Below are 72089 nucleotides of genomic sequence, written 5' to 3' on the forward strand. Positions count from 1 at the left end.
GTATAAACTTGTTGTTTATAGGATTTTGTGAGAATCCTCCTGTATTTCAAAGCAAGAGACACTCTGCTAGAGTTCAGCAGGTGTTCTATGCGATTCAGTGGGTTCGTAGATGTAATTCTTGGTGTGTTTGTAGGAGAGGGCAAGCTGTGAGTCACTCTACTCTACCATCTTGGCTCAACCTCAAAAACCAATTATTTAATTTATTTATTAGTTCTACTTGTTTTCTGGTTTATAATTCATACATTTCTGACTATCAATTTCTTCTTCTTGCTTTTCTTAAATTCATTTTTCTAGCTTCTTGAGATGAAATGGTTAATTCACTTATTTTCACTCTTATTTGATACTTAGCATTACAAATCCTGCTGTGTCCTGTAGGCTCAAATATGATATTTTCATTATTGTCATTTTAGTTCTTGTTGTAATTCTTTCTTAAAGAGTTATGAAGATAGGGCTTTCGCTTATCCGGATAGATTTTTACCTGTGTTTTCCCCACTTTCATTTCTGGAGTTAGTGCATCACGATCGGAAATAAAATCTGTATTGGTTATAATTTTTGAAATTTTGTGGGTTTCTTTGTTGATAATATATGATTCATTTTTTGGAACTCTTACAGAGGTCCTCTTTGGTAGGTATTTTCTATGTGCTCAGTGTGAAGTTTCTAAATGCAGGGTTTCACGTGGATCGGGACTTGGATAAGGACAAGGGATAAGGAGCTATTAAGGACGCCCACTAGGTTTTTGACTTGTGCAAAACGGTGAGATGTACAAAGTGGCGAGGATGACCTTTAAAGTTCCCATTGACAACTGGGATGTTGCAGAACTTTAATATCATTTACTCCATAAAAGTCTCAGTTATAGGCTGGTGCACATGTTATCCACTTGGAATGCCGAGTTAGACAAAAGAATTGTTTAAAACGTGCAGTTTCTTCTAGGGACACAAAAAGAGTTTGTCACTTTTTACTTCAGTTTAGTTACCAGCCTTTAATTGTTTTCTGTGGCCATAACTAATACCAACCCTTTCGAGTGATCACCAGAACTTGTAATCCACCAACATTCTCTGCCTTGGGCTGTTACAACACCAGGAGCTGGGAGAGAATCCAAGAACAAGAATTACTTTTATTACCAGGATTTCTGCTGCTTTTAACAGGCCCACGATCATCACCTTGGGTCCATCTAGTAGAATGATCTTTGGAACTAGAGAGATCTGGAAATGAATTCCAACTTCACTCTCTATTATCTGTGAGTCCATAGATAAATTGCATAATCTTTTCTGAAACTTTTTTTTTCTTTTATAAAAACGTAGACAACAAAATCCACTTGCACTGTGTGAATGAAAAATACTCCAAGCAGTATCAGTAAACAAAGAATGCTGAAGCCATCAAGTCATCAGCGGCTGCCGCCACCCCCCAGTAAAGACAAGCCTGCAGCCCAGCCTGTGCAGCCACTCACAATGGTGCGTCCTGAGGAGACTCAGAATAAGAAAGACAGGATACTGGCCCTAGATAGCTAGGTGCTTGTCAAAGGAATGAATTCAATGAGCCCAAATGTTTGCTTCCTCCCACATACAGAAAAGCACTAAATTCTTTAACTTGAGATGCCTGGTTTTCTTTAGATAACAAGTAATCTTTTATTGTGCCAACTACCTGGTCTTTGTTGTAAAGCTCCTGTATATCCTAGCCCCTCCCCTACCTCTTTGGAACAGTTCCTCAGAGCCATCTGAGAGGCTATCATCCCGGCTTGAGTCCTCCCACAAAATAAAACATAACTCAACTTTTAGGCTGCACATTTATTTCAGTTGACAAAGCTGGGACATCTGCCTGCCCAGTTTCATCTCTTCTTTCAGTTTAGGCCTTTGGAAGCACACTTGGGAGTGGAAGAAGAACTGAATGCTTGACAATGTAACTCAGAGAATCAAATTCCCTTCCTTAGCTAGTAGTTTGGGGCTCCTGAGTCCAAGAACAGGGTTTCCTGTCTTAATCATTGCGCAGGAACATCAGTGTCCTTGTTGGGTGGTAACACGTGGTCCGGCAGTTCTGTGCTGTGATGTAGATGGGGACTCTGCAGCCCTTACAGCTGGGGCCAAATCCCTGCTTCCGTATCTAGCTATGTGACATTGGCCAGAGAAGTAATCTCTCCAAGCCTGGGTTCTCTCCTGCTTTCACATTGGAATACTAACAGCACTTGACTCAAGGTCGTGATGAAGGACAAATTCAACACAGCCCAGGAAGCGGGGAGCACAGCACTGAGAGCTAATGCATTGCCATCGCCTCGGAGCGTGTTCCCTTTTCTTCAGGAACACTCATTTTGAAAGTTGAAAATAGTCTAGACTGAAGTCATGATACAGCATGGTCTGGAGATTGCTTTTTCTGCTGTTTTCAAATTTTGATGACTAATATTCAAGATAAAGAATATTGAAATACAGAAATAAGATGCTTCATTAAACCATCACATCAGTCTTAACTGAGGCTTTAAGGTGGCAATTCTGGTTGCCCCAGAATTAAAACATACAGGTTTGCATAGAAAACAAACTTATGGTTACTGGGGCGAGGTGAGTGGAAAGAGGGTGGAAAGGGATAAATGGGAAGTTTGAGATTTGTAGATACTAACTACTATACATAAAATAGGTAGGCAATAAGTTTATACTGTATAGTCAGATATTGAATATCTTGTAGTAACCTATAATGAAAAAGAATATGAAAAATAATATATGTATGTATATGTATGACTGAAACTTACCCTGTACACCAGAAATTGATACAACATGTAAACTGGCTATACTTAAATTAAAAAAAAATTTAAAAATACAGATTTGCTCAGCAAGATCTACCTGTTTATAGGAAAGGCTGAAAAGTGAGTGGAAAAGTACCAGGAGAATGCAGGAAAAATCAACAACCCAGCCATGGCTGGTTCATGACAATGACTGACCCTTGAAGGCAGTGTGCCTAAGCGCTGTTGCGCAGGGCTCGGTTACTTTTCAGCAAGCCAAGGGGAACTTCTGGCTTGAGTTAGAATGTGGAAGTGGCAGCGTGAGGGGGAGGGGCTTTCCTTTCTAGGGATCTTTGGGTTCCAGCTGTTAAAAACACCAAATGCCTCTGGCTATTTGAATGACACCTCACAGGGAGCAGTTCCTCTTTCTGAAGATTGAAAAAAAAGCACTTATTTCTTTAAATAGAAGTAGCAGATTTATGTGAAGCCATTTACACCAGGGCTGCCCTGTGTCAGTACCATAAAGCGATCCTGCAGATGCTAGAGATAAAAGTCCCCCTTCTCAGTGGGACTTCTCAGCATGACCACAGTCTCAGAGTTCACTTTGTCTTCTGTATTTAGAAGATACGAACAAACATAAAGGACAAGGTAATGCAAGACATCACACTAACATACACAACACCTGACATTTCATCACACCAAAGAAGAGGGCTGTTTTTTAAAATTGAATTCCTAAGCTCTAGGGACACAACTGGGAATGTAGAGCCGTATTTTGGGAAGGGCTCTTATGACTGGATTTATAATGGGGAAGAACAAATCTGAGTCCATACTATTTCTGTTCATATAGCTCTAACCCTGTACTCTGTTTCCTGTGCTTAGTCACACTGGTTCTGCACCTTTTGTAAAAGAATGTTGCCTATAGCCTGAGACAGACAAGGTAGCCTATTCTCAAGGCTCTGACCTTTAAGGGTATAACAATTTTCCATTCATATAGAGATAAAAAGTTGCAGAACAGAGAATAACATTTGTCTTGCTGGAGGTTTACAGGAACATCCTGATCTGGCCTATGTGGACAGCTGCAAGAACAAAGATTTTGACACCAAGAAATTTGCACCCCCTCCCCTTTTTAATATGAAAGGAGCCTGAATTCTGACTTGGGGAAGATGGTACTCCAGGACGTTAGTCTGCCATCTTCTCGGCCTACTGTCTTTCTGAATAAAGTCATTATTCCTTGCCCCAACACCTCATCTCCTGATTTATTGGCCTGTTGTGTGGCAAGCAGAATGAGTCTGGACTCTCTAACAGATTCATTCTTTTAATTAAATGTTGACAGAAAACAGAGCAGAAGTTAGCCTATTGTGAGGACAACCTTTCTTCATACCTTCATATCCCAGATTTTGTTTGTTTGTTTGTTTTTGTTTTTTGATTAGTTGCAAATATAAAACCTTTCCTAATAGGACTTAATTTCCATTCAGTCTATCAACAAACCCCTGGGCTGCAAAGTTCTATGATTTATGCTAAACCTGCTGATGTTCTGCAAGAAGGCTGTATTACACTGATGTGGTGGGACCTTAATTTCCAAGGCAGTATTTTTCTATCTACCCTGGCAGGCCATGTGGGAGAGACAAATGTGGGAGCCTTGGGCCATGACTGTGGGGACTTGATCGGCACTGAGAAATTTAGATTCCTCTAGAAATGTGATGAAACTTATGGTCCTTTGGTCAAAATGAGTATTTAGTTCAGCCGTTGCAGCAGCATACCAGTCTGTGCTTCCTGCTTCCCTCTCACAACTTCAGTCCTTTTCTCCAATTATAATCCTCAGCAAAGCATAATGGACCTACTCCGGAGAGTTTCGGCAATGGTGCTGGATGGTGGAAAGTAGACGTGGCCCCTCCAGGAACTTGAGGAACAGTCGTGTTGAGGAAGAAGCCCCCAAAGCAATAGACATGGCCTTAGGGAGCTGCTCACAACAACAAACTCTCAGTATTTTGTAGGAAAGAGGACTCAAGTGTAAGTGGAGGAGAGGGGGACCCCTAAGTTAGGAAGCCCACCAATGTGTGGGTTCTTGCCACAGGCTGTGAAAGAATTCACACAGCAGAGGCAGAAGGATGAAGTGAACAGCCACTTTATTGTTCACAAGGGGAAATGGAAGTAAAGTGTTCATGCAGGGAGAAGGGAAGGAAAGCACTCCAATGAGGAAGAGGCTCTCGAGTGGAAAGCCATCAGCCAAGATGGGCGGTAGGGATGGCTCTAGCCCAAGCTGGGCCACATGGGCTTTTCTGGGAGGTTTCTGCTAGCCTGTCCTCCTTCTGGGTTTGATGGAGCCAATCAGTCCTTGTACAAGTTTTTCAGTCCTGGTATGGGCTTTTCTGGTTGTTGCCATGGTAATCGTCAACTGTCATGGCACTGATGGGTGTGCTGTTTAGCATGCTAATACATTACAATGAGTGCATAATAAGACTCAAGGTTTACTGGAACTCAAATCCTCCATCAGCTTGTACTGTGTGGGTGTTAATCAGTTCTTATTTCTTTTCTGCAGCTGCCTCCTGAGACTTAGATAAACGTCATTGGTTTCTATTTCAGGGAAGGGCAGGGGTACAATCCTGGGGGGCAACAGCCCTGGTGAAAAAAAGGAAAGTTGCTTTTAATCAGAATGCCTCCAATCTGGTGGACCTAGCATCCCGCCACCAAAAACCCCATGTCCAAAGATTCTGTTTAGTCATGGAAGTTTTAAAGGGAAACAGGCATAATGTCAGTTAATCATTGAGATAGGTGGTCAGAGTTATTGTCATCCCCTGCAGTGCCTGCAGGCTTGTCCTGATCGACTGCTTGAGCCTGCTCTTCTGTGACTCAGGGAGGCCTGGGGGACTCAGGTTTTCTATAAACAAGAGGCAGTGGGTAGGACACAGGGTCCTGTTCTCTTTCAGTGGAGCAGTGGGATTGCTGGTTAAGATCACCCTCCACTGGTCTGACTTGCGGGCAGACATATGGGACAGTTACATCTGAAGACCTGGAACTCAGCAGAGCAATAAACTTAATATTTCTGTCGCCGAATGTAGTTTATAGTTTGAGCTCATCAGCTTTGGATTAGTGGATGTTGAATCTCAATCAGTTTGGGTTTTGCTTCCTCTGTCCATCAGTTGGTGCTTATAGAGTGTGAAAGAAGGGAGCGGGTGTGAGAGGAACACTGTTCCTGAGTTGTGGGTACCTACCTGGGGTGAAGGCATGGGTGGTGATGGGCGGATGACCAGAGTGAATCTGCTCCATCAGAAAATACCAAGAATGCAAAGCACATCGATAATTTGTCAGAGCTTTTTCTCCTTACACATTAAAATCTTTTAAATCATGGGAGCATGAAGCACTTTCATATGAACAGCTAGAGTTCTGACTTCTCGTAAAAAATCAAAGGGCAGGCCTCATCCCATATCCCTGCAGCCCTCCTTTATTTCTGAATCTACTCACGTTAACAACAAAGCATTGGGTTTTGACTTTGCAATCCCTGATGTAAGGGACTTGAATTGAGTCTGGAGGAAAAGGTAGGATATTTAGACAATAATGGAAGAGCATAAAAAGCACTTAAGGCAGGCAGTAGAGAAGGAGGATTGGTCAGATATTTGATGTATAGTCAGCAGTCAAGCTTAAATTCAGGGTGAATACAGGCAAAGCTGAGCAGAGTGGGACATTGCAGAGATGGGGAGGGGCCAGACAGAGAGCTGGAGACTTCATCCTGTGAACCTTGGAAAATCATTGACGAATTTCCATTGACACGTTAACCAATGTTTGGTATGTTTGTTGTGGACATGGTGTGGAGGTCAGAGGAGATAAAAGGCAGGAAAAAAAAGGAGTTAAAATGAATTAGATAATTCTGCTCCCTTGAATACTTGCAGATTTTGTGAGCAGCTAACGGGGTAGAAATTTTACCTCAATGGCTAAAATAATATTTTTGATTGTTAGAGCCTTTTACTGTAAGTGTTCTGCTGGTTTTTGGTCGATTTCAAATAGGCAGCTAGTTAATATTTGCCATCAACTTTTGCATACATTGTTTGGTTCTGATTTTTTTTTTTTAAAACCTGGTATTTCATCTTGTCGTGTGCACAAGGCTTGAGTTTAGAGGGTGTTTAATACAAAGAGCAGAGTAGGCTGCATGCTCTGGTGACACTCTGCTGTTGCCACCAAAGTCAGCTTCAAACAGCGTGACCCACAGCATGGGGTGGAGGTCCACAGAGTGCAGCTGGGCTCGAACCCATCTCTGCCTGGGACTATTAGATTCTGTTGATGCAAAATTGACAACTGTGTAGTTGCCACTTGGGCAATGTGGAAACAGCACGTTCCTTAGATTTTTTGTTTTCCTTTGCTACTTGCTGTTTGTGCACATCTAGAACTGAGTTAACTTTAAATAGACTTTTTTCAAAAATTTGAACTGCATAAAGTGTTATTTAAAATGGCACTCTTTGTTAAGTCAACGTTTTATTCACTTACCAATTACTTAGTGCACCTAATATCCGTTAGAAAAAAAAGTCTTAAGTATGTATTATTAACAATCAAATGATCAATATCAATTACAAAGCTGTGAAATTTTAATGATAATAATTATGATTTACTGAGCAATGTATTAATGTGCCAGATGCTGTGCTATAAATTTGATTTAGATCTGTAAAGAACTCTAAAGCAACGTGACAAGAAATGTATTCTTATTCTTATTTTACAAATGAGAAAACAAAGATCCAGAGAGATTGAGAAACTTATTCAAGATAACACAGATAGCAGAAAGCAGAAGATGTTTAACTTATTATTTTGTGTCCTAAGTAGGGTCACTGAGAGGAAAACAATCTGTGAATTTCGGTGTGTAATAAAATGAGGACTACAAGTGTTGCTGAAACATTGGCCCTCATCCCTAACAAGCCGAATAACCCAGAGACGAGGTCTAGGAGCTTAGAAGAAAAGAGGTAATTTTATTGCTTTGCCGGGCAAAGGGGACTCACAGCAGGCGAGTGCCTTCAGAACTCTGAACCCCCCTTGGGGATGGGGTGGGGTCTGTATACAGCCAGAGCTCAAACAGTAAAGCATCGATAACAATCAGCAGAATCATTTTCTCATCAGAAGACTTAGAGTGGCATCATGATGCCTCCAGGTGACCAATTCTACAGAGGCCAGTGGTTGTCACTCTTTCCATCTCTTTATCTTATAAGCACCCACAGTGTGGTCTTCTTGGTAATTTGGGCAGTTTTGTAAGGTTAAAGTCCTGTGAGCTTCTCCCTGGAGATTGACTCAGAGACCAAGCATGATTATAGCTTTTGATCACTGGAATAAAGTAGAAACAGTAAGATCAATAGCTTTAGTTTTAACAATGGGCCTGGAACTGTGAATAGCAACCAGGTCAATCAAGTCAGTTGACCATTTTAAGGGCAAACATAAGAATAAGCAACCTGTTAGCCTAAGTGTGGCCATTTTATTAATCGTCTTTCACAAGGACAATGAACAGTACTTTGGTAAATAACAAATGAAGTCACAGTATTATAGCAGGCAGTATGACATCTTATTCTTGGCAAGTATCTTACAAGATTAAGATGTAGCAATATTTGATTTGTTTTGTGAGTAGATGACGCTACTAGCGCAGTAGTATTAGCATGGACAGGGTCACTTTTCTGAAGGGGTGATAGATTTTTCCTGATTCAGCCATCCTCTCTTCTGATTCACTTTGCAACAGATGGATTCACATCTGTCAGGTGGCAGCCTGAGCTGAGAGTAGCCGGGTGCAGGGTGATGACTTTACCATATTAGCCTGAACTGTAGAAAGATCCCCCTTCCAGTTAGCAAGACTTAAAATCTTCATGGAACTTCCCTTTACTAATTTATTTTAAATGATTGCATACTTTGCTAAGACAGGTGCTATCTTTTTTATGTCATTAGCCATAAGTCATTAGAAGAAGGATTTTCTCCTTGAAAATTCAGAAGGCTTGTCTGACAGTTCATGGGCTCTGATAAGGGTCTGGAGGTCACAAACATTTTTGGTCGTTCAAGGACTTTCTGATAAGTTTCAACCCAACATTTATAAAATCGGTAGAGTGTCTTAATTTGGGGCAGCTCGAAAAATTTCAGCAGACTACCTCATCTCGTTTCCTTTTTAAAAGTTTTCATGAAGGAATCTCTTGATGAAAGATACTAAAACATTTCCTTTCACAGTGTAAGCTTTTGATATGACGGAGACCCAATAACTGATATTCAGAAATGTAAGGAATTTAATGCAACTATTTTATTTTATTGACTGATATAGTATAGCTTTTATGTAATGAGTTATTTGTAAATTTGTTAGGCTGTTGGCTTTATGCACTTAAGTCAAAAGTGTCAAATATTTATCCTGTGATATGTGACTATTTTAGAAGCAATATAAGGTCTTACATTATTAAATTATAATATGTTACTCCTAAAATGTCAGGTGTGTTGTCACTATTAGCAAAAATATTATACTATAATAACAGTATTTGTTACCTTGTTGAGTCTTGGTTTATTATGTGCTCAAACATTTGTTCCTACAAAAATGTTACGAGTAAAGTTTTAAAGTAATGTGACTGGAGTATGATTCATTATTTTTTAAAAATCCTAGCTTGACACTTTGGATGCTGTGATTTGAAGACCATCTCCTAAAGTAGTTTATTTTCAAATCCAGTTTAGTAGCAGTGATACCACAGTAAAATTTGAATCAGAAAAGCACATCACTGGTTACACTTATCAAATAGTAATGGTTCCAGCCTTAGTTATGCAGAGGCTTTTGCAAAAACTTGGCTCATACATTTTTATCTTTCCTTATATTAATCAGTTGTTCTTGCAAACAAATTGGAAGGGCAACGAGTTGTGTGTAAGAAATTGGTGCAAATTTCCTTGACTTTTTTTTTTTTTTGCCACATGCATTAAAAATCCAAAAACAGTTGTATCCTTTGACATAGCAACTGCATGCCTATGTATTTATGCTAAAGAAATGGAGGAATATATGCACTGTTAGTCATATGGAGATGTTTATTTCTTTTTTATAATATTGAAAAAGTGGGAGTAACTTAAATACTCAATAATTGGGGTTGAGTTAATTATGTTTTCTATGCAATACAATTATGCAGAACAATTAAAATCATGTATAACACTTTAGTAATAATAATTGTACCATTAAACAGAAGGCTTTTTTAGGTAGTTGGATAAGTAGGGGCACCTGGCAGATAGGTGGAGGAGAGGGAGGATGGTCAGGAAGATGGTGTATGCCCGCCTTCAGCATAAAGGGGCTTTACTTTGTCTAAACAAGTGCCAGCAAGAAACTGATTAGGACCTGACAGCCTTAACTGCGTGGTAGCAACAAGGAACTAACCGACATGATCCAATACTCATTATATTATAATTAGCATTGCAGTTTCGGCCCCTCCATGGGTTTGTCTGTGTGCATCATGGGTAAGGACATGCACAAAAGTGGACGAGCATGACTAATCACTCCAGGGACAGGAGCCATCAATCAAATCAAGAGACCATGTCTAATCGAGGATGTAAGGGAAGGGACAGAATTTTACTTTTGCCCCTTGGATCAGCCTGCCTCTCATTCTTGGAGGTGTACTTTTCTTTCCTAAATAAATCCTTTAAGATCTTTCACTACACAACACTCTCCATCTCCTGCCTGAGTTCTTATCTTTCAGATATGACAAGAACTGGGATCTTTTTTCTTCTCCTTTTGGGGTAACATCTTCAGAAATAAATAATTCCTGTTTTAAATTGCACATCATTCTGGGTAGTGTGATGAAATCTCTTGACGTCCCCCTCCATCCTTCCTGGGATGAGCATCATCCCCTTTTCCACCTGTTAGTCACTTAGCAGCCATCTCAGTTATCAGATCCACTGTCATGGTACAACAGTGCTTGTGTTCAAGTAAACTTTATTGTACTGAATAATGTCCCCAAAGTGCAAGAGTGGTGATGCTGGCAATTTGGGTACGTCAAAGAGCATACATAATGTGGAAAAGGTGAAATTTCTCCACTAAGGCGAGAAAAAAAAAAAAAAGGTATGCTGTGGTTGCTAAGATCTACAGTAAAAATAAATCTGCTATCCATAAAACTGTGAAGAAGGAAAAAGAACTGTGTGCTAGTTTTGCTGTTGCACCTGAAACTGCAAAAGTCACAACCGCCTTGCATAATAAGTGCTTGGTTAACATGGACAAGGCATTACATTTGTGCAATAAGATATTTTGTAATAGAAGTTTTCATATAACCTTTATCACATATTGTTAAAATTGTTCTATTTTATTATTAGTTATTGTTATTACTCATTTCCTGTTTAATTTATAAATTAAACTTTATCATAGGGCTGCATGCATGGAAAGCAACATGGCACAGAGTTCAGTGCTAGCTGCAGTTTCATGCATCCACTGGGGGTCTTGGACCATGTACTCCCAGATAAGAGGGGGACTATAGTATTTAATATGTACCACTTAATACACTTAAACATAGTTCAAAATTTCATCCTCATAACAGCCTAATGCCTGGAGGTATTACACAACACCTGAAATCCACATATCTGGTGAGTTATTGAAACTGGATTCAGACTTGGGTATGACTGTTTATAAAACTGAAGCCTGCCAGACTTTATGAATAGTTACTTACATAGAGAAATACACATGAAATATACATGATTTATTGCAAAGGGAAAGGACGGAAAATACTATATACAATATCACATTTAAAACATTCCTTAAATGCATGGAGAAAAAAGCTGGAAGGACATTACCAAAGTGAAAATAGTTACTTCTGGGTAGTGGTACTACAGATAATTCTTTTGTTTTTTAATTAGGTGTTACTTCGTTTTCCATGTTTTATGCAGTGAGCATGTACGACTTTTATAATTAGAAAAATAAGTCTTTTTTCTCTCCCCCCAAATTTCCCTGCTGCAAGATAATTGCAGCATTATTTATAATAAAGTCCAACAACAGAATAATTGTTTAATGGAATATTGTTCACCAATTCAATGGAGTAATATGAGATAAAATGACTTCTATTAAGTATAGGCAACAAGTTGGGATATGTTTATTAAACAATATTCTGTGAAATCAGAGAGAATATAAAATCTCATTTACTCTAAGATCACAGTGATTTACACTATGATTATAAGGTAAATTTGGTATGCACATTGTGAAAGACTAGAATGTACAGGATAATAAAAGTCATTGTGATGTTGACGAGGCTTGGAAGTGATACTAATAGTTTCTCTAATGTTCCAACGGTGAATAATAGTGTAAAAATATAAGAATCTCTGGTTTGGTTAACAATTGTATATATAGAAAAGGGAAGACTTCTAAATGAAATGGTTGGTCTATTTTTGCTACTTTCCCTAAGACGTTTACTTCTCAGAGGGCAGTACAATTAGACAAGAATGGTTTGACTTCAAAACGTTAATTCTCTTACTATTATTTAGCATCATCAGAAATAATACGGCTATGAATGCAGAGCAGCCTCTGATTTTCTTCTCCACGCTTGCCAGAGCTATTCCTAAAGACGACTGCCATCCCAAATTAGGATACAACCTGAAGAAAAGTTCCCCAGACAGGTTGTCTCTGCTGCTTTGACAAATGTCACGCACTCTATCGTGGGGGTCACAGCAAATGACGGGATGTGACACGTGAATTGAAAATGCTTTCCTAGCACTCTCTCGTCCCTGGTTTGCTGAGCAAGATGGGCAGTGCAGAAAAACCAGCAGCTTTAAGCCGTGCGTTTCCGGAGAGGGCGTCCACAAAGGCAAATTTTCTCTCCTGTCTGGAAGTGGCAGTGCCATCTCAGCATGTCTCCTGCCTCTGGGGTATCAGAATGAAGGCTGGCAGCTTGCCTGGTTTTCCTTCAGAACCCAGGTACAGAGGGAGCCAGATGTCAGGTTGCCTGTTCCTGCACCAAGTGACATACCTGCCTCCTTCCCCTCCTTTCTAAACTGCTTCCTTTACAAAGGTTGTCACCAATAGATAAAAATGCATTATTCCAGTTACTCAGGTGGGTGCCAGAGACAGTGAGCTTTGCTACAATAAGTCAGAGTCAACCAGTATAGCAAAATTTAGTTTTTTTTTTAACCTTTTAGCATACCATTGGTTTTTCGTGAAATATAATTGTATTGTAGAAGTACAGACTTCCAAATCTGCTGTGACAGCTCAGGGCTTAACGTTGATGATTCCAGGGAACTCCTGGAGAAAGAAAGAAGCAGGTACACTGCACAAGGTGGCATCGCTCATTGAGACATGAAAATTCACAAGTTCAAAGTATTATTAGAGCTAGAAGTTCCCGAGTGATCGTGATTTTCAGTGCCCTCAATTTAGGATGTCTGAATTGGAGAGGTGATTTTCACAATAATTTTGGAGATCATTCTTAGCGCTGGAAACATCTTGGGGAGTTCTGATCTAAAGAGAAGTCAAAGGGCGTGGTGCCTAGACAAAGAGGTGAAGTCTGTGAACCTGTACCTGACACTCCTCGGTCTCCCTAACGGCAATGTTTCATGTCATCAGTGCAGAGTCAGATAGAAACATCAGCTCTGAGTTTCTGAATTGACATATAACAGTTAGCATATACATATTTGAGAAAGATAATAAATTAGGAACTATGAATGGATTCCATCAGTGAAAAATCATTTAATCCTTCAAAAATAGCATAGTAGTAATAGTGTTTAATGGACTGCATAGTTCTTAATCACTGCAAAAAGGAGGTAGCTGCAATTACAGAGAATCCAAGCCAATCCATCCAATCCATGATGGGTTTTTTGTTATATGTCATCTCATACCTATTTCCTTCCTTCCATACCAATGGTAACCTGCCTTTCTAAGATGTTTTCTTTGGTGGAATCACTCTTGTTCATTCTCAGTCAATCTTTTGGGGGGAGGATTTACCCCTTCCTGGTTTCAAGGTTGAGTTTTGATAATCTTCAATCAAGCTGCACTTCCAAGTTTCTCAGTCATGAGACTGGGTTCAGAGATGGACACGTAAACCAATTAAAGTCATTAAGACACGAGGAGGTACTTGCTAAGTTTTCTGGAAAAGAGAAGCATCTCCTTTCTTCTACAACAATAACTAAACTATGCACGTGAGTCTCTCAGGTTTATAACTAAGGCATCTATTTGGCTATCACTACAGGTGGAGTGTGGTCCAGTGAGTGGTGTGTGTGTGTGTGTGCGCACGAGTGCGTGCGCGTGCGTGCGCGTGTGTGTGTTGGTCAGAGGGATCATTGGCCACTGTGTAGTGCCTGTATATGAAACTGAGACCTTAGAAAGCAGTGTAGAGAAATAAAGATAAATTGGATCCTGGGGAACCTGTCTGAACTAGGCGATCAATCTGCCTGAACTAAGAACTACTTCTGATTATACAGTAACTTTCTTAAGCTCATTTGATTTTCGATCGCTTACAACATAAATAGTACCAAATGATACAGAATTCCAAGATGTTTGTAGCAGGAAGTTAAACCATATGTTCAAAGAGATTATAATTTATTTTCTTAACAAGGCCCCATCTGTTTGGTAGAGAATGGCACACAGTTAAGTTATGTATTTATCTTAACTCCCTATGTTCTGGAGAGCAGTGTCACAAAGAGTAAATTCAGGGTCAAATTCCCAGATGTCTCTGTGCTGTGGGACCAGCTGTTAAACTTTGGCTCCCACTTTCTCACATTGTATCCTGATGGGAACAGATAGGCATGGGGCTAGTTTAATTCAGATCAACAAACGTCTATCGAATGCTTAATGAAGTAGACTTTTCATGTTCATTTGGATTGCTCAGAATTTAAGTCCCCTGCTTACGTTCAGAAATGTCTGAAAAAAGAGTGAGGTATTTGTTTTTAGTCTCCCGCTCAGCTACGTGATGGACATATGATCCAGGCTCCGTCCGTCCATACAACTGCCCCAGAGCCTGAGGTCAAAAGCTAGTGATGTGAAGAAGTAGGGCCTGTCTGTGCAGAATCCATTGTGGTTGTGTGTGTCAGAGGCAGTGACACTAACCAAGTCTATTACCTGGACGCAACAGACCTCACTTCGAATGAGTGAAGCCAGATCCAAAAGAGGACATACTGCATGAAATCATTCATGTAAAGTCTCAAAACGGGCAAAGCTAATGTGGTGATTGGATTCAAGATAAAAGGGGGCATGGTGACTAGAGTGGAACTTCTGGGGTTGCTGGTAATGTTCTATTTCTTGATCGGGTTGTGGTTACATGGTTGTGGTTATTTTAAGTAATCAAATTGTACACTTTGGTGCTCTTTTCTGCATAATCTTGTATTTCAATAAAAATGTTTGTTTATTTAAACAATGTAGGGCAGATATAATCCCAGAATATATGACAGCATTTTCAATTGAAAAAGCATTAATGCCTGCAATGGATTGAAAAATATCAAATACATAAAATTCTTGAATTCATAATAATACTAATTCCAAAGTCATTGATTGTTACTAGGGAACCAGTATACTTTTTTTAAATTGAAGTATAGTGGTTTACAATGTTGTGTTAATTTCTGGTGTACAGCATAGGGATTCAGTTATACACACATATATTCCTTTTCATATTCTTTTTCATTATAGGTTATTACAATATATTGAATATAGTTCTCTGCTACACAGAAGAAATTAGTTGTTTATCTATTATGTACATAGTAGTTAGTATCTGCAAATCCCAAACTCCCAATTTATCCCTCCACCAGCCCATTTCCCTCCTGGACACGGTAAGTTTGTTTTCTATGCCTGTGAGTCTGTTTCTGTTTTGTAAATAAATTTGTTTGTGTCATTTTTTTAAGATTCCACATATGAGTGATCTCATATGGTATTTTTCTTACTCTTTCTGACTTACTTCACTTAATATGATAATCTCTAGGTCCATCCATGTTGCTGCAAATGGGATTATTTCATTCTTTTTTATGGCTGAGTAGTAGTCCATTGTATATATAAATCACAATTTCTTTATCCAGTCATCTGTTGATGGACATTTAGGTTGTTTCCATGTCTTGGCTATGGTATACAGTGCTCCTGTGAACACTGACGTGCATGTATCTTTTTAGATTAGAGCTCCCTCCAGATATATGCTCAGGAGTAGGATCGCTGGATCATAGGGTAAGTCCATTTTTAGTTTTTAAGGAATCTCCATACTGTTTTCCATGGTGGTTTCACTGCATTACCAACATACTTTGAATGCTTTGGGTCAAATGGGCCAGGCTTTCTACCACTTGCCACTGTGATACTCTTACTATGTACCAGGGTCAGGTCAGGTCCAGAAGATTCACAGTGAATAAAATATAGCTGCCTTGTTAAGTTAGCTCCACTGAGCAGCCTGCATGTGATCTAGCTTTGGGGCACTAGATTCCTTGAAGGCTACACTTTTTCACCTCTTTTAGCTCTTCATCTAAGATTGCTGGACAGTCACTCTTTTCTAATCTAATTAAAGACAGTGATGTTTGTACTTCATTGGACATATGAAAAGCCTTGTTATCTTTGAATACCCAACTGTAGACATCCAATTTTAGGTCTTCCTCAAGCCACTAATCACTGGCAGAAGTGGAAGGCTTCCAGGGCACTGGGTCAGTTAGCAGTGGGGCTGTCCATGGTGGGCAGAGTGGATGCCCTGCACCCTTTAGCCTGTCCTTGAACTCCTAGAAAGGGAGAGAAAGAAAGCAATAGAAGAATAAGGTTTGAGCAAGTGTGATAAATTCTTGAGATGATTCATTTCTAGGAGATTTCCCAGGAGACTGATACCTACTGACCTACCAATCTTGATTTCACTTGTTTTTCCAAGTAGAAACTTCTTTAATTTTTACTGGTTCTTTCAAATGTTGCTCTAACAATTTAAAACTCTACCATTTATATAATGGCCCAGTCAAGAGATAGGGCTTTGGATTAAAAAATTATTGACTTCCTTTTGTGATGTTGGATAAGTTTATGCCATCTCTGTTTGTTTCTCATGTATAAATTGTATAGTAATACTTCAGCTGTGTTTTAAATGAAGGCAAATGTTATCTTGCTTGAAAAAAGTATTTTTAAACACCCTGGGGAAAGGACTGGGGATAAACAGACATTTCAAATGTCTTCACACTCTTAGAATTTATCACATGAAAGACTTGTCAGCCCAAACACAATAGTTAATGTTATTCTCACATTGAATCCCTACTGCATCTACTTTTTGTGCAGTCACATTAATCTTAAGCCCATGTGGAGTTAAAGTATTTTAATTACACATGTAAGTTGGCACTTTATAACCTTAAATTTGAAGATGATAAAGCATTTTATAATGGTCAATAAATTAAACACTCCTGCGGCTTTCATAGACGTGATTAGAAAGGGTAACTATCCAATTATTACCGAGGTAGAGATTAAAGTAGTCAATAACCAGCCAGAAAGTTGGGCCTCTGAAAGACTTTCTTTTTGAAAAAGAGTATTTAGAAAGTTGCTGAGGCAAGAAGAATCATTTATAATGTTGGAGTGGAAGTGCATATTTAATCATTCATTCAACAAATATTTATTATGTGCTTACTCTATGCATTCTTCTAAGCGCTGGAGACACAATAGTGACACAGTAATTGGTCTTATAGACCTCACATTCCAGGGGAGGAGAAGAGAATAAATAGGCAGTGTTCTTGGTTAGGAGTGAGTAGTATTTCAAATAAAATATCCCACTGAATTTAGCTCAAATATCTGGATACACAAACAATCTACTTTAAGGTATCAGGGTGCTAACAAGAGAGTGAAGAATTATGGAGCCAGGATGGAGAACAGGGGCTCTGAGCAGTGAAACTACTGTTTAAGTTTGCTCCCCTCAACCACGCCCTCCTTGATGGGGGTACATTCATTAACTCCGGTGGCTGAAGGTGGAGCTCTCAGCATTGTCACAGGCTAGAGGACTGTGATGAGGTAAAGAAGATTGAACAGCACCATTAGCAACCTGGACCTAATAAACATATTCATAACAGTGCCTCTCTCATACTGCAGATATGCATTCTTTACTTGTAGAAGAGTCATAAAAACTGATCTTATGTTGCGCCATAAGGCAAATCTCAACGCAACTGAAAGCATTGAAGGCACACAGATTGATGTTTTACCATACTTCATTTATATCAGAAGTTCATAGCAAAAGATAACTAGAATATCACTATATGCTTTGAAATAAGAGATACAAGTATAAATAAACCATGGATCAAAGAAAAAACACAGTAGGAAGTAGAAATACTTTAACTTGAATGACAATGAAACTATATAAAATTATATAAAAATTTGTGGAATACCAGTAAAGCTGTACTTAGTTATACTTTATAGTCATAAATTCATATATTAGAAATTTTAAAAAGCTGGAAAAAAATCAGTGAGCATAGCATCCATGCCAAGAATTTGGAAAGAATATCAAATTAAACTCAAAGAGAATAGAAAGAAGAAAATCAGATGTAGGGACAGAAAATATATACAATAGAGAACACCAACTATAATTCATCAACTCTTGGTGATGAGACTTGATCAGAGAAAATAAAGAATGCACAAATAACCAATATTAGAAATGCTAAAGGACATAATTGCTACTGATCCTACACACAGTAAAATTATAAGAGGATATTGTGAACAACTTAATGCCAATGTATTTTGATGCAATGGATAACCTAGAAAAATACAGCTTATGAAAACTAAATATAAGAAGAAATAGAAAAGCTGCATAGTGCTATATTTATTAAAAATAATTAAGTTTGTAATTTGAAAGCTGCCCACAAAGAAAAACCCTAGGCTGCCAACAAGATGTCCTCTTGGACCACACTTTTGTCAGGCTCCTATTGTCGACTCAGCCTCAGCCTTTGCACAACCTTTCTTCTTCGTTCTTGTCTTTGCGTCAACCAGTTTTAGCAAAACTTTTACTCAGTCAGTTCAGCATGAAACCTTACCCGTGATAGCTGATCAAGTTCCTCATCTCTCACCCTTGGTGTCTGATCACACTGGCCTGCCTTCAGCAAGACTCCTCTTGAGTCAGTTTAGCAAGAAATCCCCTGACCTTTGATGTTTCCTTTTAGTAATTTTCTGTCCACTGACACCTACCTGTCTCCTTGTCCATGAATCCCCACCTACAGACCTCTCTTCCCCTGCACAAAATCTGCTTTCACCATCTTAACTTCCAGGTGGCTCCCGTTTTCTTTGCCACCATTGGTTTACTTTTAAGAGAGCCTTCCTTCTCCTACTTCTGTTCTCATGAACCTCAAATCTTCATGAAAACCAATATTAATCTGTTATTTCAAGAAAATGGGGTGTTCTTGGGGAATGATGGAAATGTTAACTATCTTGATTGTGGTGGTGGTCTCATTGGTGTATACATCTATCAAAATTCATCAAAGTGTATATCTGAATTATGTTTAGTTTACTGCACAAGAATCATACCATAATAAAAGTGTTATTAAAAAAAGAAAATGGGGTGACATACTTTTTAGTAGTGAAAAATCTTACAATTGATTTTTCTGATGCCTTAATAGAAGCTCCAAACCATGGAAAATATCTTTCTTTTTCTGTTATGTCTGCTAATTTAACCATAACTGTGTAAGTTTAATCCTTGTCAGGCTTAGAAAATAAGAGTGACAATCTTTTTAAAATTAGGTGAGGAAACAATGGCTGAGAGAGGTTAAGCCATTGTTTTGACACAGAATTACTAAAGCTAGCTTGCAAAACATAGGTCAGTCTGAAACAATTCAGCTTTCCCCTTTGTGTCCTATTGCTTCTTATTTTGCAAGTCAAGACTGAATGATACAGACAGGGACGTCAAAAGGAAACTCATCAAGACCCTCAAGCATTGTGCTTCATTGAGAGACATGGACATATTTAGAAGAACTTGGGTTCCTCCACTTGGCAGCTATGACCTTGATCAATTCACTTAACTTCTTTGTGCCTTATATTTCAAAATCTGATGAGATGCTTATTACAATACCCACCACATAAAATTATGGTGAGAATTACATTAAATTATATATGTGAGGGTCTTTTTAAAATTATTGAAGTGTGGTTGATTTACAATGTTTTGTTAGCTTCAGGTGCACAGTAGTGATTCAGTTATATACATATTCCTTTCAGATTCTTTTCCATTATAGGTTATTACAAGATATTGTATACAGTTCTCTGTGCTGTAGAGTAGGTACTCGTGTGAGGGTTTTTATAATTACCATCTGACACTTAATAGGTACTTTAGATTTCTCTGATGGAATGAAATGACTGAACATACTATGTAGATCTAAGCTTAGAATATTTCTTCACACTATGTTTTTATCCACTTATAAAAGATCTGATTTGTATCTTCTAAAACAGGTATTTCCTGCTCTTTTAAAATGATCTCTTAAAATCGCTTCACTCTCAAGGAGAGAAAAGTTCATCTCCTTTTTAATTCTGACATTAGTATGGGCAGCTAGATGCTCATGTGATGAGTTTATCCAAAATAAATATTTTAAATAGCATTTTACTGCTTTCATAAACTGTTTTTCCTCCTCTCTGCTTTCTCATTTTGATCAGCAATGCAAGAAAACAGCTAGATGAAATTGTCAAGTCTCATCCATCATAAAAAATGAAGTCAGAAATCGGAATAAGAATCTCCAGGCACTTCCAGGAAATCGGTTGTTCTTTAATATCACCTCTGTGTTATTTTCTTTTCTAAGATCTTCCAAATTTGATGCAGACATACTCCTCAAAAATGACAGGAAAATAATGAACTTTACTAACTTCAGGATGACGTGGAAAGCATCCAACCTCTCAAGCCATTACCCTGTTTTTGCTCAGTAGTATTCAAAGCAGTAATGAATACGAGCCATTGACAATGACCTAACTCCATAGCAGGTGACTAATCGAGTAGAGAATTCTTCAACTGAATTTTAAGTGTGAAATCATGAAAATCTAGCTTTTCAACTTTTAGGATTCTAAAAGTAGAAGAACAATACAGATTTTTTTGTATCCTTATAAAAAACTTTTTTTAAAATAAGATTAAACTTTATTGGTCTTGGATAATAGATCAGGGTAGACTAGCAATAATTTAGGTTTATTGCTTCCCTGTATATACACTAGAAAGTAGTTGTAAAGCAGTGAAGAAAGTATCAACTTGTAGTTGAAGAAATTTGTGTTGAGGCTCCAGCTCTGCTGTGTTCCTATAATTTTAGCACGCTAAGCCTCAGTTTCCTTATACGTTCTCTATTATTTGAAAACTAGTATTATGACCTTGATGTAAATACTGGTACAATGACAATGACAGTGCCTGCTACTGGTTCCATAGGGCGTCTACCCATCCTGCAGTCTTCCCACTAGGCCTCATGCTTTGGAAACCAGATATAATGCAATCTTAGAAACAGTGGAATGTCTAGGCCCTTAAATGCTCTTTTTGAAAATGAAATCTATATTGTAAAGTTCTGTAGTTTCAGGTTGCATAAAAAATTGAGTTGCAGGTCTCCTTAAGTTGAATGAAATTCCTCTTACTTCATTTCTTTTCCTTTGTCTCTCCTCCTTTAACAAAAGCATAGGAAAGTAATTCTGTCTATTGGAATTCCAGATGTTTGGTTTCTAATAGTTCTGTTTTTTTGAAATTGTATTATGAATTCTTAGGTAAAGAAATTAATAACATTTATGTTTTGATAAGTTACATAGGTATGTTAACACATTTATCTACTGTTCTAGGTAAGCACACATACACACAAAATAGAAATAGAGTATATTACATTTTAACTAGTTGAAGAAAAAAAGAGAAGAGATAAAAGCATCAATTTAAAAGCAGAAAAACACAACAAAAATGTGGAAGAGGAAGTATAAAATATAAGAAGTAAAGTGGGTGATAGAATATATTAGCAATTACCAAAAAATGAGTGGATTAGATGTCACAATTAGAGCTAATAATTATCAGGCCAATAAACCAAAATTCTGCTGCATAGAATTTACAAGCAACCCATCCAGCACATTAGGAGACAGATAGTTTGAAAATCAAATAATATCAAATTATGTCCTGGAACAATACTAATTAATACTAATGCTAATATAACTGAAATTGCTGTATTATCTTCAGGCAAAATAGAATTTCAAGTAAGAAATATTACTCAGAATAAAAAGTCCATTTCATATTGATAAAAACTTAAATAACCAACAAGGTATAAGAATGTTAACTTTTGTGTACCTAATGCCAGCCTAAAAATGATATAAAGCCAGCACTGATCAAGTACAAAGAAAATTAACAAATCAATAACATTGTGGGAGATTTTAAACACACACATCTTAATAATTAAAGTAGTAAGTACACAAATATATCAATAGTGAGACAGAGTATTTATTTGAATAACATAATTGACAAGCTTGAAATAGAAACTGCAGGGTACATATTCTTTCACAGAGCACAAGGAATATTTCTGAATATAACACAGTGGGCCATGGACAAATTTCAAAGGATGGATTTCATATCCATTTAATATTCTGACTGCAATGTAATTAAATTTTAACATAATGAGGACATACATATGAGTACAAAAGATAATCAGGAAAATTCCATATCTTTGCAAATTTAGAAACACATTCCTAAATAACATATAAGTGAAAGGATCATCAATATAAAATATAAAATATTTTGAACTGAATTATGATAATTTATAGTATATTAAATTTGTGAGATCTAGGTAAAGTAATATTTTAATACTTGTATTATAAAAGAAGTAAGTCTCAAAATTAATGAGCTAGAGGCTAACTTAACATGGAAAAGAACAATTGTGTAAACACAAAGAATGTGAAAGGGAAGAAATGATAAAGATAATAGAGTAGTAAATGTGATACAAAACAAACATTTAATAGAGCAGGTCAACAAAGCTGAAAATTTCACTTGGAAAGACTGCTAAAATTGACAAATTTCTGTCAAGAATGATCCTGAAAAAAGTGGGCACAAGTAAGCAATGTTGAGAATAAAAAAAGATGACAATTACAGAAGTTACAGAGATTTTAAAAGCAATACAATAATATGAGTAACTTTACGCCAATAAACTTGAAAGTTTTGATGATAGAATAAATTTCTAGAAAACATTTTCTAACAAAAATGACTCGAGGAAAACCAGAAAGTCTTAATAGTTATATATCTATAAAAGGAGTTAAAAGAACAATTAAAAATATCCCCTTATTTGAAATATTAGGACCAGAGAGTTCTTACCTATGTGTTCTTCCAACATGCAATAAAGAAATAATTACAATATTGCAAAACCTAGGCAGAATATAGACAAAGAAGGAACGCGCTTAACTCATTTTATGAGGCTAGCACTATCTTGTTGTGAAACCCAATCTAGGATGATCAAAGGAAGGAAAATTATATGCCAATATCCTTTATGAACACAAAGGCCAAAAAGCTAAAAACATTAACAAACTGATTACAATATAAAAGGTTGACATATTATGAATAATTAGGGGTTATTCCAATATTGCACAGTTGGTTTGACATTATAAAATAATTTAATTCTCCACATTAGCAGATTAAAGAAGAAGAATCTGATTATCTCAATAAAGGCAGGAAAAGAATTGATCAAATTTAAATATGAATTTATGATAAAATCTCTTAGGACATTAGCAATAGAATGAATATCTTCAATGTAATAAAAGATAACTACAGAAGAGCTATAAGGAGCATTACACTTACTAGTAAAAGATTAAAAGCATTCCTTTTAAGATCAGGAATAAAGCAAGTTGTCAACCATCCCTGCTTCCATTCCACTTTATACTGAAAGTCCAAGTCAGTTTAGTAAGGCAACAAACAAAACCCTACATTATAAAAAAGAAACAAAAAACACCAAAAACATAAAAGAAAGGAATTATTGGGAAAGGAATAAATGAAACTATCATTAAATTCCTAGGAATAAATTTAACCAAAGAGGTGAAAGACTTGTACACTGAAAACTATGACACTGATTAAAGAAAATGAAGAAGATACAAATAAATAGAAAAATATTCCACACTCATGGATTGGAAGAATGATTTAAAAATGTCCATATTACCCAAAGCAATCTACAAATCCAATGCAATTCCCATCAAAATTCCAATGACATTTTCCACTGAAATAAACCAAACAATCCTAAAATTTGTATAGAACCTCAAGAGACCCTAAATAGCAAAGACAATCTTGAGGAAGAACAAATCACCCTTCCTGATTTCAAACTATATTACAAACTACAATAACTAAAACAGTATGGTACTGGTATATGAATAAACACATAGATCAATGGAACAGAATAGAGAGCCCAGAAATAAACCCACCCATATTTGGTCAAATAATTTATGACAAAGGAGTCAAGAGTGTATAGCGGGGATAGTATCTTCAATAAATGGTACTGGGAGAACTCAACAGGCACATGCAAAAGAATGAAACTCGACCACTATCTTACTTTATACACAAAAATTAACTCAAAATGAATCAAAGACTTGAATGTAAGATCTGAAAGCATAAACTCCTAGAAGAAAGCATAGGTGGAAAGCTCCTTCACATTAGTCTTGGTCATGATTTTTTTTGGATTTGACACCAAAAACAAAGGCCACAAAAGCAAAAATGAAGAAGTAGGACTATATCAAACTAAAAACCTGCTGCATAGTGAAGAAAACTATCAAGAAAATAAAAGGCAATCACCAATTGGGAGAAAATATTTGCAAATCATATATATGATGAAGGGTTAATAACCAAAATATATAATGAACTCATTAAACTCAATGGCAAAAAAGTAAACAATCTGATTAAAAAATGGACAGAGGATCTGAATAGACATTTTTCCAAAGTCCTACAGATGGCCGACAGGCACATGAAAAAGATGCTCAACATTACTAATAATAAAGGAAATGCAAATTGTAACAATGAGATATTATCTCACCCCTGTTAGAATGGCTATTACCAAAAAGACAAGAGATAACAAATGCTGGTGAGGGTGTGGAAAAAGGGAACCTTGGTGCACTGCTGGTGGAAATGTAAATTGCTGTAACCACTGTGGAAAACAGTATGAAGGGTCCTCAGAGAATTAAAAATAGAAGTACCATATAATCCAGCAGTTCTCTCTTCTGTGTATTAATCCAAAGAAAACTAAAACATTAACATGAAAAGAGATACAAACCCCCATGTTCACTGCAGCATTTTTTACAGTAGCCAAGACATGGAAACAAATTAAATGTACATCAATGGATGAATGGATAAAGAAGTTGTAGTATATATACAATGGGATATTCTTCAGCTATAAAAATAATGAAATATAATAAAACTATCATTATTCCCAGATGATTTGATTGTCTAAGTAAAAATAAAGCAAAACAAAATAAAGAATCTATTGTAAATTATTAGGATTATAAGAGAGTTTGACAAAGTGACTAAATATAAAAAATTATTTTTTTATATTGTTGGCAGAATATTTTATTAAAAAGTAATTTAAAAGACACCATTTAAAATAGCATTAGAATGTAAAGCACTTTAGAATAAATCTAATAAAGTATGAGCAAGAACTTCATGGGAAAAAAATCACAAAACTCTATTACTAGACATTACCCCAAATTTAAATAAATGAGATAGGAAATCTCAGTTTTGAAAAAGGCCAACTGAGCTATAGATTAATCTATAGTGATAAGTAAATTGATTTATAGAGTTAATGAAAGTCCAACGAAAATTCCAACAGGGGCTGTGGTGGAATTTGATGAGCTGATCTCTGTGTATAAAAATGAAAAAGTCCCCAAAGGATCAAAACATACTTGAAGTAGTAAAGCATGGACATATTGTCTTACTAGATAAAAGAAAACTCATACTAAATTAGCCAACATGGTACTGGTGCAGGGATAAATGAGAAGACCAGTGTAATTGATTACAATTTCAGACGTACGGTATTTCCACACATATTTGGAAACTTTATTTTGTTCAAAGATAGCACAACAGCCAAGTGAAAGGAAAGAAAGTTCTTTTTAAAACGATGTTGAAACAATTGGACAACACATGAAAGTTTAAAGACATATGTGAAAGGAAAAACTATAAAACATTTATAAGATAACCCCCAGGATAGTGAAAAATTTCTTAAACAGGGCACAACAAACACAAAGCATAAAGGAAATAATAGATAAATTTCACTGACTTAAAATTAAGAATCTCCGTTCATCAACAGATGCTTTAAAACAGAGAAATATAATTACAAAAGTGGAAATATATTTGCATCACACAAAGCCAATTAGGGATTATAATTCAACTCAATAGATTTAAGGACAAAAAGACAACTGAATAGAAAGACGGGTGAAAGACAGGGATAAACGTTTCACTAAAGAAAAGAAGAGACACCAATGGTACATAAACATATGAACATGTGCTCAGCTTCATTATTAATCACGGAAACACAAGTTAAACTACAAGCAAATACCCTTTGGCAAGGGTGTATAATTTTAAGGGAGAATGTGGAGTGATGTGGATTCTGAAGTCACACTCTGTGTGAGAAAGTATGGGAGAGATTTGGGTGACTCTTGCACCTGCCTTAGGAGACACGGCCAAGAATGTTCAGAGAGGAAAATCAGACGTAGCTCAGAAGCCCAACACTAGTAAAATGAATAAATGAATGGGGGTGCACTCACTTGCTGGAATACTACAAATCGTGAACAAGGAAGAAATAACTATTAAATAACATAACAGATGACTCTCAGGAGGAACATAATGTTGTGAGGAAAAAAGCAAGTTATAGAAAAATACAGACAGCATGATTGTTTATAAAATGTTCAATATCACATAAGCTAAACAACATTCCTCAGGGATATAAAACATACATGGCAAAATTTTTAAAAAGAGCAGGAGAGTGATGCATTCAAAAGACTGTGCTTAACCTCTGAATAGGGAGAACTGGCGTGCGACTTGGGTGGGGCGGGGCTCCCAGGTAAGGGTACTGCCCATTCAGTTAAACTCAGTGGTTGGTGCTCAAGTATTTGTATCACTTTTCTTTGTAATTCACAAGCATCTCATAAGTATTCTTTTTTACCTAGTCAATATTTAATAAAAATAATGGAAACAAATTAAAAAGAAAACAGAAGCACAGTTTTGAAATGGTTGAACAAATCCGGGCTGTTATTTAGGGTGGACGTCCCAAGATGTCATTCCCCAGAGCCTTGGCTCATGGAACCTGGGGTTATGTTCTGTGTGACTGCAGCTATCAGGAGGTGCTGATTCTTCAGGGTCCTGGCTGAAGTGCTTCTGAGAGTGCTTGATCCCTCCTTTGGGAATGAGATGCTCTTTGGCACATGTTAGCAAGAGGTTGACTCTACACTGTCATTTTTATATCGACCCAGAGGAGGAGGCACTTGGCACAGAGTCTACATTCAGATGTATTGCCAGGGGATCCTCCCGTCCTCCCGGCACGTGGACATTCATCGCATCCTGGAACTGCCCACCTGTGAGTTCTGACTCTGCGTCTTTCCATTTTTGGGTTAGCCAAGGGCTCTCATCTTTCCGGTAACTTCCAGCCTCTATGGTAACTTTAAGGGAACTGTATCTCTTTCACTTCTCATTGCATTTATCTTTTAACCTAGAAATAATAAAACAACAAGCAAGTAAAAACAACATCAACAAAGAGCTGCAGGGAACAAGGATTAAATGAGAGAAAGTAATCCTAAATCCCACTGAAGACGGCGGGCAGAGCTTGCTTCCATAATTTCATGTGAGGTCATGTTAAGAGCACGTGTCTGGGTGGCAGTCCTGGCTTCTGGTGCCTGCTCTGTCGATAACCACAGTTGTCTAAGCCACGTCATATAAGCCACAAACTCTCTGCATCAAAATTTCTTCATCTTTTGAGCAGCTATTATCAACCAGTCATTTTAACTAACATCTCTAATTCTTAAAATAACTCTGTAGATGTGGGAATTATTGTTCCTGCTTTATAAGTGAGGCAACTGAGGCTCAGGTTAGTTAAGTGTTTCAAGGTCAAGCAGCTTTAAACAGTAAAGACGGAACTTGAACCCTTTCCCTCTGGCTCCGCAGTCAGACAGTCAGATCTTTTCCATTTTGTTCTCCTTCCTGGGAGCCATGGAAGAGAGCGCTTTGGGATAAATATTGCCCTCTGTGGTTCCTTAGAGCTCTAAGTATTTATAGCACATGCTGCTCTCCTCATTTGACGCTGTCTCATTAACACCAGTGTTGTAAGTTGTTTCCACCACATTGTAACTGGAGGGATGAACAGGACCACAGGCACAGAACTTCCCTCCTGTAGAGTTCTGGTTCCATACTGAGCTATGAACAATCGACTTAGCTGTTTTCAGCTACCTCTTAAAGGAGGTTAGAAGGTTTTTTTTTTTTTTTCACTTTGCTAATTATTCTGGACTTGAAGAACCCAGAAGTAAGTCTACTATTTCTAAATTGAGAAAGATTTTTAATGTCACATGTTTGAGGTGAAAGGAACAATCTGGAAGATAGAGTTTGGTCACAAAATAGTTGATTTCTCTGGGATGGTTCAATATTTAGTTGAGAAAGGTCAAAACAGCATTTGAAGTTAAGATTTTCATTGTTGCAAGTTTCATCCAGACATCTTTTATTTTGGAAAATTAGGGTTTGCAAGTGGGTGGGGAGTTATTCTGACGGCTAATAAAAGGTAGGAATTTTTTTTTGGTTCTTGCAGAGTGGCAACTTGGTCATGTAGAGTATAGGCAAACTTTTTCCCCCTGATTTTTAAAAATATTTCTTTTTCTGAAATCTTTATTCATACACATACACACACACACACACACACACACACACACACACACACACACACACCCCTTATCTTGACTGGACTCCTCAGCTTGCCCATATCTTCATTTAATTTGTTTAAATTTAGGGAGGCATCACATGCCTAGAAATGCTTTAGTTTTCTACTGGGTGGAAAATAGCAACTCTTTATCCACCTCAGAGGCTCAAGGAAAGAATAATTAACTTCTGAAAAATATCATTCTTAGAAAAAATGTATCCCCTTTCCAGTGAAATACAGCTGTCTGTCTGTACTTCTAATGGAGCAAGTAGCAATTTAAATTAATAGCGTGGCTTGGGATCAGAGTCTAGACTCACACCCCAGTTCTGTAACCACAAATGGGTCACCTCAACTCTCTGAGCCTCTTTTGGCATTTGTAACACTTTTCAGTGTCTTAACCTTTCTTTTATTAATTTATAAACATCCCAAAGTCCAAATTAAGATGGAGAACATTTTAATTCCAAGTCTTTGGACTTCGGACAATGCAAGTAGCATGCCTTTTGAAGTCAGGCAAAGTTCAGTTCCTCGATCTGGGGGACGTCGGTGGATCTCGGCGAGGCATCCCTGGGTCTGCAGCATCACCAGTGAGCCTGAATCACACACGCCCTCAGGCTCCAGCCCAGACTTCCTAAATCACAGACACTCAGGGCAGAATCGAGCAATCTATTTTCCAGCAAGCCCTCCAGGTGATAGTGGTGTAAGAACCGCTGATGTACACTGTGGGATCGATAAGCTACCTTTCCATGTAGGAATGAGAGTAACACATAGTGGTTGGCAGGCTTTAATGACATGGTACTTATTACTTGGCACATCACAGGTCATTCAACAGATGATAACTATCTTTTTTATTCTCTCAATGACATTATAATAATCATTGCTATTTCCATAAAGAACTGAGGACTCTACCCAGGTTTAATGCTCATTTGCATTTCTTACAAATGTAAATCTAAGTTTGTTAGATACATTATATTTCTTTAAAAGGAAGCATCACATTTCTTGAAGCAATTGACATTATCCAGAAGTGCTTTCTCAATATATTGGCTGATTGTTTAGATTTCATTTAATTGGTGTGGAGCATTGAGCATTCTTGGCATTCATGAATCCCTTTGGCCTGTCACCCTTGGCTGTGGCATAAAGAAAACTGCTCAAAACCAAGTGTGCCCTGGAAGACAGGGTTCTGTGTTATCATTTACTAGTTGTGACTTCAAGCAAATCCTGGAACCTCATTTTTCTTATCTCTAAAATGGGAGTCATAATATCTCTCCACGAGGTACTTGTGACATTTTAATGAGATACATATTGTTAAAGCCCTTTGTAAAACACACCTTAGCTGGCACAAGCAAGTTCGACAGAATTATATTGTCATTCATTCATTGCATTTAACAAATATTTATTGAACATTTACCGATATGGTGGGAATTGTGCTGGAAAATACTGCACACAGACAGAAATTGTCTTTGAGTGAAGTGGTGGTATAAATATTTGTGACTTTTTCATTCATGAAGCTAATGAACACTGTATGTAGAAACTGATTTGTTCTGGAAATGCTTTACCTCTTGGGAAAACTTGACTTCAAAAGGCTCCAAATATGATAAGGATGGCCCCAAATGACAATTCATAAATACAATTGGGTACGGCTTTTTAGGAAAGCAGTTTGTTGACATGTGTCAAGAGTTATTGAACTAATATACCAGTTGACCTATTAATTTCACTTCTATGACCCTCAGAAGCTATTCTAAGGAAATAGTCAGGGATGTAACAAAGATTTATATAAAAATGCTAATTATTCTATTTGCAATAGTGAATAATCGGAAATAATGCCTAACAACAAAGGAATATTTAAATGAGTTATGCAAACATTCATGGTGTAATGTCAGAGATAGTTAATATTTAATGAAGCATTAAAATCCCCACAATGGAGTATTACCTAAAAAATAAAATCATGATAAAAACAGTTGAAATAATCTTAATTGAAGAATACATATTCAAAGAATAAAAACTTTAAGGAAATGGGCCAACTTAAGTCCTCAAAAGAAATGGCAAAGAAATGGAAGAAAATAAGTCTTTGCATGAATTGTTTTATACGTCACTGAATTTATAAATTTTCAAAAGTTAACTTTTTTTTAATAATCAAAAGTTCCCCAGAAAGAGAAAGAAAAATACCACATGATATCACTTATATGTGGAATCTAAAAACAAAGACACAAATGAACTTATTTACAAAACAGAAATGGACTCAGACAAAGGAAAAAAACTTACAATTACCAGGGGGAAAAGGGGTGGGAAGGGATACATTGAAAGTTTGAGATTTACAGATACACACTACTATATATAAAATATAACAAGTTTCTACTGTATGGCACAGGGAACTATATTCAATATCTTATAATAGCCTAAAATGAAAAAGAGTATGAAAAGGAATAAATGTAGGTATATGGATGACCGAAACTATGCTGCACACCAGAAACTGATACATTATGAACAATATATACTTCAATTAAAAAATAAAATATAATAATTTGAAAAAACTATAATGAAAAAGGATATGAAAAAGAACAAAGAATATATATAGTGTATAACTGGATCACTCTGCTGTACATCAGAAACTAACACAACATTGTAAATCAACTCTACTCCAATTACAAAAAGTTCCCGGCACATACACTCCGCTCATTTGGGTATGAGAGAAGCATTATCTCTTGCCTTCCCTTGCCAACCTTTAAAGGTGCAATCAGGGAGTGCCAAGGAGACATGTCACATCTCTTACACGTGAGCAGGTTAAGCATTCAGCAGTGATTATGTACATGGGGTATATCTCTTTTCATTCAACAACTGAGTCAGTAACTCATAGAAGCAGTCATTCATTTTGGCAAATGTCATCTATAAATATACAGCAGGCTCCTCACGGGTGAGCTCCAAGTAAGGTAATCCCTTCTTAGGTCTGGAATTAACCCGACCAGCTTTCTACCCCTATCGCCATATGGTTTCCTGGTGTTGCAGCAGTTTTTGGAAAGGTCAATCTGTTAGCACGGATGTGTCTAAGATGCCTGGGCAGCACCTCAGGAGGATTATTTAGGCACAAAAGGATAGAATAATGACACCCTTTAACACAGTGACTCAACTTACACACATTAATTTAATGTTCCTTGGTTTGGGGTTGGTTATAGTGAAAGCTCACTGGCAAAAGTACAAAACGTTTCAAAAATTAAAAAAAAAAACAAAACCCAAAACAGTGACTTTAATTAAAAACAGTATTGCCTGACAAATATCAACCCAGCAAACGACTCCTTTCTGTGTTTGTGGCGGTTCATCTGATGTTCACTCTGGAAATATTTACTTTTAGGCAACAAAGCACAATGGAGTAACCATAGTTTTTGAGTGAGAAAAGATTGTTTTGACTCTTGTCTTTGACAAGTTACTTGCTCTTGTACCTTAATCCATCACAAGTAGAATGGGAATGAGACTACCTCTCTCACAGAGTAATTTTGAAAATAATTAAGAGTATATATGCTGAGTGTGGAGCACAGTGTAGCACATCCTTGTTACTAAACCTGTTGTAGCTGTGACAATTTTGTCTTCTTTATAAGAAAAACTCCCAGATACACTGCTTTCCTAGCATCTGGAGGTTGGTAAATACTTGCATCTTCTTAATGAGAGACAAACCAACTCAGGCACAACTACTGCTAATTAGTAAGGGCTTACTTGCTACGTGCCATTGCTGTTCTGTGTCATCTTAAACAGGGCATGCTGCTTTATAAATTTTAAATGCTCAGTTTATTTATCCCCCCCCACCCGAAAATGCCCTCTACATGTTTTTCCAACACAGCTCAGGATTTTTATTTTGTCTTATTGTCCTATAGAAAACATTAGCCAGAGGAAAGGAAACCAAGACCTTCAATAAACTTTTGGTACCTGTGACACTGATTTTGAAAATATCTCAGCAGCTTCTGCCTTTACTAGCATCTCACTGTTTCCCCCAATACATCATTTATGAACACACACACATGCATATATATATATATATACTTTCAGCTATCATTCAGGAGACTGTGAAGCTGGAAATATGAGTCTCAGTTTGAATTCCAGTAAACAACCTGCCTACAAATTGTTCCCGGAAATAATTTGTCTCTATTTGGATGTTCAAGGAATTTATGTACAGGGTCCTGGATGCATTTGAAAAGGAAGCATTCTAAAGCACTAATCCCTTGAAATAAAAAGAGTAGACAAATATATTAGTTTTTTAAAATCCATTTTTATGGAAGTCATTTGATTTATATTTTGTCCTTTATGATGTCACACAGCTTTGCTCGGGGAGCTGGGCTGGGTTTCGGCTGCAGCGCCGAGTCCTGTGTGCGCAGTGGATGGAGATTAGGACCCACCTTCATCCACCTTCATGCAGGTAATGAGACTGTGACTTTCACTTGAGGCCACTATTTTAGGTCCCACCCATTTGTGAAACTGACTCAAATGTTCACTTTGATCCAAAGCCTTGGCGAAAAAAAAAAAGCATCGGCACTTTTGGCCATGCACTGATGATAAAAGCTTCATCTCTTATTTCTGTTTCTCAAAGGCCACAGTTATTCTGTGATGTTGGAAGCTGGCTTTCCTTTTCTGACCTCTTTGTCAGAAGTCAGAATGTTTTATTTTATCACCAGGCTCCTAGGGCAGTAATTTTACAGGTTCTAAAATGCTTTTGCTGAGGGTTTGTCAGAGTTTATGCAGTAGTTTTCCCCACAATGCCTGCTCAGGAAGCTGGTGTGATTTGTATATCAAATTTGGTCTGAAACATCAGGCGTCTGACACATCAGAAAGGAGAGTTGCCCGTCCAAGGAAGGGTTGACTTCTGTGTTGGTGTTTGTTGGTGTTGATAGGTCATTTGAGTAAGGCTGGCTAGCACCTACCACCTTGCAGCTCCCAGGGTGTCTGTGTGTATGTGTGCGGATTTCCACAGGGCACTCACAAACGCCATCACTCTGCAGGCTTCTGATTGGTGCACTCACTCCACGAAGCCGTACTTGACCTACATGTGTTTTCAGAGACTCCTTCTTTTTCTGGTCTCCCTTTATCTAACATGCTGTCTCCCTCTTTTCTCTCATGAAGCCCCTTGAATATTCCCTCCCTTTTCTTTGCCCTATTGCGATCGACAATGAGAGCCACACTTGCCTGGCTGACCTGAACTGGTGAGGAAATGGGACCTCTCCCTGTGTGCTCAGGTGCACTCGCCTTTGGCTCTGGGAGGTAAGTTCTCTCCAGAACACAGGAACGTTTCCATTTCCCAGCCTAAAATTGCTGAAATCGGCTGTTATCCACAAAGTGGCCTATTGTTGATCCATCGTGAAACCTGTTTGGTTATAAAGTATGACTATTTCATGTGCTTGTAAACTAGTGAGTTTTTAGCTCTGCTTTAACTCATTTTTTTTTTAACCTGTGATTTACCTCATGCATGGTGCTGTGAACTGACTAAGACCACATATCCCAAAGGGGTCGTCCTTCATTGGAGCTCTCTTTGCTACAAGTAGTTGACAAACTGTTCTTTTGAGTACATGATTTTCATTGGTGTTCATTACTTGAAAGTCACAAGAACCAAAGGAGTTCAAAAGTAAAGTTCATGCAGCCAGTATAATGGGAAGTTATTGGTAGACAGACTTCGAATCATCTTGTGCAAATAAAACTTGAGTATTTCTTGTTCTCACACAGTATTACAGCTTGTTGGATTAATTTTTTGGCAGATCCAAACCCACATATTTCTTTGAAATGCATTACATATTTTCCTTTGTTACCTACATTTCCAAATTTTTTAGGCTCTACCACTGCCTACCGACAAAGACATTGTTACAAGGGAGGAAATGTAAAATTATTGCAAAACGTATTTCCAGAAAAGCCCGTATACTTGTCAGTGGATAGCATAGATTACTCTTTTGTATATTCATCTGGTAAGAATTTGGATAGCCCTGAATTAGACAAAGTCTTGTGTCTCTTCTGCAAAAGTGCTTGAACTCCGAACATTTCATACATGCTTCTGGTAGCTCTGCAGTAATGAAGGGTCATCGCAGGTTTCTGTTTCTAAGCCAAGTATGGGAGAGGTTGGGTCTGTTTGCATCACATTAAGTTTGCAGTCTGGCAAGTACACGGAGAGCAGCTAACATGAGCAATTCCATCGTTCCACGGTAAAAGGAAAGCACTCTGCCACGTCTACTGCTCTTACAGGTGGTTGACAATGGTCTCAAGTACCCTTATATACCCAGTGCCAGAGGATGGACAGAGAACAGGCTTTGGCCTCAGACAGACCTGGGTTGGCATTCTTGGTTTATCATACTGAGGCCCAGTTTCTCCATCTTTACAATGTCATGTTGTTCAGTTTAAATGAGATATCGTATGTGAAGCACTAATATGTAATGCTTCACAAAAAAGGTGGTGCTTGACAAGTGGTAGCTTTTTGTTTCCTGAGAATCCCAAAGACGTTGTTAACTCTAGGGTGAAGATGAAAAAATCTTGTATATGTGTGAGGGAGCAGCATCCGTGAATGGAAGGAGAATGAGTCTTGAGTGGCACCTGCTGAGCTGCGTCACTGGCTTCTAGAAGGTACTGTCCTCTCCCCTCCCCCAAACAAGTTTGAAAGCTCCCTGTGTACTACTGTTGATAGTTGATAAATTCTCTCGGGGTGACATGTGATAGCAGCCAGTCTTTCCTTTTGTCAACCAGAAAAGGAAGGTGAGAATAATGTTTCCATGCCCAATTACGTTCAAACTTCAAATGAAAGGAACAAAACTATAATAGCTCAATTCATAGAACTCAGTGTGGTGTGTTTAGAATCCACCTGCTCCAGCAGGAGCTCTGACCCATCTTTCACTAGATCTGGTTGATCCAGAAAGCTCTGAAAATTGAAGCCTCATTCTTGATCCTAGTGCTTAAAAGAAATCCTTTAATTGTCAAAGGAAAGAAAATACTTTATGAACGTTCAAAGTTTGATTTGCAGCCTGGGGAATCCTGGTTGTCCTCTTACTTGGCCTTCTGGAGTTGACAGTTCTCATTGTTCATTGTTATGGGAAATTGCATCCATAAGCTCAGAGTGACATGGGGTGGTGGGATGGCCTTCTGCATCAGGGTGAGCGCAATCTCTAAAAAGAAGAATTATTAAAGCACTTTTTAAAGTATGTTCATTGTAAAAGGGATGGAATACTTCCCATTTTAAATTAAAAGCACATTTTAGAAAAATAGAATACACATTTCTGTTTTGATGGAACGTAATGTAAAAAGAGATAGAGGTTTTCTTCATTCTCTTGAGACCATTGACATAAGCTTTTCAAACTGAATAATTTGTAAAGATACATAAAACAACTAATTTGCTTGCATTTAGCTATAGTGCAAGACTTCTTTATACCTTTTAGTTCAATTTCAAAAACGAAGTATTTTAAGACAATTTACACTGGATGAAAACTCTGGGTCACTGTTTTACAAGTGAAGATCCTATATAGTAAGTATGTTTGCATTAGATAACAATTCTATCAAATATAGCTATCAAATGATATTAAATTGTTGTATACACATCTATGTCCCTTAATAGATTGTGCAGAGATTGCCTGTTACATATATTGTTGTGTGTTCTCAGCCCTAATTCAGTATGAACAGGGCTTTAATGAATATTCAAGTTAAATAATTAAAGGGTACCATATATATTCATTAATCTACCCATGTTTTCATAATTAGGCAATATCAGCATTTTCTTTGTTCTATGTACTTAGAGGTGAAGTAAGCTAAAAAATTTGGTTGAAAATTAAAAAAAATAATATATGGAGTTTTTATTTACATAACTTTAAATATATTTATAAATTCTCAGCTTAGTATTTTAGGAATAAAATAAGGAAAGCATACTAAATATGGGCTGTTTGAATAGCGCTTTAATGCCATCAGATAGGAATTAAAAATATAGTGAGAAAAACACAATCCTGAAAACAAATACCTGTGCTTCATGATTATAAGTCCGAGTTCCAGATTTTTCTCTTCATTGGTGTTTAGAGATTGTATAAAAAATGTGAAAGATTTTCTGTGGTCTATTTTTATACTAGAAGCAACTGTACCCAGAACAGTTAGAACACTAATTTCAATTGGAAGCTGGCCCTGCCTAATTAGGAGCCTCTTCTGAGGTTTGCAACGTCTGTAATGCTTAGGAAGAGTGATGATCTTCATTAAAACTTCTACTGTTGGAGCAAACGTACCCAAATGGAGAGTTAGACAGACAGGACTGATCTGGACCTTCCAGCTCTGATTTGACCCACGTCTAATAAATACAGTGTGAAGGTCATTCATTAAAAATGTTTTTCTTCGAGATTTGTAGGTTTATTTCTTCATTCCTACAGCATAAATTTACTAAGCCAGATTAAAATGGTGGGCCAGATTATATTCTAGAAACTACATAAATATAAATATTTTAATAAATAAATATATTATAAATATTTTCTTTGTTTCATACTTTTAAAGGTCATTATTCAGGTGTTTCATATTTCAGGAATGACAGATTTCAAAATTTACATCAAATATATGGTACTTTGAATATGTCATGTGGGTTATTACTTGCCCATTAATATTGATAAATACAATAAGAATTAAAAATACAATCTTCATGTCTTCTTAAGTTGATTTGCTGAAAAAAGTTATGAAGCATCAGGCTTGTGATATACTCCTAATAAAACAAAAAAAATTACATGTAACCAATCTGAGGAAGAACAAGTGTTGAGCATTTAGTCAGTTTTACCAGCGCTTCTCATTTCTGCGACATCTGTGTGTACCAGAATATTTGAGACTTGTAGTTGGTTACTCAATTGCCATTTTCATCTTTTAAAATAGTAACCGATTCCTGGCTTTTCCAGGCAGGAACGTGCTCAGCCAAAACATCATACTGCTCACCTTCCTCGCAACTAGAGATGGCCAATTACATACTAGTAGAAGTTATTGGGTGATTCTAAGGGTCTTTAATAAAAAACCAGATAGCTGGCATATTTGGTTTTTCTCTTTAAATTTTCTCCTCCCTGTTGCCTGGCAAGTGGTCATGATGGTTGGAGCTCCAGCAGCTATTTCGTGCCAAGGAAAGACCTTGAGAATGGAAGCCATATGTATTATATCATAAGAAAGTACAAGCTGAGTAAACATTAGGCAGGTTTCTTAAGTCCATTATCTCCCTTTTCTTAGAATATTTACTTTCAAAAAGTTTCAACTCTAAATTCTTTTTCTGTCCCTTTAGGGTGTAAATCTTCTCCCAGCTTCCTGTCAATTTTGCAACCCAGGACTGCTGCTTTCAAGGACTTAGGAGCCATCCCTTTGAAATGTAGTGATCAAGAAAGATTGCTACCCTATTTCACAACCTCTGTGGGAGGATAATGGCCTAAGTAACTAACACACCAAGTAACTAACTAACTAACTGACTGACAAGCTAAAATTAGCAGATGGTCTGATCACATAGACTAACCACGCCCTATGTCCTCCAGTAATTTCCACTCCCTCACTCTGTGCTTAAAAATCCACCTGTCTTTTGTTTCAGCAGAGCTGAGTTCAATCTCTTCTTTTGGAATAGTTTTGAGTAAAGTCTTCTTTGTTGATTTAACTCAACCAGTGAAAATTTCCTTTGACATTTTGGAACATCTTATTGCGCCAGAGGATCTCATTGGTACAGAGGAATGCTAGTTAATGAAGTAGGAATGGCAGAATTAGACAGTTGCTATATGCTGACCCTCAGTGTAATAACTATTTAGCCAGTGAGCATCAGTAGATGCTGTAACCATCAGCTAAAGTTGTAGGGGACCAAGATATATCAGCTTGGTGCCAAACTAACACCATTAACACTATGCAGATTAGTTATAAATTGCAAAGAAACAATGTACCATTACAATACAGAGATTTGGCTATCACCAATTTAACTAAATAGCCTCACTTAGCTTCACTAATAAGGAACAACCCAACATTATGTGCCCCCTGGCGTGCTATAATATGAAATATGCAACATCACCTTTGGAATTTCCTTGCCAAAAAGGTTTCTTGAATCTAACCAAGTCTCTAGACCTAAGTACAGGTTTACAGGAATCCATTGTCTTAAAAAATAAAAGTGCTTCTCTTTCAGAAGGTAGAAAGTCTTGGAGAGTGAACATTTTCCTTTGATCTTCACAATTAGAGGATGGTAGAGCCCAAAGACAGGAGTGGCTTGGATTCTTTGTGCTACTTGAAATTGCTGTATCTGAATAAAACTATGGACTTATTTTTATGTGATACAGGAATAAACATCTATCTTACATAAGGCACTATATTTTGGAGTTTCCATTATATGAAATAGAAATGTATATGAACTGAAAGTTCCAGAATCTTAATTATGGCTTATTTAAATCAGCAAAAATCATAAACAGAACAGTCTAAAAATAGTGAAGGTTTGTATATTCATCACATAATCAAAAAACCTAAGTAACAGCTCACAAAAATTAAATACAATAAATCATGAGTAGCTAACCATCCTTGAAAACATAAAATCTTAGATACACAAAAGAAACAAGAAGGTCTTTAGTCCAACCTTCTCTTCCTACAAACCAGAATACTATTTCCAGGAAGTGGGGTGAATTTTGTAAGGTTATAAAGCTAATTAGAATAGTTGGGGCTGAAATTCAAGCCTTTACTTTTTCGCCACTGTTCTCTTTCCACTACCAGGTGTAAACAAGGGAAGAAGTGAACCAGTCCTCAAGGAGATAAATCCATTTTAGACGTTCCACTGAAGTTATAGAAAGGGATCGTAAGTCAGGAGAATTTCTCTATGGCTTAGATGACATTTGAATGGAATTTTGAAAAGAAGATAGATAAAAACAAATGTCAACATTTCATCAGAATGATACAGTATAACATTTCCACCACTTTAAAGAAAAGGATGAATACATTAATTTAATTGAAGATGTAGCAGCGTGAAAACTGTGTCTTCCAAATATTAGAATAAAGAGCTGTTCTATTTTGACCAAAAATAAAATTGATGGTAAGTTAACTTTATCAATTTTTAAGGCAAGTTGATATTTGTTGATAGTTTTTCTACCAATAATCACCTTCTCTGCAATTTATTTTCTGGGAACAAAATTCTCTGTCAAGTCTTGGGAACCACTACTCGAATTCCTCTAGGACTCTTTCTTGCTTGTCTTTCTCTACTCTGACCTAATTTCATATCTTTAGTGCATATATTAATAAAGGATGGCTTAAATGTTATGCTTATTGTTTGGGAATTGTCAAGAATTTACCATTTGGGATAAGGTTTACTTTGGAATAGATATTGCAATAAAAAATCAATCATATGTAAAAAAATCAATGACATGTAGAGTGACCTGAGAGCTTCATGATTCACCAGATATATATATAGCACATGGACATTCTCTACAAGCATTTATACTAGAACTTCCTCAGAGTGATTTTGTCGGTAGTCTTCTGTAAATGTCATTATTCAAGGTATAAATAGTTATAAATTAAAATTTTCCATGAACAATGATATAGATTGTCCAAGATTTAATCACCATGGTGGAATCAGCTGATGTTGACAGCATAAATCACAAACAATGAAAATGCAGAAAAAAAGTAAATTAAAAAAAGAGTGGGGAAGGACTAGCTCAAGTGGTAGAGTGCATGCTTAGCATACACAAGGTCCTGGGTTCAATCCCCAGTACCTTCTCTAAAACTAAATAAGTAAACCTAATTATCTCCCCTCTTAAAAAAAAAGAACGAAAAAAAAGAAAAAAAACCAATAAGACCTACTGTATAGCCTAGGGAACTATATTCACTACCTTGTAATAAGCTACAATGGAAAACAATCAGAAAAAGAATATATATGTATATGTATATCTGAATCACTTTGCTGTACACCATAAACTAAGGCAATGATGTAAACAAAAAAAAAAAAAGAAAAGAAAAGAAAAGAAAAGAAAAGGAAAAAAGGTGAGTATACAGCCATGAAAGGAGAATATCCAGGCACGAGAATCGAAGAAGGAGCTCTGTCAGAGAAGTGAGCTGGCCCTGAGGAGGAAGGGTGGGTGGATGATATGCAGGGATAGCAGAGCCATGGTATGGCTGCGGGCAGCTTCCGTAGCCTGCAGGGCACAGCGACTGCAGGAAAACGACGTGGAAGACGAGGGCAATGTCTAAAATATGAACAAAATGGGGCTAAAGAAGCTGAATAAAAATATGAAAGACTTAAACTTAATTATGTTTAAATGTTCAGAGAAAAGGTGGTGTTGATTTATAAGCCAAGAACAGAAATCAATGAAAACAGTACTACATAGAAATTCTAAAAATAAAAAAAAAGTAGTCAAGGAGATTAAATTAAACAGATTGGTATACATTACAGTGTATTAGGTTTATATCTGGAAGGAATTCCTAAGTTGGAAGATGAGCCCACAGAAAGCAGCTAGCCCAGTATTTCTCCCAGCGTGGTCTGCAGGCTAGTGCAGTTTTACCAACAGTTAACTAGATGCAGAAGGGATTAGTACAAAAATTGATAGTACGCATTTAGAATATTTCACAACCAGTTGACAGAATATTTTTATATCAGGCCTGAAGCTGGTGATACCCAGGGGGCCTGTGTAATTTATCTTCCAAATCAAATGGAGAGAAGCATGTCTAACTTTTTACATGACAATTAATATAAATCAGAGCAGTTCTAAGGGAAACAGCACGTATATTCACTTTCCTGTTGCCCTCTTAAGATATGGGTATATTCTAAAGAAGCTCACAGATAATACAGAAGGCAAGTTGGAGAAAACTATTTTATGCAGTGAGACCAAAGCAACTTCTCTTTTTTCCTTCCCCGTTCTATTGTCTCATAATTCCAGTGCCTTTAATCCAATCTCTTCTATAAGAACTACATTTCCAGTGCCTTTTAAAACATTTTTGTGTTTATCTTCTTTCAGAGTTAATGAGATGTAATTGAAATACGGCACTGTGTAAGTTTCAGATGTACAGCACAGAGACTTGCGTACATCATGAAATGATTATTACAATAAGTTCAGTGACCATCCATCATCTCATCGACACAATATTAAGGAATTAGAAAAAAATTTTTCTTGTGATGAGAACTCAGGATTTACTCTCTTAACGTTCATAGATAACATACAACAGTGTTAATATTTATCATATTGTGCATTACATCCCTCATACCTATTTATCTTATAGCTGAAAGTTTGTACCTTTTGACTACCTTCATCCAACTTACTCTCTCCCTGCCCCTGTCTCTTAAACTTGAGGTTAAAAAATAATGCATTATTGCAAATAATCCACCATAAGAATGCTGCCTTAATTTTAGTTTTAGGATAGTTTTGTAATGTACATTAACTCCTTAGTATTAAATGTTCAACTATGTAAAATTCTGTATCATTTCCCTTTAATTATTAAGAGTTCTTTCTATGGTAAAACAATTGGCCAGTCCTAGCCTAATGAAGTTTCAAATTTTAATTTTGCTGTTGCTCCTAGAGGGATGGAATGGATCTATTTTGAGGTGTATTTAGAGCTATATTAAAACGTTCTCATTCTGTTACACAGAGAAAAAATAGCTGTTTCAATAGAAATGAGCATGAGAGCCTCAAAAAAGGTAACGGTTATCAAATTTATCCAGTGTGTTTCTCCTCTTGATGTCCAAGCTACTGAACATAAAAAAAGGCATAAAGATTGAGGATTTAAATCTGGGAAACATTCTCAGAGAATTAGGTTAGAGATTCCTTATGATTTGTCCTCACTCACTGTTTTCCCTATGATATGCTTTCACTTGCCTGTAATGGCATGAGGATGGGTCTTCAGGATGTTGGAGTTTGCAGAATTATATTCATTACATGCTTTTATATGTATTGTGCTGCAGGTGGTAACCTTAAGGATTAAATTAATGCCATAAAAAACTCTCAAACCCTAACCTCTTTTATGAAAAGCTTCTACTAAATTAGCAAACCAAATTTTTGTTAACTGAAAAGGAGTACTGTTGCTTGGTTAAATAAACATGATATATAGAAGATGAAATCAACACAAGAAGTGAACAGCATTATATACACATTTTGAAAGAATAGTATGAATCTTTTCGTTAAAGGTGTATGCAAAAACTTACAAAATTAAATTTAAAATCCTTTATAATTTAATTAATTTAAATTCTTTTAATTTAATACAAAGAGTTCCTAAATGATAATTCCTTAATATTTTAAAATAGAATATATAATGTTGAGGAGGTTTAGAATCAGAGAGAATTGGATTTTGCATTCTAGCAAGTTCTCTCCCAAAACCTCAGTCCTATCAATCAAACAAACAAACAAACAAACAAAAAAATAGCACCAGCCTTGTGAGGCTGTGGTTGGGGTTTTGTTTGCAAATTGAATGTTTGCAAAGTGCTTTCCATAGGGCCTGGCACATAGAACTCAAGAATGCTAACACATTGTTATTATTATTATTACTAATATTGTTACATGTATGTTGTCAAGTCATGAATCCCAAGAGGTTGTTGCCAGTGTAGAAAGTCATGGTGCTAAGATGTCCTCAGCCATGATGATTCGGGAAAACTGTGTCTGAAGTCTTATTGCTGTTTTTTGTCAACATTTAATGACTTCTAATAATGCCCTCCATGTTGTGGGGCTACTGTCTTTGTCTAGAGTTTTTTCATTTTCGTTAATCCCATTAAGGGTACAATGCCTTTACAGTAAATGTCATGGTCTGATAAAGAAATACAAGAGTGCTTCCATCCTTCAATTCCATATATAGTTGGCCCTTAGTAGCCCTGGCTTCTGCTTCTGTGTAGTCAACCATCTGGGGATGGAAAATATTTTTATAAATTCCAGAAAGTTCCAAAAGCAAAACTTGAATTTAAGATGTGCGGGCAGTTATTTACAAAGCATTTGCATTGCATGAAGCATTATAGGCAATCTAGAGATAACGAAGTATATGGGAGGATGTGCATTGGTTATGTATAAGTACTACGGCTATTTCACGTACAGAACTTGAACATTTTGTTATCTCAGGGGATCCTGGAATCAGTCCCTCTGCAGATCCCAAGGGATGGCTGTATTCTGTTTAGTAGATTTGGAAATGTCAGAGTGAAGAGGTTTATGTAGTTAAATGGTATCAATGTGAAGGGCATCAACTTGTCAAATTCAAATGCTTTGGAACCCCGCTAGGAGAAAGGTGCTTCGTGAGTGCTGAATTTCAGGCATATGACACTGAAGAGTTAAAGGTGAATGTTACTTCTGTGGACAGGGATCACAATTTATGCAAATGGGGATGTCTTGGCACTGGGGTTATTCAGTGTAAGCAAGGAAACATAGAAAAATATTATAGTTTAATAGATTCTTTTTGGGTTAGGGCTAGGTGGCATGTTATATCTTTCCTATTATTAGCTAGAATGTGGCAAGGGCTTTTTCAGTATTTATACTAGCTCAGTCCTAAATGGTTCTTGAGTCAGAATGGCCAATTTTGACAAATCATGCTCAGTTACATGGCTACTAGCCACCAGAGACTGAGCTAAATTGGATTTGTTATTGGAAGCCAGAGCCAGAGCCTTGGTTAAGCCAACGTTCTTCAAATTTTTGAAGGGTTGCATTGGGTTTATTTATTTTTTTTAATATTTTACGGACTGTGCTCTCTCTCTCTCTTTCTCTTTCCGTATATGTGTTTTTTTGCTCATAGAAGATAAAAACAATGCACATAAGTATGTCATTAATTTCAATGGAAGTTTAGATGGTCTAGAATTTGATGTTTGTTCATCCACATCAATGCAGTGGCAGCCCAGAAAAACTGTCATTAAACTACTACCTGTGAGTAAACCTGAGACCTAAAGCCACTCCCCTTGAGGACAGCGTCTGTCTGAGTATTACATTTGGCCAGAATTTAAAGTAATCCTTCTCTACAATAAAAATTGAATTTGTGGCCGGAATATTTATATTTTTGACATGTTGGCACTTGAGGGAAATTTCTAGGTACAAAGATGGAGTCATAGACAAAAGAGTGTTTTGAGCTGGGATGACTGTATTTTATTTCATTTTATTTTTATTTTTAAACAAATTTATTTATTTACTTATTTATTTATTTACTTACTTACTTACTTACTTACTTACTGACGTATAGTCAGTTACAATGTGTCAATCTCTGGTATACAGCATAATGTCCCAGTCATGCATATATACACACACACACACACACATTCTTTTCCATTAAAGGTTATTACAAGATATTGAATATAGTTCCCTGTGCTCTACAGAAGAGAAGGATAAATTTGGGAGTTCGAGATTTGCAAATATTAACTAATATATATCAAAATAGATAAAAAACATATTTCCTCTGGAATGACTAAACGGCCAGGGAAGAATGATTGAAAGGTTCCCTTCTGCTGGAAGACAATAGATCTGGTCATGACTTAGCATATAATCCATGTTGCAATATGGAGATTGGAGGAGCTGAGCTGAGATGGCATGGAGTAGGAAAGTCATAGATACAGATGGACCATTCCCAAACACGAGCAATATGAGAGATGCTCTTCAAGTGCATGTCCTTTCATCTTCAGAAGAAAAGCTATTTGGTTCATGTATGTAGTTGTATTAAACAAATGATCTTTGCAAAGAGGTTGTGGTGAAGCACCAGCTGAAAGTTTACAGTATCTCAGCAAGGTTACATTGCTGCTTTTGATAGCCTAGCATTTGGGCCAGAATTTCTAGCGTTATTACCATTAAAGACGTCTAATATAATATTTGATTTCAAGTGTACAATGAGTAGCTTTACAATATATTGCTTTTGGCCATAATATTTTGTCTTCTTGGGGATGATGTTGGCAGCTGTACAATCCATTTGGAATCCTGGCCCCCAAACTGCCACCTGGGTTCCATGGGAAGGAGGGCATGTGAGACAAGCAGTACTCTCTCTCTGCAAATTCTTGAGGATGAATATTTCCACAATATGCTAGAACCAAAAAACTAAGTTTAAACGAGTTGGATGGATTTTTGATTTATTACCTTTGTCCCTGCCAGCAAATTTGTTCTTCTTTGTAGGAAACCTAGATGAGGGAGACTTGGAGCCAGGCTTCCATTTGATATGAAATTCATCCAAGTCTTGTTAGTTCTCAGACAGAAGTCATTGCCTGGTTCTTTCCCTTTGGGTTTCTGCAGATTTACATTCCAGAGTCTATGATCCTCCTTCCTCCCAGCTCTGAGACAAGCTTTGTGGACCTTAAGGTCATAGCTTATTTATATAATCCTTTATTGCTTCCTAATACTTCTTAGAGCAAAGATATTTAAAATGATTAATTGCTGAATTTCATATTCTATCATTAGGTTAGCTTTGTGTACTTTGTCAACGTATGAAGACATTATTTAACTCGCTTTGAATTTTTTTCTCACTTTACATAGTTTTGGCTCCTTTAAAAAGTGTTAACACAATATATCCAAAATATAAAATACAAAATACCCAAAATATAAAACCCAGAGATAAATCATGGTTCTATGCATTTTTCATTATTTTTCTTATTATTTATTACACACACATACACACACACATACATCTATATTTGTTTCACACTAAATCGAGATCATACTGTATAAACAGGTGTCCTATGTCTTATTTCATTTTGTATCACAAAAGTTTCCCATTGGGTATCATAGACAATATTGGACCATAAATACAATTCCACATTTTATTATTTCTTGAAAACACAATTTTTAATTGCTGCATGTAAGTTTTAATTTACATTTCCTCCTGGAATCCAAGTAAAAGAGCTGAAGTGAGTTTTCTATCAGTTCAACAACTTATTGCCACAGAAACTTGCTGGCTATTTTATGATCCTATTCAGATGCTTTGTGTGCCAAAGCATAAATATGAATATTCAAAGGTATGCTAAATAATTAACTAAAGGGTGTAGTTCTAAGAGAACATTTGCTGATTTATAAACTAATACACACACTATGACTGAATTCACAGATTTGTGGATTTTCAATAAATGACTCCTTACTGATTACACTCATTCTTTCAAAAACAAAAGCTTACTGAATGCCTGCACTGTGCTGGGCACTATTCTATACACTAGAAATAAATCAGTGAGCGAATTCAATTCCCTACCCTCTTGAAGTATATATTCTAATGGGAAACAAAAAAATAAACAAGCAAAAATTAAGCATAGATGTTTATATCAGGTAACATAAGTGCTATAAAGATACATAAAGCCAAGCGAAAGGATTGAGAGTGATTTGGGGTACTTATCGGGTGAGCCTATTTCAGGTTACTTGGTCACTGAAGATCTTGCTATGGGGATATTTGAGCTGGAGAACTGGTGTGGTTTTTTATTAGCAAATATAGTCTGCCTTCTCTCCCTTTATTAATTGGACCTTTAACATACGGGGTAATTTTCCCAAGACAGCAGTTGGCATATGTCACCTTTAAAAATCAATCGATCAAGCAAACAAATTCCACAAACCACAGCCCAAGCAAACAAAACCCACAAACCTTCACAGGGTCTCCTTAGTGTGCTGAGGGGAAGCTCTAAACCCCTCATCCCCATGTGAGAGGTGCCCCATATTGTGATGCCTGCTTCTCTCTTAGCATCATCTCTCACCTATTCCTGACGCATAACTTCCACACTAAACGCACGACTTATTTCTTGCCTATGAACATGCTGCATTCCTTCCTTCTTCCTGCTGGGAGTGTCTTCCTTTCCACTTTTCCAAAAGAATCTGTTTAAAGACTCAGCTTCAACCCATTTTCTTAAATCACTATTTATTGAATTTGGATTTATGAATAATGATTTTCTTTGGTGGTTAAATCTAGAGACATTTAATAATGTAAATAATGCATCCCTTTAGCATTAGATGAATAAAAACATTTCTAAAAGTTTTATAACTTGTTTTCTTGCATTCTTAAACACTTACTAGTAAACATCATTTTATCAGCCTCAATGGTAACTATGCTGATTTGTACTTTAGTAGCACTCATATCTTCACTGCTTATTTAGTGGTCAATGTATCTATCAGTATGTTTTCTTTTATCTTCTCTCCATCTATTAATCAGCTTGTGGTCAATCCATTCATTTATTCTTTTCCATTCCTTCCATCCATCCATCCATCCACCCAACCATTCATCCCCCCATCCATCCACCCACCCATCCATCTACCCATCCATCCATCCACCCATCCATCCGTCCATCCTTCCATGCATCCATCCTTCCATGCATGCAGCTATCCATCCTTTCTTTTGCTTTTCACCTATTTATCCACTAACCCATCAGTTTACTCCTACTAATACACACAGACACCCTGCTTTGGATATCAAACGTATAAAACATAGCATTTACATTCCTTTCCTCAACTATATTTTAACCTCAGTGTTACAGACCATAGGCCTCTCTGTGGTCTCAACTTCTAATTTGGTGAGAGATTCAAATAACAAATGTTCAGTAAATATCAGTAAAAATAAAAATCCATAATGGAAACCATTACTGAACTGTTTGTGCAATGACCTTCTCTAGAGTATCTATTTTTATCTAAATGAAGAACTTAGGTCCTGTTGGTACTCAGAGGAAAGAATGGATGATCTTTTTTAGTTCTAGGGTCCAATGAGTCTCATAGTAGCTGGTAAAAACAGTGTTAGCCACTATTTCTTTGTGCCTGTTTAAGTCCATTTATAAAATAGGAATATCTTTCTTTCAACTTCTCATTTCATAGGCAGACGAAGGGAAAAGATGAAAGGGTATGTGTAAAACACCCATTGGCTCTGAAGAACAGCATGCGTGGGCTCTGTAACACCCATTTGGCCTCACAGGAAATGCGCTTTCCAAAGTCAGTGCTTTTCAGATTATTTTCTGCAAAGCCTAGGGGTCCCATTCCTTGAAGGATCTCCCAGGGCCACCAGGAGTGTGAGGTGGGGTTGGGGGGTGGGACGTGAGCAGGCTACTCACTGCTGCTTCAGCCAGAAGAACCACACATTCGCCATGTATATGCTTCTGCAAAAATTCACCTCTGGAGAAATGCCTCAGTTTCCTCTCCTGTAAAATGGAGATACGTAGTAGTTCACATCTCAGAAGGCTATTGTATGGATTAAATGGATTTTTTGTTGGGAAAATGCCTGGAATAGTGTCTGGTATGTGGTGTTAGAAAAGGGTTGAATGTCATTATGTCATTATTATCATATTTGTGCTTTACCTGACATTAAATCTCCTTGGCTTTGTGTGTTCTTTTGCTGTTTGTCTGCTTGCCACTAGAAGGTAAGCTCTATGAGAACCAGGAGAGGTTTTTGGGTTTTTTGGTTCAGTGATTGTCTCCAGTTCCTGTAGTTGTACTGGCACGTGTTAGATACTCAGTATGTATTTGTTGAATGAATGAATCCCGTTAAATTTTTTCTTTCCTTCCTGGTTGGTTCTTCCTCTCTCCCAGCTCTCATTACATCTTCTGGTAGTCTTTTCCCCTTGTGACTTGATATTTCTATTGTGATACTAGGCATGGCCCTTAAATATATTGAGCTATTAGAGTTGTAAGTAAAATAAAAGTAAATAGGTCAAGAGAAAATGCCTCTGTGTTTGACTATAAACGTCATGATGATAGAGGTCCTTTTTGCTAATCATTTATACCCAGTGCTTGGCAGAGTTCATGGCCTACAGTACAACACACAATTGTTTTTAATGAGTGAAAGAGTCAATAAATGAAAGAGAGTGTTACCCTTTTCTTCTACTTACAGGTGGGTTTGGGGGCAGTGTCCCCCAGAGGTATAGTTTTGAGATGGAAAGTTCCAGATAGGAAAGCCACTATAACTACAAGATAACGCTGCTGTCACTTTACATACCCTGCTATACACTGTGATACATCGTCAGAGAAAAGTTTACAGAACTTAGAAAGTGTCTATTTTATTTCATCTTTCATTTGAAAGTTATTAGTTATTCTAATTTCTAGCTTAGATAAAAGTAGGAGATTAAAAATAGCTTACAGAGTATATAAAATGTTTACTTTTAGAGCTTCCCTGAAAGAAGAGAGTTATAAACGTATGTGTGAACCCATCTGTTTCGGCAAATTAGAGCTGATTTGTCGTTCTTAAAAGCAGAGTAATTGTTTCAATTGACAAGGTCCGAAGACAGCAGTCACTCTCAGGGCGAAGTCCTTCACTTACCGCGGCGGGGCCGGAGAATCTGCTAATTAGGCACTTGACTCCAGAAAGCACATCCTATTTCTAAGTGGGTGAGGTTGTGCGGTCCCCAAATGTATTCATTCCCTGACTTCAATGTGTCTTCAAAAAGCTGACAGGCTTTAGAGTCTGCAGAGATGGATGCCTACAGTAATGTGTTCTCTTCAGGAACAAAGGCCCATCCTGTTCATGAAATAAGATAACTAGCTCTCCTGCCAAAGGGTGCAGTTTGCTCCTGGTCACTTTTGGAAGGTGGTTTCGTGTCCCAACTCATAGCAATATTTCCTGAATCATTTTTGAATATCCGGTCCGAAGCAGTCTCATGAATAATTAAACCTAATTAAAATTTCATAATTAAGCCTAAAAAAATCTGGTCCTGAATGGACTGTATTTAAAAGCATTCCACCCAGGTTTCTGAAGAAGTGAAGTAAGATGATTACTTTTAAAACATTGAGTACTTAAGTGAATTTCAGTTCTCTAAGAATATTTTGTATATATATACATATATATATAAAATTATCTATCTACCCATCTATATATTTACTGTGAAATGTAATAGAAAAGTTTATTTGTAAGAGAAATATAAGGAAAAATAATTCAAGAAAGTTTTTTTTTTAATCTCTTTCCACTTTGCCCAGAACTTTTGTCCTTCATTAAAATAAAGTTATCTAACAAAGAAAGGGATTCTGGGATCATGGTGTAAGAGAGGGATGCTGGGAACATGATGTAAGAGAGGGGTGCTGGGAAAATGATGTAGAGGGAGGATGCTGAGAACATGCCTTCAGAGAGTGGGATGCTGGGTAGGGCCCCGTCAGAGTGAGCTGTTCCCCCTTAGAGCACCAAGGCCGGCTACTGCATATCCACGAGTCCTTAGTCAGAAGTTTATATTTGTAAAGGGAAGCTCTTTGGTGGTTTATAGCACTTAATGCTACAGACAATATGTATTGTTAATTCTCAGAACTTTAGGTGTGACGGACTTTCAATCTTGTACTTGTTTAAGTTCAGACTGTCTTTGGAGAGCCAGGTTTTAAAAAAATTATCTGGAGGGTTGAAGGTGCCGTAGGAAGAATCAGGAACACTGCATTTGCATTTCTTTTCTCCCACTAATCAACATTCTATTTCTAGTAAAATACTTAATTTCTCTTAGCCCTGGTTTTAGTTAAAAATTATAATATCTTCCTTATTTTTGCCATAGGCTGTTGATGGAGAGTAAGTGAAAAATACACCTGTGACCGTGCTTCCAAGATGCCATACAGTTACGGCAGGAGGGAGACGTTGGAATGACCTCGCCCTGCGGACTGTCCATGAGGCTTCCAGTACAGGGTAACCACAGTTCTGGTGAAAATGTCTGAATTGTTTGTTCTGTCCTTGAAGCTGCACTGACGTTTCTCAGATAAAAGGATAAATGTGGGGCAGGACACACATAGAGGAGTCTGAGTGCGGAGTGGTGGTTCAGTTAGTGACTTCCAGTTTCAGGGGCACAAAATCCTTTGTTCAAGTAACATCTTTTGAGAAAGTCAAATATAAGGAGCAATAATACAATAAGCTAAGCTGCTTTGCCGGAGGAGAAGGCGGGTGTTCAGGTGCCCCAGTGAGTCTCCTGCAGCTGTCAAAGCACTGAACTCAGTTTGAAAGCTGCCTCATCTGAGGAAAGGGCCTCTGGTTAAGAAGCTGCTCTGAGGGGCAAGTCGCAGCCCTGTGCCAGGACAGGGCTCTGCCTCCCTCGTCTGACAGTCATCTGTGCTGGTCCAGCTTCAGGGTTCCTGTTGTGTTCCCAGATATCAGATCTCAAACTGCAAGATGAAATAGCTCATTAAGTATGGCAACAGCAGAACTGAACATGTTGGTCAGGAGTGACTTGATCTGCCAGTCTGGTGATTTCAGACTGCCCTGGAGATGCCTCCCTGGGGGCCGTGTGAGGGTGGAGGAGACACTGGGGAGGGCATAGCAATGACCTTGTCCAGATCTGTTTTATAGCTGCTATTCTCAGTGAGATGGACTGAGAAAGGCTTCTCCTGACTTACGATGTTTGCAAACCAATGATGTAACTGCCTTCCTTTCATTACCCCAAAAGGAGAAGGGAAAAGACCCTCAGTTCTTGTCATACCTGAAAGAATTTAGATGAGAGACAGAAGCATTGTGTAGTGGAAGATTTTACAGGTTTTATCAGCAAAGGAAAAGTACACCTCGAGGAATGTGAGGTGGGCCGATCCAAGGGTGGAGAGCAGTGCTGGCCTTGCTTCTTCCATCTTACGCCCTCGCTTAGAGGTGGTCTCTTGATTGACTGACAGCTGTTGCCCCTGGAGCGCTTAGTCATGCTCGTCCCCTTTTGTGCATGTCCTTGCCCATGGTGCACACAGACAAACCGATGGAGGGGCCTAAACTGCAATGCTAATTATATTGCAATGAGTACTGGGTCGTGTCTGGTTAGGTCCTTGTCGCTACTGTGCAGTTGCAGCTGTCGGGTTCTAACTGGTTTCTTGCTGTCGCTCGTTTAGAGGAAGTAAAGCCCCTTTATGCTGGAGGCGGGCGTACCGCCATCTTCTGGACCATCCTCCCTCTCCTCCACCTTATCTGCCCGGAACCCCCATTTATCTAACTACCCAACTCTCTTGTGCCCTTTTAGGCTTTGGGGGCCCAGCTGGTGGGTGACTGGCCAGGACACAGAGACTTTCAGGGCAAAGCTGGCTGTGGAACCATCGAGGTGCCAGAGTCTCTCACTTCAGTACTCTCTCTACTCTGGTGGGCTGTTCAGATTAGAAATGAGAAATTTAATCACTTTTAAAACCATTTTCCTTTTTATCACCAGTTTCTGTGGGCTGGCAAGGGACATCAAAATGAAGAGACTCCATTTTCTGGCGAATGTGTGTGAGTCCACCAGCTCTTTTTCCTATCATGTCCAGAAAGATTTCCATCCCTGAGTTGCTACTCTTCCTAAAGACGAACAAACAACCACAATACCAGCTATCATTTGGTGAGAGTTTAGATAACAGCTAAGAGCTAAATGTATATTTTTCTCATGTTTCTCTGTCATAAAACATCTGGGAGGGAAATACTATTGCCCAAGGAACCTGATTCTGACAGCTTCATGAACTTGCCCGAGAGCTGGAGGCTAGGAAGTTGGAGAGCTTGGACTCAAACCCGAGTGTCTGCCCCCAACACCTGGGTTTTTAGCCACGTGTTGGATAGCCGAATTCTTTGTCCTAGCAGGGAAGGTTATCCTCAGTAGACAACTAAATACAAACCTCAAATTTCTCTTAAGTGAAATACTACAATACTAGATTCTTAAAATGCTCATTTCATTGTGGCTTAAATGATTTTTGAAAGATAATCTGAATGAATGTAGGAAGTACAGATCAGGTCCTTAGGTGTGTGATGAGCGCGTTTAGGGTTGGCAGTTACGAACACCAAGTGCGTGGGCTGGTGCAAATTGGCCCATGGAGCTCTTGCTTTGCCTGACTTGTTACAGAAGATCCAATCCCACCAGAAGAGTTAAAAACATGATAAATATTGAATAGCCAGTGGAAATTCAAGCATTCCCCAGATATCAAGTACAACTTGACCCATATGTTTGCAGGCTGAATTTTTCTCTCTAATAATTGATTATGGTACTTGAGTCTTAGAATGTTTTACATGAATGAAGCTAACCATGACTACCACCACCACAATAATAAACCCTGGGAAGTATCGAGACTATTAATGGACTGAGAGTCTTGCATTTGAAAAAGTGCCCAAATGATGTACCAGAGTCTTATAAATTTCTGACATTCTTTATGATACATAATACGGATGATAGATAATATGGAATATGTGTTCAACACATTAGAATAACACATGCTTGTTACCTCCTGTCCCCTAGAAAAGTGGTATTTTTATCACTATTTTTAATCATATTGAAAATTTATTAGTATTCTCTCTTGAATACAGAACTGTAATACCCCAATCTCTGTTTTCTAAACAGTTGCACTGTTCTGGAAAATACATGTTTATCTAGAAATTAAGGAAATAAAGCATGATTGGAGAAGTGCAGAAAGGTGGATACTTATAACTCCCTTACTTGGAAATGATTAAACATGACATTAATTGACTTTGTCCAATTGAACATTCTACTTTTCCTTGACAAATACATGAAGAATATACCATATTAATTTCTGAGCCTGTTGACCAAGACAGGGAAGCAGTTGCCACCCACATGTCATGATTCTCCGTGTCACTCATGAGCATTTTGGAAGAGCTGGTGTTGCACATCACTTATGGCTGATTGTTCCAATACACCTTGCACAACAATTCAGCATGGAATAGATGCTAACTTCTCGGTTTAACTGTGTAGTTTTCTCAAAGATATTCCTTATACTCATCAAATACAATTATTTCATCAAGTGTTGATAGGGTTGCATTTGTTTCTAAGGATGGAACTTTTTAATTGGCCAGGCAACTTCAGACAAAATGCCCCTAAAGCTACAATTATGTAATCAGTGTGTTTCCTTACTGATTAAAACGTGCCTACTTTGAACTGTTTGGAGATGGGTTTTAAACAAAGTTGCCCTTGATTACAGTGTAATAGTTGATCAAATTCTGTATTTTATTAGCATAGGGAGTATATGTAAAAACAATAGTCTGATATTCTGGAAAGGATTTGTTATTGACCAGAGAATCAAATTATTAGGTGCCTGAGTGTCTGACTGCTGCTCTGTGGTCCTTACTGTAGGAGCAATTACATGCAGGGCACAGTGACATGCTCACTGCAGGTGCCCCAGACACTAGTGATGATGTCAGCTCCAAACAGTCCCCTCGTACCTTTTTATGCCTGTGACATGTGTGGTCGAGGCTGCAAATGATTTCCATAAAGAAATATACCACTTATGCGAGAGGTGAAACATGACTTTCTATTGGTTACATATTCCTGAGGTCTTTCATAATGTGTTTCATTGTCTCTAAAGTAGGACCAGAGAAAAAACAAAACAAGGCCTCTCCAGGCTGTGGAACAACTGAAACTCTCACACACTGCTGGTGTAAACTGGTGTAATCTCTTTGAAATCCAAAGTGTTTGGCAATACCCGTTAAAGCTTAAATTATACACGCTCTATGGTCCATCAATTTCACTCCTAGATATATACCCGACTGAGGATGTGTGTGTGTGTGTGTGTGTAAATATATTTCTTTTCTTTTTTTTAACATTTTTTATTGATTTATAATCATTTTACAATGTTGTGTCAAATTCCAGTGTTCAGCACAATTTTTCAGTCATTCATGGACATATACATACTCATTGTCACATTTTTTTCTCTGTGATTTATCATAACATTTTGTATATATTTCCCTGTGCTATACAGTGTAATCTTGTTTATCTATTCTACAATTTTGAAATCCCAGTCTATCCCTTCCCACCCTCTACCCCCCTGGTAACCACAAGTCTGTATTCTCTCTTTTCTTTTCCTTATAACCTAAAGGCACCTACCAGCATCGCTCCGAAGCAGACACTACCCAGATACCCAATGGCAGTGAGATGGCTGAATACACACAGGGAACTGTGAGAATGACTGGGCTACAGCTGCACAATAACATGGGTAAAGTTGAAACACAATACTGAATAAAAGAAGTCAGGCACAGGAGGAAGCACACTGTGCAGTCCCGCTTATACACATTTTAAAAACAGGCCAAACTCATTTGTGCTGTTGCAAGTCAGGATAGTGATGACCTGAGGGCAGGCAACAACTGAAGTTGTAACTGGGAAGGGCCTCTGGGGCTTCATAATCTGAGCAATGCTTTCCTGAGAGTGTTTAGTTATGACAATTCAAGTTTACATTTAGGTGCTTTTTTTTCTTATGCATATCATATATTGATATTAAAAACAAGAGTGACAGCAGCAACAAAGAAACAGGCTGTTTTTGTGAACAAGTGGAGCATGTGCTCTCCATAACGATTACTGGGTGAAGGCCGTGACAATGACTCTGAAGTCTCTCAAACTTATTTTTTAATTTATTAATTAATTTTTTTAACATTTATTGAGTTATAGTCAGTTTACAATGTTGTGTCAATTTCCAGTGTAGAGCACAATTTTTCAGTTATACATGAACGTACACATATTCATTGTCACATTTTTTTTTCGCTGTGAGCTACCACAAGATCTTTATATATTTCCCTGTGCTATACGGTATAATCTTGTTTATCTATTCTACATATACCTGTTAGTATTTACAAATTTTGAACTCCCAGTCTGTCCCTTCCCACTCTCCTCCCCCTTGACAACCATAAGTTTGTATTCTATGTCTATGAATCTGTTTCTGTTTTGTATTTATGTTCTTTTTTTTTTTTTTAAGGTTCCACATATGAGTGATCTCATACGGTATTTTTCTTTCTCTTTCTGGCTTACTTAGAATGACATTCTCCAGGGACATCCATGTTGCTGCAAATGGTATTACGTTGTCATTTTTATAGCTGAATAGTATTCCATTGTATAAACTTACCACATCTTCTTTATCCAGTCATCTGTGGATGGACTTTAATTAATTTTAAATTAATCTTTTTTGGAGAAGGAGGTAATTGAATTTATTCATCTATTTATTAAATGGAGGTTCCTAGGACCTTGTGCATGCTAGACATGCATTCTTCCACTGAGCTATACACTCCCCACCATTGTCTAGCATCCATATAATCAAATATACTGGGTAGGGTTACTGTCTGTCTTTCCCCTAATTTTACCCTGCTCATGGGAGGCAACAATAGGCCTCCAGTAAAAGTACTCCTAGGCAGAAGAATCTATGTGTCATTAGCTGAGAGCTAATGGAAATAGAAAAGCCGTGAGCCAGTACAGAAACCCAGCCAGGAGTTAAGTCCTGGGGGAAGAGTGTTAGTGTCTCATTAAAATTGGTGAAATGTGGTAGATTGAAAAGATTTTTGTTTGTTATAAAAGCATTCTATAAAACTGATCTCATTTCTCCCTAAGCATTCCCTTAGAAGCATCTCAGACATTTGAAAAATGTGGAGAATATAGAAGGCAATGGTCTCACTGTCTTGGCTTTCTATCACGCTTCGTTTGTATTGACCGTCCAGCATTGATTTCCTAAATGACCAACTGCGTTCTTTGTTTTGGGTTTGCTAAAATACATCATTTTAAATGACCTGCTTACACAAAGCAAAACAGTAGGCCAGTGCCGAATAGCCAGAATCAGGTGTTCTGTCTTCTGTTTCCGTAAGCTGCGTCTTCAAGTTAGAGTCACAGAACTCTTTGGGATTCTGCTCTGCTTATAATACCTTTAGCACAAGTTGTTCATCATGTCGGGGTCTTTCCAGGCAAATACAGTAGTATATTGTTGGATAATGCAGAGGTGACCAATCATTGTCTGTAAGGTGAATGGCCACCTCGGTAGCATGGGATGGTGGAGCTGGGCTGGGCATGAGCCCTGGACCATCTTAGGTGCTTAGAGATAAACCTTTGGGCCTGGGAAATTCACGGTGCTCCATTGCTTCAACATCACCTTGGACCACTGGTGATTCTAGTGGTGATCATTCATGAGGTGAGAGGGCACTTTCAGGTTGGAATGTTCTCAGCAGAATGCTGCTGTCTCTGAGTGGGTGAGTATGGGCTGGCCACGTGCTTCTTCATCATCCCATCCGTACCACCATGCACAGCTGAATGGGTGTGCCAGGCTTTCCTGAATGGTTGGGGTAAGGATAACAGCTAATATTTATACAGTGGATTACTATGTGCCAGTCTCTGCTTTAGGAATTTTATATCCACTTACTAGTTAGTTAGTTATAGCCACTTATTAGCTTATTTAGTTTTCAAACCTATAAATAGGTGTTACTGTTATTCAGTGTTACAGTTGAGGAAACAGAGGCAGAGAAAGGTTAATAACTCTTCTGTACTTCTGGCAATTTTAAGGCAGTTCTTAGGTTGCTGGCTCCCCTGAATTTGAACACAACTTGTTAATGTGATGCGATATCACTCTCATTATGTGACTTCACATGGCAGGAGAGACTTTCCAAATACAGTTAAGGTTCCTAATCAGTTGACTTCGAGTTAAGAAAAAATGAAATTATCCTGGGTGGGCCTAATCTAATCAGGTGATCCCTTAAAAGAAGTCCAAGATATTTAAGGCAGCAGAGATTACCCTGCCGGTCTTGAAGGAGCAAACTACAATGTTGTGGAGAGGGCCACAGGACAGGCAATAGTGAGTGGCTCCTTGGAGCTGAGAATTACTCCCAACGGATGACCTTCATCCTTCAACTATAAAGAACTGAATCTACCAACAACCACGTCAGCTTGGAAAAGGACTGCATGATGCAGAACGCAGCCTGACTCATACATTGATGTCAGCCTGCGAGACCTTGAGCAGACTGCCATGATGTGAGCAACACTGTGCCTAGACTTCCTACCTACATAACTGTGAGATGATAAATGAGTGGTGTTTGATTCAGCTAAGTTTGGGATAATTTGTTATGTAGCAATAGGATATAGTATATATGGTATTTGCCATAGTGTAGGGGAGTTTACGTGTTCAAGCAACAGACTCTTGGAAATGGCCCATTTCCTAATTATGCTTCTTGCTTCCTGCCTAGGCCTCTGTCTGAAAAGTGCAGGGGAGTTTTTAATTTCTGGCATACAATTTTCCATCACTCCACAGAGCCTCAGTATCTTCATCCTCATCCCCACCCCCACCAGAGACTGATAAAATATGAATGAATTGATCTAGAATTGCCTGACTCATAGATGCTCTGATTTATTTGTTTTGGAATAAGGCTCAGTCATTTTTTAAATATGCCCAGGTAATTTTATTTTAAAATAAAATTCCTGTTCAATGGTCCAGTGGTAGGGAGGGACCAGAGCTTCACCTCTGGTCCAGCAGCTTTAGATATGGTCACTGCTATGAGCCCAGCTCAGAATAGGTTGAGTACACACCTCTTAACTATTTCATCCAGGAGATTCAGAGACATATGGGAATGAGACACTTCTGAAAAACATGCTTTAATTTCCTGAGACAGTGTATTTTAAAACTTTAGGGAGGAAGAACATATTTTCTTAACTATAATATAAAGTGAAAGCCTGCCTTTCTACAGTGCAATCGGTACTCACACTATTATGATGAAACTGATTTCCTTGCTTGGTAATTATGCCCCTTTCAGTTCCAGCTTGGTCTTATGCCTCCTAAAAGTCATCGTCTTAGCTGCACAAGAACCTTGAAAGAAACTTTAAAATAATACTTGTGATAATTATACATGTACATCATTGATTGTAATCACTTTTTTAGCAAAGATTCATTTACTTCTCATTCTGTGCATATGGGTTGAGTTGGGGGAGGAAGTTGATTTTATTATTCCAGTTTGTAGTGTCATATGTATTGGTGCACATCTCTGTGCACTTTCATATATATATATATTTATTTTTATCAGCCCACTGTGAATTAGGGTAAGGTTTTGATTACCTTTCAATGTTTTTTATGTCTTAACCATTGCTTACAAAAGCAAGCAAAATATTTGAAAATCTAGAATTCTATCTATAACACATATTCATCATGTGAGGCTAAGTAAATTGATAGAGCTGAAAAAATATTTTCTTTGGTATTTCAAATATTAGCTTTTGAATCTTGCATCGAGTAGAACTTTTTTTCCCACTAACTGATAGAGAGAAGTTTGGTTTATAATAAAATTAGTGAGATGTGTGTGTGTGTTTTGTTCAGGTTTGCTTTGTTTTAGGGGCTCTGTTATAAATTAGCTCCAGGGAGATGAAAAACCAAGTGTGGTCTAGTTTATTGACGGACACCTACAGCTGTGAAAGAAAGCCTGAGGATGTGGTGGTAAGAGAGCCAACAGCTGTGAAGTGAGCTGCCAGGTAGGAACTGATGGAGATTGTCTTGTCAGGGCTGGTCCCCATCCTGAGAGCCTGATGAAAGTGAGGTAGGGAAAATGACGAATCACCAGTGAGAGGGCCTCTGAGTTACAGCTCTCTGTCGAAGTCCCAAAATAAATTGGGCTTTTCAAACAAGAACATTCTCTATGTTTAGGAATGGATTTTGATGCATGTAAAGGATATCTGAATGGGGAATCTTAATGTGAAAGTACCAAAAAATATTTCTATCATTATTGGAGATGAAAAGCCTTTGGGTGGCTTCAAGCAGGGCCGTAGAAGAGATGTGCACAGTGTCTAGCATGCTGTGGTACTTAAATTAACTTTTGGATAAATAGATGAGCAATGTATAGGGCCTTCTTTTCATATTTTTTCAGTTTGCAGTAGGTTGAAAGGAGTTATGTTTATCAGTGCAAAGCTTCTGTGTTTGGCTTTTTTCCAAACACAGAAGCTTTGCAAACCAAATCTCTGATGTTTTGAAAATTGTGTGCTAAACTGAACAGGACTTAATGGAGAATATGGAGTGAGGGTGAGGGGGGAACTCTTAGACTAGTACAAGTCTGTGACCAGAGCACTAACCAAATTAGCACTGGTGCCTTGGGAGATAACAGACCACTCAGGCAGGCAGTTCAGTATAGCTGGAGGCTGTCCCAGAGGGTAGTAAAATGTACAGAAAAAAATACAGTGGAAATTCTGGCAACTCCTTAATTAGTGGCGGGCTGGCAGGTAGGTGGGAGTCGGGAGCTAAACCGGGGGAGGTCCTTTGAAGGTGCGTGCAGTGGGGGAGTGCGAACTGTCAAGGGGATAAGTTAGAGGAGGCTGGGTGCTCCTCTCTGGGGAGGGCTTATTTTAATTTTATGAAAATGTAGCTGGAAGAGCTTCTGCTGCCTGAGCAGACGTGGGCTCAGGGCTTTACCCTTCTCTGCTGAAGGTTTTATTTCTTCTCCTGCTTTCCTGGTTCCCCTTGCCTAGAAAAAATTACATATGAACCAGATTATTTTCACATTATACTGAAATAATTCCTCTATTTCCCAATTGCATATGAGCTAATTGATGTTGTAGAAATACATTCTATAAGTAGAACAGATTGTTTAGCGACTTAGAATTTTGTGAAGAATGAGTTGAACCCTAGACTCTTAGATCTGTGGGGATCTTAGTAGCTATATAGCAAATCTCAATTTACAAATATGGAAAAAGAGAATTAGAGAAATTCACCCTTTGTGTAAGGTCCTATAGTAATTTGATATTTACCAAGTTAAAAAAAAAAAAGAAAAGCATTGGGAGTACTCTTGTAAATTTATGTTTGGTGAAAAAAATAAAATAAGATTTTAAGACTTCTTCTAATTAAGTTAGTTTATTTCAACAGCAATTAATAATTACTGTTATACCACACTCAAATATTCTGCTTTTCTGGGTGGCTTTACGGAGGGTGAAAGCAAAAATTGCACCGGACAAAGGTAAACAGGCAAGGTAGGCTTTATTCAAGACTATTGCAATAGCGGAGAGAGGCTACAACTCAGACTGAGCTCAACTCTGGAAGCAAAGCCCAGGAGCGTTTTTATGAACTGGAGGGAGGGGAATAGCAGACCATTTGTGTTTGCTAGTTGGACTCAACCAAAGAAAAAGTAAACTTTCTCTTACCTTTATGACAGGAAATTAGCTATAATTCACAAATAGGAGATTGCTAAAAGCAAAAAAAAAAAAAAAAAGACAAGTGAAATTCACATTATATTATTATATGAAATTCTTTGCAGAATTAAAATAGAAAGTAGACGAGTACTTAAAATTACGTTGATACACTTTAAGTAAAAAAGAATAGCATTTCTCCAGTGTTACTACATATTTATGTATGAATATACATTTGTGATCATACCGTATACTAATTTATAATATAATCTCTTACTTTCTAAAAGTTTATATTCTCATGGTTACTTCCTCTTCAAATCCTATTTCTACAGGACCCTGATGTCTTGTCTCTTGCGATACTTCCTTTTGCTCTGACAAAATGTGGAACATACTTTTCTTTGATTTTCCTAGGCACCAGGTATATAAGGCAGTTGCATGTAGCAGACCACTTGTACTGAATGTCTACGGGCAATGGAGAAGGGTCCAGTACACCAAGCTCTCTATCTAAAAATCACATGACAACATCCCTCTTCTCAAAGTCCCTTAGCCATTTCTTCCACCTGGCATTTCTCCGAGATTGTCCCTTCACTTTGGGCAGTTGCTTCCTACAATCTCTTTGCTCTTCTCTCTTGATCTCCTTCATCATTACCTTTTGCTAGACACCTTCATTCTTTTTCTCCAAATTTGTTTTGGAAACTTCAGATTCTTTGTCATGCAAAGCAATTTAGCTTTCTCTTGGTTTTATTTTTCTGTCTTCAGAATCATGCCTGTGGCTGTCTATCTATTAGCAAAATGGCTCATTGGTTTTCTTTCTAAGAGGAGAATAAAAATCTTTTTGTTTTTTTTAATACTATATATCAATAGACATCACTTGTTTTGGACAGTCTACACAAGCATGTGAGCACACATAGACTCATGTTGACAGTACTGATCTATATTTCCCTGGTTCGTTCCTCTTTTCTCAAATAGAGCCCTGCTGCTACTCCAAACTCCTCTTTTTATTTTCTAGAAGCCCATGATGCTGATATATTGATGGCCAAAGTTATATGCCAAAGCCAGCCCTGTTTTTGCTGAAATGTAGAGAATGCCCCCCATCCTTAATTGCATTGCACTCAGCTAGAAAGCGATCAAAATAGGACAGCCTTGTGTCCTCAGGACTTCCCGAGATCTTGGAGAAGGTAGTCTTCAGTCATTCGTTTGTAGCCTTCTGCTCCCTGAGACGTCACTGAAGCTTGAACGTGGGATACACCTGAATGACAGTCTCCGTGCCAGACCTGATGTCCCTCTCTGCTGACTGCTGGCTTTCTTGGTAGGTCTACTTGGTGGTGGATCCTTTCTCCTTTAGGATACATTATTCCTAGGAAGCTCTTCAAATGTTCTTTGAATAAAATCTTGACAACCCTACCTTACTCCACCTTAACATTTATTAGAGAAGCCTGAAACTGTCTGAGTATTACTGGTAGCTAACCTTACAGACAAAAAAGAAATATATAGAAATTTTGAGTTGCAATCTTTAAGTAGTAAGATCATGAATAACTTTAAAGTTTTTTGCTTTTCTCTGTATTTTTATATTGACTATGTGTTACTCTTTATAATCAGAATAGTTAAAACTTATAATGGTAATTATAAAAAAATAAGGTATAGCTTGAGAATTCTGCAATAGTTTGAGAGAGATAGATGATATTCCTTTATGTGTAAGGACGAGTCTGAACACAATTATCCTAATTACTCAAACACAGGCTCTGTAAGAAATGTTTTAGGTCCCCTTTATCCAAAGGAATTTTTTTTTGCAATTTCTGAAGATGAATTTATCCAGGGAGAGTTACAGAGAATTACATATTCTGGAAAAATGTGGAGCAGTTGCCATAACCCTTAGAGTTGTGTGCAGTATTTTAAGTCTATGGGAACTAGATGTTTCAAAGAGAGATAAAAATGAAATTGCATCAATTAAAAATGAAAACAGATGCTCTTGCTTAACTGCAGTCACTCCTAAATTCCTCCAGTCTCTTACTCCGGGGTTGCTCCTTGGCATGCATTGGGATTAATGGTTGATTATCAGTGTCATATGGAGAACCGTGGGATCTGAGGCTGATGGTGGGCGTGCGGTGCTCCACTGCTGAATTTCATGCTGAAGGGAATGGTTGTCTGCACTTTCTTCCACTGAATCATAGTGGAGTTGATGCAGAAAGAAGAGAAAGAGCATCAGATGAGTGAGATTGGGTGGTGAGGCACCTGGATGACTCATTGGCTATGGTGATGTCTTTGTGCTTTCAATACCAATGCTCCAAGATGGTTTTTTTTTTAATTGAAGCATAGTCAGTTACAGTGTGTCAATTTCTGGTGTACAGCCTGCCTCAGTCATGCATATATATATATATATATATATATATATATATATATATATATATACACATATATATCCATTTTCATATTATTTTTCATTGAAGGTTATTATAAGATATTGAATATAGTTCCCTGTGCTATACAGAAGCAACTTGCTTTTTACCTATTTTTATATATAGTGGTTAACATAATCTTTTGATGGCAGTAACAGCTGTGCTTTGAGAATCTCTCGTAAACTGCTGTTATTTCAGCCTTAAAAGAAAAGTGTTTAAATCTCTATGTTTTTTAAACTGGCTACTTTTTTTAAACATTTTTTATTGATTTATAATCATGTTACAATGTTGTGTCAAATTCCAGTGTTCAGCACAATTTTTCAGTCATTCATAGACATATACACACTCATTGTCACTTTTTTTTTTCTGTGAGTTATCATAACATTTTGTGTATATTTGCCTGTGCTATACAGTGTAATCTTGTTTATCTATTTTACAATTTTGAAATCCCAGTCAGCTATCTATTCAAATAATTTTTTTTATTACACTTAATTAAAAACACACTCTTTTTATATGTAAATATTGGGAACTTTCTTTTTAATTTTTATTTCTTTTTTTTCTTGTTGTTGTTAGGAAGTTTTTTTAATTGCCACAGTTTATTCACTCAAGTTTTTTTTTTTTTGAAGGGTTTTAAAAAATATTTTTATTTATTTATTTATTTATTTAATTTTTCCAAGTTCTTTTATTTGACTTACCACCCCTACTAGGAAATATTTTGAAATGATTTTTATTTTAGGAATGGTATGTTTGTTGCGCACTGTCTGAGGGCTTGAATATCCCAGAATATCTCTCTTTTGCCTTTGAACATCAGTATCAACTTGGCTGGTAGCAGAGTTTCAGGTCGTAGATCTAGCCTCAGTACTTCTATCGGGGCATCATAGGTCAACCCGAATTTGCTCTTTTTTGACTAGTAACATTAGTACAATGAAAGAAGTTATTTTTTTCTCATATAGCCTATTACACTAACAATCTTTAGAACATTTGCCCTTTTCTCATTAAGAAAAATGGGCCCTTAAGGAGATCTTTAGAAGTAAAGGCTATGAAAGTTTTCTGTCTATGACAATTCTAACTCATCTTCTCTTCACTTGTCTGCTTGGAATGTGGTTAAACTGTTCAGAGAGCTGTGATGAAACAATGACCAACAGAGGCTTTAATTATATTCCATGACCCATAAGTGCTTTAAAATGATTTTCTAATTTATTTTGCTTCTGATATTGATTCCTTTCTTATGACACTCTATGAGACTGCATATGCAAATAGAATGGATTTTTGTCTGCATTTTAATTAAGATTTTTAATAAAATTAAGAACCAAGAAAGACTTGAGCTCATCTGATTAAGGCAAAGAACTTCCAGGGGTTCTGCATTTATTGACCAAGGTGTTGATTATTTTTCTGGCTACTGTCTGAAGGATGGACACCAAACAGCATGATCTCACAGAGTAATCTCGGACTAGACTTCTCACACCTGACCCTCTGCAATACTACTACAAAAATGTCAAATAAGTGGGATAATTTTTTACCAATTTATCTTTAAAACAATATAATACATTCCTAATAAGTAGACAACATAAAACAATATAATATCTTGTTAATAATAAACAACATAAAACACTATCTTTTGAGATAATGTGGTTGGCACATTATTATTATTTTATTTTTGAAGTCAATCCACTAGTTTGTGTAATCTCGATGGAGAAATATTCAGAAAGACTCTAGAAGGTAGGGTTTAAATTTTTTAGCAACTATGAGCTGAATTAGGAGTCTGGAATATATCTCCACACCTCTTCAAATGATGAATAAGATAAAATATTGAATTTTTTCTGCCGGATTGTTATGGGACTTTTTATTTATTCTTTAGGATTTTTGAAAAATTATCTAAGTTGAAAAATTTTATCTAGAGTTAGCTAGGATTCCTTTTTTTCATGGGGCTCTGTCAATTTCAAAAGATACCTTGCTGCACTGAAGTGATGGATGTGAACTGGTGTTAACTAATCACCTTCTAGATTCCTCTGGATAATTTATTTCTTGAGGGAAACTTGCCAACAAGTGACTGCTGCTGGATCAAAGCTTTTTTTGCTCTAAATGGAGGGAATTCTCTTGCTGGTGGGAATTTTAGAGCCATTCCAAGATATTCTGTTCCTCAGATGTAGGCTCATATTTTCTCTTTCAGGGTCATCCTAATAATATGTGTAGCAACCCATCTCTACGTATCCATCCCTATGCCCTGTGCTAACACATACACACACACATGCACACACACACACACTGCCACTAATTTCTTACTCTTCTCTTGATAGTATACTCAGTTGACTTAACAACTAAAGATATATTATCGTGGACAATAAAGGATTGACTTGGCAAATATAGGAGGTCCAAATTCTGCATATTCCAAAGAAAGGCTTGGCACTGGCCAGGCTCCCGGAGGTAACCTCTAAGCTCTTGGAATGATGTGCCTGAACAGAATGCCTCTGTTTATCTGGGAGACTTGGGCTACGCCTGATAGTCTATGCTAACAATGTGATATATGCTGGGGACCTTGAGCCACGTGGGGTCAGCTTGACCTTTGGCAGATAGCCACGGCTACATGATCAATGCCCTCTGAAAACCCTGCATGCTCAGGTGAGCCCCCTGGTGGCAGTACTTCATGTGCCCTGTCACACAGCTTTCCTGGGAGAATTAAGCAATGTCCACGTGATTCCACCAGGAGAAGACAGCCAGTAGCTTGCACTTGATCTTTCCTGGACCCTGCCCTATATGCTTTTCCTCACTGATGATTTTTAATGTGAAAGCATTTTTTCCTATAATAAATGATCCATGAGTATAAGAGCTTTGCTGAGTTCCGTGATTACTTCTAGTAAATCATTGAACCTGAGGATGGTCTTGAAGACCCCTGCACACAAATGCAATATATGTATTTGGGATAGAAAATATTCTTCAAGGTTTTTTTTTCCAAAAATATGTTTTAAATGATAAAGATAAAATATTAAGTCACTATTACTGCAGTGTGAACTTTTCTCCTGTGATTGGGTGAAGAAAAGCACATTGATTCAATTAACAAACATTTATTGAGCACCTGCTCTCTGCCAGGATATGTGCTCCGTGCTGAGGACATTGAAAAGAACAAGATGGAAAAGGTTTCAGCTTTAATAAAGATTAGAAAAAGGAAAGTATGTAAATAAATAGGTAAATAAATGAGGTGATTTTGATTGTGTTAAGTATTATGGATGAAATTAATGTGACAATATGGTGAACACACTGGGAAGTTCACCTGAAGTCAGAATAGGCTTCTCTGAATGATCCTGGAGAGCAGTGTTCTTGTTTCATCACAGAAGGAATTCAGAAATGAGACGTGGTGGTCATGAAACTAAAGTGAGGATTTATTAAGTGATAGTTCGCTCTCAAGGGGAGAGCAGGCAAACTAAGGTGAGGAGCTGCCCTGAGTTTCTTTGGCAAGCTGGTTATGTAGCGTGTAAAAATGAATGGGTGGAATATTCATTGGGGAGGGAAGAGTTTAGAGTCATATTCCTTGATTTTCATCCCAGCTCCACCCTCCTGAGGGGAGGAGGGATTTTTGTCCTTATTTAAACTTGATTGGAAGTGTCATGGCAATGGTGCAGGATGGGTCCTTCTAATTTGCAAGGCTAATTTTATTGAAATGAGGGCATAAAGAGTAAAAGTTTACATTCAGATGCCAGAGATCCCCACCTCTCCCACCTTTCTTTGTCTACCTCTAGGATCCTTGTCACCCCAAAATGTGTGATTTCCTGTCAGTCTGGGGGTTCTTGTTTTTTCTTATTTACCCAAAGACCCCCGTTGTTTACAAGATGTATGCTTTCCTGCCATTTGGCCCGTGATCGCCACCCCTTGTCTCTGCTCATGTGTAGCTATCTGCCTGCTCCAACATGAGAAGACATTTTCAACGATACCAGAAGCTTAGAAGGGCCTAGACATTTTAAGGGCACAATGAACTGCAAATAATTTAATTTGGGAAAGGATTTGCCCTGTTCTCAAAAGAGAAGGGAGGCTAGTGTGGATGGAATGTACTGATGGAAGAAAAGTGGTGTGAGGCAAGATTAGAGAGGGAGGCAGGAACCTGAACATGCAGTGCTTGTAGGTGAATGAAGCTTGTAGTTTAAGAGCAACAGGAAGGCATTTAAGAATATAGATAGTTTTATATTTCTACAACTGCATTTAACATTTGAGACCTCTTCAACTAGGTATGAAATATATAATAATCTGCATCATCCTGGGATGGTTTCTTATATTGCATTGAGGCATCTGGGAAGGGAGACCAGGGAGTGACCAGCTCCACCTCTCAGTGCTGGCATCTGTTGAAGCATGTTTCTTTCCATGTGGTCCCTGATTATGCTCCATCCTGACTGCTTCTTTTTGTCCCTCACTTCAACCATGGGGACTTCACAGATGCCAACTCTCTTTGCTCTGTCTGTGTCCTTCTTGGAGACACAGGCCATGTTGGGTGCCCTCCTGTGGTAGTCTAGGGAGGAGGGGCACTTTTGGGTGCCTTCCTATCCTCTTCTATTTAGATGCGATATGCAGTCTTTCCCCCTCCCGTACTCCTAGACCATGCTGGGCTCACAAAACTGGGATTTTGCAACTGTCTCAGGCCCTGTTCGGGTATAAGAACACAGGGTTCCTTATTATTTGCAGATTTCCCCAATATGCCCAGAACTGTGTTTTTCCCTTTCTGAGCTTAGCCCAGCAGGTGGGGGCCAGGCCTGGGACCACCTCCCAAGGTTCTCTCTGACTTTTCTAACAAGAGAGTAGTTTAGTCCAGGGCTGCATTTTTCGTGTTCTTTTCAAATTATCTGTTTACTGTCCAAACTTTATGCCTTGAAACCTTTGCAACTCAAAATGTCTTTTTGTTTTTTCAAAACAAATGCCTCTGCGAAGAGTTTCAGAAACCTTATTTCCTTGATGCCATTCTTTCCCTGAGGCCACAAGCATAAAATAGCCTAGCAGCTGCCTGAGGTAGGGTGTTGCAGGAAAAATGGAAAAAGCCACTTTGGTGAATCAAAAATAATGGCTAGCTTGCTAATGTCAGGACTCTATCTAAACATTTCATGTACATTCACTCACTTAATGTTGACAATAATCCCATGAGCGAACTTCTATGAATATCCCTACTTTATAGTTGAGGACATGGAGGTACAGAAAAGTAGAAGAACTTGCTGATGGTCACACAGCTAAGAAGTGACAGATCTGGAATTCAAACCCAAGGAGAAACGTGATCTCATTTACATTTTAAAATGTTTATTTTTACTGCTGAGTGAGGAGAGCATTACAGAGGAACAAAAGAGGAAGAAGGTAAGCTGATAAATAGACCATTTTAAGAGAACTATCAAGGGTACTGACTGTGTGTGTGTGGATGTGTGTGTCAGGCATGGTGCACTGCAGGAGGCCAGCTCCTTCATGGATGGTTCCATGGAGATGGAAGTAAAGAAGGCAGATCTATACAACTTGATGTGGACCAACTTGGATTTCTAATGACAACCAGTACATACACATTTGACAGTTAAACCGGAAACCATATTTAAAAAATAATATCTTAATTTGGTCTAATTATTAGCAAATATAGTTTTCTGTTGTTCATTAAATTCAGAATATCAGGAATCTTCAAATGATTCTGGTAGATTTTTCTCTTTTTCCTTTGGTATCACCCTTGCATCTGATTAGATTCTTCTTTGTGTTTCTGAAATAAAATACCTAAAAGTTGAGAGTTATGTTTTATTTGGCAAATTTCCTGGGGACTCAAGCTCAGGACATAGCATCTGAGATCACTCTAAGAGGCTGTTTGGAAGTGGCAAGGTAGAAGCCAGAATATATGAGTTTTTGCAGCAAAGACCAGGAAGTCAGAACATCAAAAGGTGACTGTTCACTAAAGAAAACCAGATATTTCAAGTTAAGGAATTTAGTGCTTTTCCGTGTGTGGGTGATTGCAGGGGCCAGGCTGCCTTCTTGTCTGCATCCTGAGTTCCCTCTGCTCATTGTCAGGGATGGCAGTAGTCGCCGATGACTTGACAGCCAGCATATTCTTTGTTTACTGATATGGCTTGCAATATTTTTCATTCACATTTGATATTCCAATAAGAAATAATTATATTTTCAGAAGTTGGGGAATACTATGTGGTGTCCCCAGAGAATGTGGAATGAAGGATAGAGGTGTATTTTCTGACAGTTAAAATAAGAAACCAATACACAGTGGGTGAGAGAGTGAATTTATTCTTCAAGATGTATTCCCAAACCCAACATCTGTTAGACACAGTGAAGATTCTCAGCATATATTTTTGAAAAGTGTGAGTGAGTGAAAGTCATTTTATTGAGAGTCCTACTGGCCCTTAATCTTATAAGATTTGACTATACAAATGAAAAAAAAATCTAAAGGAAAAAGGTACTGACCAGATCTGTGCATGTGGAAGGAGTTTGAATGGGGTGGGGGACACTTTTGTTGCCTTGAAAACCTAGTAAAGGGGATAAATTTTAGCAGTGCAGCTTGAGGCATTCTTCAAAGGATAGACTCCCCTGGCCTGTTGTGTCTTGGGAGAAATTACAAAGGCAATGGAAGAGGTTCCAGGCTATGTTAGCTGGAGGTCATAAAATATTTGAATAATGTAATAACTCCTCTCAGTCTGAATCTAGATTTACCAAGCAGACTTTTGGATATTTTGACTATACGTTGGTTTCTCATGCAAATGTTACAATAAAAAGGCAAATTGGCAGGGATTCCATTCTTCCTGACAGGATTTACTGTTGTATTTTAATAAGCTGGCATTCTGATTTTATCATACCTCCCAAGCTTTGCATCCATGAGTCCTTCTCGAAAGTATGGGTCCAGGATGCTAACAAGACAGGTTCCTAGGCTGAAAGGATGACAAAAAGGACTTGGTTTATGTTAAACAAATCATGTAGTTTTATCCTGTAAGTCGTTAGAATAGTGACAGAGAATAGAGTGCATCCTGGGTGGTTCAAGTGAGGGATTTCATTAAGGGACTGCTTGCCCAGGGTGGGTCCAGTTAAGAGAATGAGCAGGGGATGGTGAGGTACCAGCAGAGCAAAAGGAGAAGTCTGCTCACCCTTAGTGCCAAAGGGACAAGGAGAGAATGCGGAATTGTTAGAGTCCAGCGAAAGCTAGAGCCATGGAGGAGAGGTGACCCCGCGGGAGCTGGAGTCAGGGAAGAAAGTGGATATTTGAAGAGACTGACCTCTAGGGCAGAGAAGAACAAGGCAGGGTCCCACAGTCTCCTTCTTCTCTGGCCCTCTGGTCTGCTCTTGGATTCACTGGCCTGAATAAACTGGCCAGCAAGAGAGCTCAGGGGATACCATCCGAAATTAGCCTCGCAAGCCACACAGTGGGCAATTAAGGGGAGATGGATGAGGCGAGGTGGGTGGAGTGTGATGGGGAGGAAGACAGAGATCACTGCCTGGACTTGAGAGGCAGCCCAGGTGGAAAGTAACCTCTCTGTCTTCCTATGATCAGAATTTATTTTGTTTGTTTTCTCATCGAATTTTGATAGGACAAATGAAATTTGTTTATTTGTGTACAATTGTGATAAATTAAAATTCTTCCTTCTAACCATTTCTGAAAGGTTCTTATAGTAAGAGAAGCAGCTGGGCTCTTTTGAAGGGCCAGGGTTCCACTGAATTCAAAACAGACCAATTTTCTCAGATATTTAGTGCTCTTTGAGGTGCTTTAAGCAAAAGGCAAAAAGTAAAGACTTCACATTGGCCTTGGTACAAAAACATAAACTCCTGCACACAAAGATATATGTGGAATATTTAGAACCAAATAATGTGTCTTGCCCATTGTTGAGATTTATTGCTATTCAGTAAATGCAATGCCATCCTCACCGAAAGCTAGTCAAGAGGAAATCAGTTGGCCTTTCATGCATGGAAAACATCTTAATCTGTTTGGTTTCTATAGAATATCTGAAGGTCAATGGTAATTATACCATATCTGTAGCAGCCACAGAAATTCACATGAGTTCTATATCCACTTCTGAATTTCAGACTTTAAAGGGATATAGAAAAGAGTTACACAAAGTTCATCATGAAAACTTTTTCATCTAACCTCATAAATAAGAAATAAAAAGAATGACCAAAATTTAAAAAAAAACCTTTTGAAATTTTACATACAAATAAAATTATGATTTAAAAGCAATTTGAGACTGTTAAGTACCATACAAATGTGAGCATTTACATTTGCAGTGATACATAAGATACTGGCTCTGGTTCTTATCCACAAGTAACAGAGACTGACCTATAGTTTGAATGGAGATTAGGAAATTCACAGAATTTCTGAGGACACTACAGAAACAGGCTTGGGAAATAGGCAGAAATGAAAAGAGGCCAGGACCCTGCTGGGGATACTTCTGAACACTGGACACCAGAGCTTACAAGGTCTCCACTGGCAGTGGTTACAGTGGTGGTCCCACTGAGACAGAAGGGAACAGGACAGAGTGCAACCACTAAAGGAGTGACATAGCAATCGAGCATAGGACATAAACTGGTTAAAACCCAACTAGGTCCAAGATGGTGGAAAATTCAACTAGCAGTAGACCTTTATGCCCAAGATGGCTAGAGATTTGACTTCCAGTGAACCTTGAGCTTCATTACATGCTCATTGTAATTTATTAGCATGGTGAATGGCACATCCACAGGC

This window comes from Vicugna pacos, chromosome 8, assembly GCF_048564905.1.
Source record: "Vicugna pacos chromosome 8, VicPac4, whole genome shotgun sequence".
Classification (NCBI taxonomy): domain Eukaryota; kingdom Metazoa; phylum Chordata; class Mammalia; order Artiodactyla; family Camelidae; genus Vicugna; species Vicugna pacos.